The following is a 61,937-nucleotide window of genomic DNA, read 5'->3' on the forward strand; positions in this document are numbered from 1 at the left end:
AATAGCAGCAGGAAGGCAGGAAGGAAGGAAGGAAAGAAAAGAAAAGAAAAGAAAAGAAAAGAAAAGAAAAGAAAAGAAAGATAGAAAGAAGAGATACTTGGGAATAAATTTAACAAATCTAACAAGAAATGTGCAAAGCCACAGACAAAAAAACTTTCCTAAATGAGTCAGCTATTCAAACATACTTTTAAATTAAACCATACAAATACTAAAAGAAAACATGGGTGAATTCCTTTAAAACCTGGAAGTGAAGTCAACCTTTTTAACTGTGATTCAAAATCTAGAATCAATAAATACAGTTTGGTGAGGAATTTGAATACATAATTTTTTTTAAAAGGGCTTTTACATTTAAAAAAATCATAAAGGTGAAAAAGACAAATGACAGAGTAGGAATAAATATTTGGAACTTATTTCACAGCCAAATGATTCATCTCCTTAACATAAAGAGTTTCCAGAAATCAAAAAAGAAAAAGACCAACAACCCTGAACATGCCAAAATACACGAACCGATGGTTTATAGAAAAAGAAATACAAATGTTCCTTAAGCATATGGAAAATGCCTCAACTCCAGTTGTAAAGGGAAAGATGTGCATTAAAACTACACTGTGAAGGGCGCCTGGGTGGCTCAGTCCAGTGTGCCCAACTCTTGATTTCAGCTCAGGTCCTGAGATCTAGCCCCCCGTGGGGCTCTGTGCTCAGCAAGGAGTCAACTTGAGATTCTCTTTCTCCCTCTCCCTCTGATCCTCACCCCTTGTGTGCTCCATGCACACCTCCCCCAACTGTCTCTCAAAATAAAAAGAAAATAAACTACACTGTGATACCATGTCTCTCCTTCCCCCACTGGACTGGGTGAAGTCCAAATTGTAACAATACACTTTTACCAGAGAGGCTGAGCGGAAGTGAGGACTGCCACAGAATGTTGCTGGGAATACGAAATGCTCTCTTTCCTTTGGAGGAGAATTCCTCAGTATCTCTCAAGGTCACAGCTGTGTTTAGCCTTTGATCCAGGAATTCCCCTTCTGGAAGTCTATTCTAAGGATATAACTTCACAAATACGAAATGCCATATGCACAACGTTATTCACTGAGGTATTATGTGTACTTGCAGAGAAGCATGAAATGGCTCGAATGTCCACAAGAGTCGAGTTGAATAAACTACGACACCTAGTCCCTTACTGAATAAATTCTGGCACCTTCATGTGATGCACAACTAGGCCACCATGGAAAGAATGAAGGTAATCTCCATGTATTAATATGGAGTGGTCTCCAGACTTACGAAATGAAGAGGTGTGGTCCAAAAAGTGTGTATAACATGCGACCCTCGTGGGAAAGGGTAAAGGCAAATACGAATATGAGCACAATTTTGCCTGTTTCTAATAAGAAACCTTATAAGAATTAATCAGAATTCAGGTTTTTTTAATTAGTTAACAGATGGCAGAAGAGGGAGTGGAGGGGGAGGGGGCTGGGATGGAAGAGAAACTTCTTGGGGTATAGCTTTTAACTTCTAGGATGTAAATGTTTTACATATCTAAAAATATGTGTATTGTTGGGGTCCATGATCCAAGGGATGAGACTGAGGCAAAGTGAAAGTTATGCAAAGCCTTATTCAATGCCAAGCGTTAAAAGTCAGACTGACCGGCCAGGGCCACCTCCGAAGAGAGCGACCCCCTCCCGATCTCACAGGCTGGTTTTATAGGGCATAACCACAGACCCAACGTATGTGGCTTCTATTGTTAAGGCGTTTACTTCTGGAATCGATACCCAGAACCATACCAGGAACTATGGGGACGTTTATTCCTGGAATGAAGTCCATGGATGTAAACAACAATATGGCAATAGGAAGTTGCTCTGGCTAAGCAGGCCCTAATAGTTTAACAGGTTTTAACATTAAATTGGCCCTAACATATATTATGTAAAAATAAAAACAAAAGGCCGTCCCTAAAATAGAAGGGAAAAAAAAGAAAAAAATTAATCTAATTGCATTAAAAATTAATAGCAGAACCATGCAGAGAAAATAGTTAACTGAGTTTAAAACTTAGTACTTTGTATCTCCTTGGTAGGATATATTCTAGGATAAATAAATATATTCTGGTCATTCAGTTTTCTTATTATTTTAAAAAAACAACATAATAAATAAGTATATTAATATTGTTAGAAACCAAGTTTTCAGCATAGAGAAAATAGAAGTATAAATTCAAATAATTAAATAAAGCCCTGTAATATTAAATTTGAATTTGAACTATCAATATAATTGATTTTAAATCAATACATGATTTATGTATATACATAACACATGAATATATATATTCTTAAATGAATGAATTCTGTAGTCAATATATATAATATAGTCTTTTAAATCATATATTTACTGAAATATATATATTCTTTTTTTTTTTAAGATTTTATTTATTTATTTGACAGACAGAGATCACCAGTAGGCAGAGAAGCAGGCAGAGAGAGAGGAGGAAGCAGGCTCCCTGCTGAGCAGAGAGCCCAATGCAGGGCTTGATCCCAGGACCCTGGGATCATGACCTGAGCTGAAGGCAGAGGCTTTAACCCACTGAGCCACCCAGGCGCCCCACTATATTCTTTTAAATCATCTCCTGCAAGCCAAGGAGAGAAGTCTCAGAAAAAGCCAAACCTTCCCCCCACCTTGATCTTGGGACTTCTAGCCTCCAAAGCCATGAGAAAATAAATTTCGGTTATTTAAGCTACCCAGTCGTGGTATCTGTGGGTGTTTTATGAGCCCTAAAAAAGTAATACAGGTGATAATGACATTTGGTGACATAGGAAGATTTTTTAGAGTTTTTTGCTGAAGTTTTTAAGTGTGAAATGTAATGTCCGTGATTCTTAAAACTTTAAAAAATAATTTTTAAAAAGGTACACAGTGTTGACTCTTAAATATAGGTGGTAAGAGTATGGGTATTAAGTATTATTTTTCTACTTCTGTATAAATTCAAAATTCATAGTAAACTGTCAAAATTGAAGGACAGGAAACATTCAGGTACGGCTGGGACAGGAGAGCGGGGACATCAGACAGGAGGCACAGACAGGATGGGGAAGCCCAAGGACAAGGACCATCAGCCGGTGCTGGGGAAGGAGGGAGGCCAGACCCCTTATAAGGAGGCCCCCACCTATTTAGGATTGACCTCTGGGGTCCCCATCTTTTAACCTACCTAAACATGATAGAGGGTGACTAGAATTCAGCTGCGCCCTACATCAGAGGGATTGCCCATAGGAAGGCTGGGAGAAGAGAACAATTAAAAATGAATTTGGTTTGGCTGCAAAACATTCCTAATCTCAGTCGCTTATATTAACTACCACACATTTAACTATAAACACCATTTAGCATAATAATAATTATGCATAAAACTGAAAAATACAGTTGGAAATATATAATTAATTTAAAATGTCATAATAACTAAAGGAGCTTTTCAGTATTTAGCCAAATTCCTCATATGGGATAGGCAGTTCCTAGTCTGAGCTAAGGCTGCCTGATTCTCTGTCATAACAAATCTAGCAGCCCTAACACATTTCTTCATGTCAATCAATCAACAAATATTGAGCACTTCCTTTGCAAAACTGCTCTGCTAGGCATTATGGTGGATACAAAAAAGAAAAAGTTTATTCAAGGTGTTCACAATCTAAGTAGAAAGCCTTAGACCCAAACAAACATAACATAAAATACAAAGGAGACTCTACGTGCGAATGGTGGGCAGAAACCAGCAAAAGTAGATTTAGAGGACAGCCGTTTCTACGAGGTTAAAAAGGAAAAAGGTAGTTGTGTGGTTGAAGCAAGGCTATCTAATCTCAGAGCAAGGAGATACATCTAAATGATACAAAGACACGCGGAAGCAGTAACAAGTGTTGGCGTGCGGCCAATGCCTGGACAGCATCGCGATGACAGTGTTAATTCACATACCCAGATTCGTGTGCTCCTAGGCAACACTTCAGAAACATGATGGGACACTCGGGCATGCTTAGACTGAATGTTTGCAAACATATACTATGAGGTGCAAAACATTGTGGACGTGGGTGATTGTCATGGCGGGAGGGAAGATAAGATCGAAGTCGCAATACAAATGGGAACTACTGAATCATTAAGGCCCCACCTGGTCTCACAGGGGTTGATGTCCAGAGCCTGCTCCCTTGGAAAAGCAGGTCAAGTGGTAAACACAGATGCATGATGCTCCTTTAAAAGCAGCGGGGTACACCGTGCCTCCTCTGGGGCTGGAAAGTGAGCAGAAGAGTCAGACTGTGGCTCAGAACAGGCACGCATTCCCTTGGCCTTATAGAATCGAAACAACCTTTCCAGAATGTCCCAGAAGACATTCAAAAGAAAAGAGACACATGATCTGGGGGATGAATAACCAAGAGCTTGTAGAATTCTGCCAGATGGAGGAGAATGGTCACAACTGAGGTGTGGCCTGCAGAGCTCAATTTGGCTTTCAAGCCAAAAACCACCTCCTACCTCACCAGAACGATCTGCTATCAAGATTATTGCCGATAAGGAGATTACACACCCGGCTAACGGCTAACGTGGCTTAGATGGCTGCTTATCTGAACCAGCATCAGAAGTCCAAGGCCCCTAGGTCAGTGCTTATTTTCTTTCTTTAAGGCTTTCATCTGAACCAACTTCCCACCCTTCCTGCCCACCCCACTCCAAATGCTTCTGTTCTGCCCTCTGAGTCTCAAGGATTGATATCAGCAAGATTCCTTTTATCTTCAGAAGATAAAATTCTTCTTTAAATCACTTGGTTTCCAAGTGCGAGCCTAGTCCCGTAGCTTCATTGGCTGAAAAGTTGGAAGAAATGCACATTCTCAGGCCCCCGCCCAGCCCCACAGAAGCCCAGTCTCTGGGGGTGGGGCCAGCAGTCCTCCTTCCGGGTTATGCACTCCTCCTGCACCGCGCCCCTCCCAGATCCAAGAGCAGTCTCTGTCAGCGCCTTGATCACCGCAGCGGCCCACCTTCCTTCTTGCATGCTAATTAACATAGCCCACCCCAAACAGCAGTGCGGTCACCTTTTCCACTTTTTATCTTCAGCTCTACCTTCTAATGCCACCACCACCACCCCAAGTTACACACAGTACTCCTACAGCATCCCGTCTGAATTTCTTAGAACCGGTTTTGTTTTCTTTTACTCCTCACAATGGTCTTCACAGTTTTTGCTTTTAATCAGTTAAAAAAAAAAAAAAAAACAACAACTAATAACCTCCCAAATGTATAGGAAGTGTGTAGACATAGGGCGCCAGCAATATATTTTATACATTATAAAACAAAAGCTGAGAACAGAAAAAAAATAGGTATTACATAAAAACATTTCAATAATAACTCTGAGATCTTCTTTATGTTCCCCAGTGACTCATCTTGTACCAATTATGTTGCAGACATCAGCTTTGCAGAAATTGAGGTACTTCAAGGGCCGGGCTTCCACAGGTTTCTAGACCCAGAGACACGTGGGCTCTCTGACTAGGAATACGAGTTAGATTTCTGTGGTTGTGTGGTACTGTATAGTGAACAACAGTGCTCCTAGAAGAAAGTCCCAAGTTAGTAGCCTTTGTCAATGGTAAGGGTGTAAATTCTCCTACGAGGGTGATTTCAAGCTGCCAACACGATGTCACTGAAAGTGAAGTTTGAAAAATGCACAAGTGTCTCCAACAAGCCAGTACAAGCCAGCTCCCCGTGCTGGATTGTGTGCCCAAAACTTCTTGATTAAGGCCTATTTTTCAATTAATTCCCTTTTTTCTAGGGAACTGGTTTCCTAATTAAGCATTTTCTAATTAACATGCTCCCTTTTAATTTCTCGAAGCCCTGGCTATGGCTGGGGTAGCTCTCCAGTCCTTCTGGCTCTGGTGGGGGCTTCCACACCTGTTACAGGAGCAGGTGGCCACCTGGGATTTGTCCTGTTGGGAGTGAGAGCACTGGGTGAGAGAAACGGTGAGAGCCAGGCCATGGAAATCCTTGCCATGTGGCCCTATGTCAAAGACAGGGGCTTATGCGAATTCACCCGCCCATAGAGAGGGAAGCTGGGGTTAGACTTCTCCAAATCCCATGCTCTTTAACGGCAATCGCTTCTGCCTCTCTGTTCCCCTCGCTGTGTGCAAACCCCAAACCTGACAGCAATGAGTAGGTAGGAGCTCTTGATCTTTTGGAACAAAATGGAAGTAAAAATTGTGTAATTTTTAGAGAGCATTCACACATGAGCCCTTGTGCACACATGTGCACACGGAGAAGGGGCAGAGGGAGAGAGAGAGAGAGAGCATCTTCCAGGCTCCACGACCAGCTCAGAGCCCTACCTGGGCTCTATTCTCCCACACTGAGATCATAACCTGAGCCAAAATTAAGAGTCAGGAGCTTAACCAACTGAGCCACCCAGGTGCCCCTTGAAAAAATAATTATTTTTTAAATCATTTTTATTGATTTATTGACACACACAGAGAGAGATCACAAGTAGGCAGGCACAGAGAGGGGGGAAGCAAGCTCCCCACTAAGCAGAGAGCCTGATGCAGGGCTTGATCCCAGGACCTCGAGATCATGACCTGAGTCAAAGGCAGAGAGGCTTAACCCACTAAACCACACAGGTGCCCCCCAAAATAATTATAATGTGAGAACTTATTAATGTGAATGAAGCTACAAAGCCAGTAAGAAATAAAATGTGGATTTGAACCCAACCAGGCTGACCCCAGAGCCCATGCTTTCAGTGACTCATATTCTACTGTCTAACCCTGCTATCTGGTGCCTTTGGGATAGATGGTACTGAGGAGGGCTCTGCATGGGGTAGAAAACCCAGAGCAGTGTGCCCCTGTCCTCAAGAAGCTTTCCGAAAGCTCACAGGATCCTTAAGAAAGCAAGACTAATGTAAGTGAAGTAATTAGAAAATCTTAGCAGACAGCCTCTAATTAGCTGTAATGTAATATCCCCCATGGCTAAGAAAAGTGCTTCCTGGTGGAGACCATGAGACTTAACCCCTGCCTCCAGAGCTATAATCACTCTTTTAAAAAATCAGAATCTAGGTCAGACAGGGCCCTCGGCCTGCAATCTGGTACTGTAATTCTCTCTCCCAGGGAATCCCACCTGACCAGATGACATAGCCATAGAATAACTATATGAAGTTGCATTTTATGCATGTTTTTTTGTTTGTTTTTCTCTGACTAATGAAAAAAATATTTTCAGACCTCCATTTAGAAGTTTCTGGTTCTTACATGCTGCCGAAACTGTAAGTCTGAGCTCTGACCTTTCACCCCACCCTCTCTCTCAGGTAGCAGCAGTTCTTGAAGGCTGCCCGCTGTGATCATTCCTAAACTAACAATGTGGTGAGAAGGAAGCTATCCCCAGAGGAAGAAGAACTTCAGAAGTCCAAACTTGCTCCTATTCCCCCTGTTGTGGGATACACTACCTGAAAACCCAGTGACTTAAAATAGCAGCCTTTCCTGTAAGGTGAGAAATTTGTAGCTGGGTGAGTATATGAGTTTGCCAGTAACAAAGTCCCACAGAGTAGGTGGTTTAAACAACAGAAACTAATTTTCTCACCATTCTGAAGGCTGGAAGTCTAAGACTAAGGTACTGTCAGGTAAGGTGCATTTCTCCCGAGGCCTATTAAAGTAACTAGATTAGGTCCAAGATGGTGGCACTCATGCTAAGCCCCACATCAGCAAACCAAAACTTCACTGAGTTTCTATGCTGGGCTCTCCCAGAAAAAGAAGGCCTAGACCAACCAGTCAGCACAAGTTACCTGACCTGGCTCTAAGACTTACCTTTGCTCCGCGTAAGGAAAGCGAGTCTGCTTCGACCAGTCAGCAAGTGCCTCATAGAAGATCCTTGTTCCAGCTTACACTGGTCTTTAAAAACCCTCTCGCTCTGCACCACTTTTTGGAGCTCCTTTCCAGCTTCTATACTGGATGCTGTCTGATTCACAAGCCATTGAATAAAAGCCTACTAGACCAATAAATTGGCTGTTGAAAATCATCTTATAACAGGCTTCTTTCTCTTCCTGCCTTGTCAGTGGCCATCTTCTCCACAGGCCTTCATACAGCCTTCCCTCTGTATGCACCTGCATCATAATCTCCCTTCTCAGAAGGACACCAATCATATTGGATTGTGGCCCACTCACACAGACTCATTTTACCTTAATTCCTCTTTAAAGACTCTCTCCAAATAGAGTCACATTCTGAAGTATCGATGGTTAGGATTTCAACATCTGAATTTGGCATGCAGATACAATTTGGGTCATAAGAGTACTTTTTTTGCTTCTGAGGCATTCACTGATGTCATTCTTTGGAACCTGGTTGGCAGATGGGATGGTCTGGAGAGTCCAAAGTGGCTTCAGTTGCAGGGCTGGTGGCTTGGTGAGGATGGGTGGAAGGCTGAGCTCAGCTGTGCCCGTTGACCAGAGAGCCGTCACACAGCATATTTATCCTGGCTGTCTTGGAGTGGTCAGATATTTTACATGGATGGCAGTATCTCAAGAGAACAGGGCATGACTTTTTATGATCTACCTTCAAAAGTTACAGAGCACTACCTCTTTGGTCAAAGTAGTCACAAACCTGCCCAGATTTGAGAGGAAGGGACATAGACCCCTCCAATCCTCAATGGAAAGAGTCTCAAAGAACGTTGGGCCATTTTTTAAATTGCTGTAAGCTTTTTTTTTAAATTTTTTTTTTTTAAGATTTCATTTATTCATCTGACAGACAGAGATCACAAGTAGGCAGAGAGGCAGGCAGAGAGAGAGAGGGAAGCAGGCTCCCCACCGAGCAGAAAGCCTAACTCAGGACTCCATCCCAGGACCCTGAGATCAGGGCCCGAGCCGAAGGCAGCAGCTTAATCCACTGAGCCACCCACGCGCCCCATGCTGTAAGCTTTTTATAGTTCAGCCGTATCATCTATAAAGTTTCCTAACACTCAGTCATCTTGACCTAAATGAAAAGAGTTCAATAAACACCATGGTGATTCTCAGTCTTGTGGGTTCTTCTCTGCTTCTTGAGGGCTATTGAAGGTGGCTTGGGTTTATAAGAGCCAAATGGTTCCTTTCTGGCACCACCTGCCATCTGACCTCATTAATTCTTCAGAATCTTTCCTCATGGTCCAAACACTCCAAATCTGGTATAGTGGACCCTTGTTAACTAACTTGACTGCTGTGCTGGGTCATGAGAAGTACTGACTTCCTATAGTCTCCAACCCCAGCCCCTCTCTTCACCATGCCTGGAAGATATTTGGTGATGACCACTGTTTCCTTTTTTTAAGCTATTTTACTGGACTCCGATGTGTCACTCCTATATCTCAGAGCCACCAATTTTCTGTCTTGCATGCCACTTGCCCTGCTCCCATCTCAACCCCTTCTTTTCATTGTAAAAATTGGGATTTGTGTATGTCTGACCCAGGTGGGACAGGTCTTCCAAGAAAGACTGGAAAATCTGCTGAAAAGACTGGAATGCCCAGGAGACTCTGTATGAGAAGACAGCATAAGGCACTGGCAGTCTGATTTAGGAACAAAGACTCAGTTCTCAGAATCTCTACTCCTATCAGTTCTTGAATGACATGTGTCACTTGGATCCATCCTAGTCCCCAACTGTTAGACATAAGCTGGATCCTGAATCCTGGATCCTGGATCCTGGTGAGAGCAAAGACTTTAAATAAAAACAAAGATCTATTCCCCTTTCTACTTTAAGACTCCCTTCTGAGATGAAGAACTGATGATATGGGGGGAATTCTCTACCTGGGTGACACACAGGCACCTAAAACTCCCCATGTTCAAAGCTGAATGCAACGTTTCCATCCCCAACACACTCATAACTATGCTCTCTATCTTAGTTGTTGGTGGCATCCATCTAAACAGTCATCTAAGTTAGAAACCTAGAAATCAATCTTGACACCTGGTTTTTCTATACCACTACCCAACATCCAGTTAACAAGTCCTTAAATTTTTGGAATCTTCCCTCACTTCCACATTTCCAATGTCGCTGCCAAAATGGAAGCTTTTATCCTCTCTCACTTGGAATACTTCAGTTGCTCCCTGGTAGCCCTTGTTGTGACCCACCTAAAACTCGAGTATGAACCTGTTGTTATTGCCTTAAATCATGTCTGCAGTGCCTCTCAATCTACAAAAGAGTCTGAAGATTTGCAGCAAGGGTGCTCGATCTAGCACTCAAACTCCCCCACATGTGTAGGCCCTGCTTACATTGGCAGTCTACCTCTTTTCATTCACTCTTGTGCTTTACACATCTACTATCTCAAACTGATTGTTCTTTTTCCAGCATATTGGCTATTTATTACCTGGAGTAAGCCAGGTGGTATCAAAAAGATTTTCTGTACTCCTAGGCCATGTTGTTCTGTTTTGTTTTGGCTAAAAAAATAATTTTCTTGGGTTTTGTGTTTGTTTATTGTTTTGGTCTGATTTGCTTTGATTTCGTCTGCTTTGGTTTGGTCTAGTTTGGTGTGGTTTGATTTGGTCTGGTTGCCTGTTGCCGGTTTCAGGTTGAAGACTTCAGCACCTGCAGTTTGGGAGATACTGGAGGCAAAATCAAACAAACCCAGGGAGAGCACCATTGTGTCATTTCTCAAGTCTTGAGTTTCAAAATAATACATTTTTTCCTTTTACCTCCCAAAGTCTCTTTTTGTTTGTTGTGCTATGTGAGAAAATTTTTACTGTAAGATGGAGAACTGGTGAGAAATGGAGCTATCCTATCTTGGCCATAATCAGAGTCCATCAATTAAGCTTTCATGAATAAATCAAAGAGGCTTCTTGAGAAATATTTAGGGACCACACCAGTTGGCTATTTTGAAGGATTATACTCTTCTATTATGGGAAATGTTGAAGAGAGGTTTCCCCAGGGAAGCGCTACTCTGAGTTCTGAGATGTACTCTGAATGTTGGAGCGAGCTACTCTCTATCAACTTCTAGGAAAGGATTTCAAACTGTGAGCACAATAAAAACCTGTAAAACTGAGCACTGTCCGGGTAACTGGGTGGCTCAGTCAATAAGTATCTGCCTTGGGCTCAGGTCATGATCCCAGGGTCCTGGAATCAAGCCCCACATGGGGCTCCCTGCTCAGCGGGGAACCTGCTTCTCTCTCTCCCTCTGCCTGCTGTTCTTGCTGCTTGTGCTTGCTCTATCTCTGACAAATTAAATAAATAATTTTTTTTTTTTTTTTTTTTTTTAAATCCGAGCACTGTCTTATGAAGAATCTAGAGAGACTGTGGGCTGGAACAAGTTAGGCTGTCTTGTATCAGGCTAATTTCAGGAAGCAGCACCGCAGTCATCAGTCCTAGCTCCAGGGAAGGTCAAAACAGATTAGGACATTCCCAGGTGAGTTCCATTTACTCCCCTTGTGAAAGGGTGGTCAATAAATCTTCAGGACAGTTGAAGGTCTCAACGAGTAACGGCCATACTTGTCCAGTTACGGATAGAAGAGACTTTAAGTTGGCAGCTTTGGGAAGTCATATGGAGCAGCCTTTAATGGATAAGAAAATAAGAAGCCTAGGATGGCTCAGACTGGGAAAGCGTGGTTTGGGAGATCCCGCATTTAGGCATTAGCAATGACCATCCCACATTTAGGCATTAGCAATGACCATATTCGGTATTTGGATCCCTCCCTTCTTATCTTAACCCCTCTTCTGGGGCTGGGAGTGAAGGCATAGGAAAGATAGAAATGGGAAGAGTTAGTTAATGAGTTCCTAGGGGTGGAATGATCAACCGTCCAGACTCTTAGAGATGACCAAGACTGGACAGACTTTTTGGCAAAGGACTTTGAGGGTTTTGAGGTGGGGAATCCCGAGATATAGTGAATTAAAATAGAATACAGTGGTCCATGTGATATTTGCTCTTTAAATCCCAAACTGGAGTTATAAATGTAATGATGGTTTTATGAATTCATAAATTCTGCTTCTGATGGCATTTTCTCTTTAATATCTCCTTCCTGTTATGAGGTTTATGCATTTCCTGCCCCACCCCCCCTTGGATCTATTACGTCCCATATCCCAAAGTCTCACTGAAGACCAAGATAGCCCAAAACTGGTAAGGGGGAAATTCATAGATCCAGATAATGTGAGCTAATCCCTCAGTTTCCAAACAAAGAAACCGAAGAGTGAAGTGAATTTCCTGAGGTTATGCAGCAAATCAATCCAATCTCCAACCTAGACCTCCCCATTTTGCATTGTCAAACCCTCCTAGCGCAAGAAACAGTAGAGCTTTCCCTCTGGCTTCCCAGTCCTGAATCTTGTTGTGGGATATAACAGAGTGAGACCATGACATCTCATGACAACCTGTGACGGATTTACCGTTGGCCTGGTGATGGGGAAACATGCCAATGAAGAAATAAATAAATTTCATTTATTTATATATATATATGTATATGAATAATTGAGGAGTTGGGCCACCTGTCAGCAAATGGTAGACAAGTAGAACAGACAAGAAGCACATGGGAAACCTCCAGTCAGAAAGAATATTTTCTGAGGAAAACAGAAACTCATTCCTTCCCTACAGCAACCACTATGGGGAGGGACTGCAGAATCCGCTGGGCATGTGAGAGGCAGGTGTTCTGCTCTCGCTGCAGCAGCTCAGGGGCCCAGAGACAGCTCCCACAGCAGGGAGGGAGGAGGAGCAGAGCGGGTCCTAACTGTGGCAGGAGTAAAAACTGGCTTCTGCCTGGGAAGTGGGCTGCTCCCTGGTGAGGCTGAAACCAAGCTGTCCCATGCAAAGGGAAGCTGGCCTCCCGAACAAATAACCAATGGCTATGCATCACTGAGTTTTATATTTCGATAGTCTTCTTTGTTGTCTCTTAGACTGAATCTTGCCTGAAGCAGTAAACATGGTAGAAGACTTCTATGTAGGCCAGTCATTCTCCTCTTTGGGCCCTGGGAACGTCATCAGCAATACTGTAACAGCTTTCTACAGTGACAGATGGTCATTAGACGTTTGTGGGGGGACACTTCATAATGTAGAAAAGTATCCGATCACTGTGATGTACACCTGAGACTAATAGGATATTGTATGACAATTATCCTTCAATTAAAATGGGGGTATAAGGCACCTTTTTTTGAATTACGAAAGGAATCAAATTTGACAAGACATGTATTCGTTCAAGGACCTCAAGCAAGGCCCGGTGTTTCCTACTCTGGGAGATAGAGAGATGAATTCCACAAGAGTCTGGCTCTTGTGAGGGGGGGAAGGAGGGTAGTGGGGTGGGGTGGGGTAGGGTGGAGGGGGATGTGTGGGGAGAGTCAGGCTGGGCACAACATCAGCCCCGTCACCAGGCGGAAGGCGAAAGTGATACAGGATAAAAGGTAAAGGACTAGGGACCACAAACAGATACAAAGGAGAGTTTATTCCTAATGTGGAGAATCCATGTGTTTAGAGGACATTTTAGATGGGCTTCGCACATTTAGAGAAGGAATAAAAACTTGCCAGGCAAGGGCAAGGCACAGGCAAAGAGGTGAAGGAAGAAATCACACGTGATGAGTACTTTCTAACAGGAGGAAGAGGAAAATTGAGTTAACAAGTTTCCAGAATCTGGCTGGCCACCAGAAGTGCCTGGGGAGATTTAGTTGTTTCTTTGTTTCCTTTTGCTTTAAATAGAGTCTTAAGCTCCCCTGGCTTCCCTCCTCCAGGAGCCTGGGCTGGGGGGAGGGGAGCAATCAAAAGACGCCCAGCGCTTAAAGGTGTTTGAACTCACCTCTGAAAACATGTAGAGACCTTTCTTCCCCCCCTGGACTTTTCTTCTGGAGGCAGACTATGTGCCAGCAGTGAAATATATCACTCATGTCAGTCTCTTTAAAAGTCACTGTTTTGATTTTCATTTTCCTGCCTGTGGGTCAGGAGACCTTGCTGCTGAGAGCACCCCCCTCCCCACCGCCCAATCAGCTCTTGAGTTGTTCCTCCCCCATCTCCTTATTGGAGCATGGTGGGAGGGGTGGGACAGTGCTGCATTCAAGAATCTGTGGGTATGGGGCGCCTGGGTGACTCAGTGGGCTAAGCCTCTGCCTTCCACTCAGGTCATGATCACAGGGTCCTGGAATTGAGCCCTGCATCACATCTGGCTCTCAGCTCAGCGGGGAGCCTGCTTCCTCCTCTCTCTCTGCCTGCCTCTCTGCCTGCTTGTGATATCTGTCTGTCAAATAAATAAATAAAATCTTAAAAAAAAAAAAAAAAAGAATCTGTAGGTGTGCCAGAGGGCAGGTGTGGGTACCCCCCCCCCTCTCCCTGGGCAATGGAGTTTGGGGTTAGCAGAAGCTTAGCGAAGATCTGAGCAGGGCTTGGAGCCTTCTGGTTCTCCTCCATCTGCCTGGCTTATTCCTGGCCCATCTGCTCCCCTCCTCTCTACCAGCACAGAGTAAAAAGGGGAGAAGAAGTTTGGCTCCCCAGCAAGGCCCTGGATGTTTTCACACCATGAGTTCCTCTTCTTCTCCTCCTCTGAGTTTTATGCAGAGCCATGGTAGACAGATCTGAGGAAGTGAGGGATGGTCCCTCTGATGTGAACATTTGAATAAGATAAATTTGGAGAAGACACTAGGCTAAGCAGCGCAGATGAACCTGTGAAGGACCTGGTACTAAGGAAAGAAGTGGAAGGGCATCCTGCCACATTCAGGGAATGAGCTGGAAAATAACCCACTCCAGGTCTTCTTAGGGAAGGAACGACCATCCTTTGCTGCTATAGCTGGACCCAGGAATCAGATTCCAAATTGAAATGATGGGAATATTTCTATTTCTGCTAACTGGCAACAGAACAGATCTGGAACATAAGACACGTATTTTCTAGAATAGGTGAAACACAGCGTTCACCAGTGGAAAGTTCATTATACAGAAACACCTTCTAGAAGAAGTAGACACCACGGAGTAGAGGTCACAAAACTGCTGTGGTTCCAAGAAGCTAAATGTTCTGTGTGGTCCTGTGGAACTTTATCTGCATGGCAGACAAATGTGGACCTCAGCAGGCCCAGTCCGCAGAAATGGGTCCTTTCTGAGCACGGATTTAGACTCTTCAAAGAGTTGCAAGGCAGATGATCTCCACTCACTCCAGCTTCTGGAAGGACACCCTCACGGAGCTTGTGGAAATGCAGCCTGGATGACACTGTGGATGTCTTATATTGGGTGTTCTGTTTTGTTTTGTTTTTTAAGATTTTATTTATTTATTTGACAGACAAGTGATCACAAGTAGGCAGAGAGGCAGGCAGAGAGAGAGAAGCAGGCTCACCGCTGAGCAGAAAAGCCTGATGTGCGGCTTGGTCCCAGGATCCCAAGATCATGACCTGAACTGAAGGCAGAGGCTTAACCCACTGAGCCACCCAGGTGCCCCTATCAGATGTTATTCAAAACAAAATAACCTAGGCTTCAAGAAAGTTGAAACAGTAACTCCATGTTTCAGTATTTGAGGAACAACCACACTACTTTCCAAAATGGCTACACCATTTCACATTCCCACCAGCAGCGTGTGAGACTTCCAATTTCTCCACGTCCTTGCCAATACTTGTTATTGTCTTTTCAAATGAGTCATCCCACTAAGTGTGAAATAGTATCTCACTGTGGTTTTCATTTTCATTTTCCTAATGGTTAATGACATTGAGCATCTCTTCATGTGATATCAGCTCTTGGTATATCCTTTGTGAAGAAATAGCTTTTTAAATTCTTGCCCATTTTAATTAGGCTTTTTGTCTTTCGATGATTAAGTTATAAGAGTTATACAATTGTTCATACACAATTTGTAAATATTTATCCCTGTTCTGTGGGTCATCTCTTCACTTTATCAATGGTGTCTTTTAAGCATAATTAATTTGAATGAAACTCGGTTTATCTACGTTTTCTTCTGTTGTTCATGCTTTCAGCATCATGTCTGAGAAGCCATTACCTAAACCAAGATTACAGAAATTTATACCTATGTTTTCTTCTAAGAGTTTTATAGTTTGGGCTCTTACATTTTGATCTGTGGTCCATTTTGAGTAAATTTTTGTGTAAAATGTGTTGTAGGTATCCAAGTTCTTTCTTTTGCCCATGGATCCAGTTGCCCCAGGACCATTTGTTGAAAACATTATTCTTTCCTATCATAATCGTTCTTTTTTAATGGAAGCACCTCTTTTTTTCTGAAAGTTTTTTATAAGGACAAGTCAGATGAGTCTAGGACTTACCATAATGACCTCAATCTTTACTTAATCATTTGCCAAGATCCTATTTCCAAATAAATCACATTCACATGTATTGGGGGTTAGAACTTCAACTTTTGCAGGAGATGCCATCAACCCCTAACAGTAAGTGTGTATATTTTATATAAATATTGTTCCATTTTGTCCTCAAGGGATGTCCTAAAGGAGACAGACAGTGAATGGGGGCAGTGAGTCTCCACTAAAGGACAGATACTATACCAATCAGTCCTCCTTCCAAGACAGAAACAGAAAATGGGGAAGACAGGAACTGAGAAGGAAACTCCTTCCTTGCCCTGCACCGGGACTTGGGCCTAGACTGTGGGGAGTTAAGGCATGTTTGAGATGTTTCTGGTGTTAGAGAAAACCTGGATTCTTCCTTAAGGGGGAAGAATCTACTCTGAACAGAAATGCAGTCCTATAGAGGCCCCAGGAGGACAGATTAGGAACTGAGTACGTTATTCTTGAACGTTATTCTTTGTGAGGAAGCTCCTTGCCATCCCCAACCTTCAGCAAAGGCTTATTAAACTCACAGACTGGTCTAATATCAGAGGAAAAGTCTATATTCATGCATCGACTACAGTGCTGAAAGGAGGCAGAGGAATAGTGGTGGACACTCTCTCCACGGGGTCTCCAAGAACCAAAACGTGCAGGTGACAGTCTGCACTCACAATGGTTGTCACTTAGCGTGGCCCCAGTTGGCACTGGAGCCATGGGAGAAGCCGGGAAGAAGAGCTAGTAGCAGACTCCGAGTACAGCATAGCTTCCGGTGTGACCTAATTCGAACCAACTCCCAGCAAAGATACTCAGGCTACTTAAAAGCGTTGCTGCTGATGGCTCAAATGACTGCAAGTAGTAATCATTTCAGAAACTGCTCTATATCATTGAAACCAGGTCTGAAAGATAGATTCACTAAAGAAAAAAAAAAATAGACATTTTCAAGAAGCAAAGCTAACTCATTTTGTAATTGAGCTATCATGGTGTTGATGTCAGTCTTTAGAGGTCAGCCTTTTTTGAACTCTTCAAAGTGGATACAACTGAGACCAAGGACCACACTTGGAGAATCACTGCAGGAGAGGAGTCTGTCCCAAATGTGTGCATCCTGAGACTAATGGGGTCACCTGTCCTGCACAAGACAGTCCAGCACTTCTTCAGACCAGCTCAAGCATAGCTGCCTTCATCATGGCCATCCATTAGTGCCTCCCATTCTGGGGAGAGTTCAGCTGACCCCTCTACCTTATATCTTCACTGCACTGACATCCAAGAGATCCTATGGATGAGAACACTCTCTTGGCTTTTCCCAGGCAATGTGTTTGTCTACTCCTTCATTTCTCTGACCCTAATATTTACATATGTTATGAAAGCAATCAAGCAGATGATAGGAACAAAAATCCATACTAAATACAATATCAGTTATGAAATATTGGATTTTTTTCACATCAGGAAAATGAAAAGAGTATCTTCGAGGTTCTGGCCAGCACAGGAGACAGAAAAATAAAACAAAGCTTAAATATTGGCTGAAAATCACCCTGTCAAGCCATTTCAATGGGGGTCCTGTAATGGTAGTGTCTTTAGCTCTCTTGTCTTGAGGTGATCATACTCTCAGAGACCATTCAAAACAGCTATAAGAAGAACTACAACAATGGACAGAAGTCCCAATACTCAGAGTGTCAATGACCATCGGTCCTCTCTTTCTATGTCTGGCCAGAACCTTCAAATCAGCCTTTCCTTCTCTAGTTTCAGGTTCTTCTCTTCATGGCCATAACCAGTTTCAGCCTGGGCAGGGGAGGACAGTGGACCAAGGTCCTGCTCAAACTGCTCTCACCTTCCTCCCCACGATGGCCTCCACTCCTCACCAGTTCCAGAGGGACTTCACATTCTGCAATGTCAACTGTGATGCTTCCGAGTCCCTGCTACAGCCTCAGCTAGAACACTCTGGGACAGGTGAGTAATGTTCCACTCAGTGCAGAAGCCGCTTCACCGCCCTCTTTCCTGGACTCCCTCCAGGTGTTTGTTGTTGTAAACATTCTCATAAAGGTCTCCCTGGGCACACGTGGAAAAGCTTCTCTTTGGGAAGACTGGTAGGAAGCAAGGTTAAATTTTTCAAAGGAGTTTGATTAATAAAGACAGAACCAAACGCAACATAAAAGAGATCTAGAATTTGCAAATTCCTGGAGTGCATGCTCACATGCATATTTGAGTGTGTGTTTGGAGGGTTTCCCTGACCCAGCTAGGGTGCACTTCCTACCACATGTATGACCTTCCTTCCAGAGTAACTGAGGGTTCAATTCCCAGAAGTAAAAAAAGTGAAACTGAAGCCCCCTGTGACTTGTGGTCCTGATGCTGTTGTGGGGTACAGTGCTCTCTAGTGTCTCTAGTCATAGGCACACTCTGTGCTGGTGTGCACCTTTTGTCTTGTTAGATTGTGGTGGCATTCCACATTCCAGGCATCAGTGTTTGGACCTGTCCATGACCTTCACTTGGAAAGACTGAGGGCAGCTGGACCAGGCCCAGAGGACCCTATTCTGGGAAATACTGCTGGAGACCTTCAGAACTCTGGTCTCCCTGGAGCATGCAATTCCCAAACCCGAGTCGACCTCACAGCTTGAAGCACCGGTAAGAGACGGAGAGAGATCGTTGCTGAAGGACCTGTTCAGGTGACAAGTTAAGCCCGAGACCAGCCTGCTTTGTGTTAGGAGGCCTTGCTCCAGGGAAGACTCAGGAAGCCAGCAGGTCCTCCAGGTTGGGGCAAACCAGAGATCAGGAAAGGTTGCTGAAAATTCAGGGAGACCAGTTACAGTTTCTCACAAGGAGATCCTCCTGGAGAAGATAAGCCTTGAACACACAGGTTGCGGACAGATGAGAGTCTACAGTCAAGGGTTTTCCAGAAGCAAGATGCTGCCGGAGATGCTACTCATGACTGGGCCACACAAGTGCCAGTAAAGACAGTAGTTCCTGCTGGACAGACCCTTTACAAACACAAAGAATGTGAGAAAGCATTCAACAAGAATTACCCCCCTCCTTGTTCGACGTCAGCAGATTCACACTGGAGGGAAGCCTTAGGAATGCCACACGTGAAAAAGTAGATTTTGCTCGACACATGAGGATTCACGCTGGGGAGAAGCCCTGTAAGTGCATAGACCATGGGAAGGTCTTTAACTGGAGGTCACACCTCATGCACCACCAGCATATCCACACCGGCAAGAAGCCCTGTAAGTGCAGTGAATGCAGAAAGACTGTCAACCATCACTCTGTTTTCATCCAGCCTAACATGACCCACAATGGCAAAAAACCCTTCGGATGCGAAGAGTGTGGGAAAGCCTTTCACTGCAACTTTTCCTTAACACAGCACAAGGGGATTCACACTAGAGACAACCCCCACATGTGCAGGGATTAGGCAAAGACCTTCCCCGTCTGATTTTATTTGACCCCGTGAGACCCTCATAGCACAAAAGCCCCATGTGTGTAAAGAACGTGGGGAAGGTTTTCCCTACAGCTTCTCCCTCACTTCACACAGCAGGAGTCACACTGGAGAGAAGCCCTATGAGGGCAGTGAGTGTGGAAAGGCCTTTGCCTAACCCTCTGCTTTGTCCAGCAAGGGACGATTCACATGAAAGGAAACGGTGAGTGCAAATAGTGTGGGAAAGCCTTTGAAACAGCTTTTCTTTCCCTTGGCCTTTGAGGAGTGGTGTTGGGGAGACACGCTCTGAACGCAGTGAGTAGAGGAAAGCCTTAAGATGTGGCTCATCTCTCACTCGACATTAAAGAATTCATGCAGGAGAGAAACTCCTTGAGTGTAAGAGACGTGGGAAGACCTTTTGCACCTGCCCACCTCAGTCAACATCCAAGAACTTCTGTAGGGAAAAGACCTCTTGACTACTACTACTACAGAAAATCATGAGGTCACAGGAAACATGGTACTCGGCATCTGAGAATTCCTGTAGGGGAGAGACCTCTCGGTTATCACGCACTGAAGAAAAGTCAGCCATGCCTCCGCCCACAGGCTGTGTCATTATCTGTTTCAGGATTATTTCAAAGAACAGGGCGGAGGGAACCGAAGAAGAGAAAAGAAAAAAAAATGAGCGCACAGCCTCCCTCAGACTTCTCTGAAAGCCAGGCATATGAAAATATGCATCTGTTTCTTTCTTTGGGGATGTCTGAAAGCTAGCAGGGCCCTGCCCTTTCCTTTGTCCTTTATCTCTGTATTCACTTACGTCCAGTGACAGGAGAGCTGGGCAGTGGAGAACAGCTCTATAAAGATTTGTTGAAAGCCCTCTTTGTGGCAAAATGTTGTCTCTAGTCTTGACGAGCAGAAGTCTTTGTGAGAAATATGAAGGCTAACGTCATGAAATACTGGAAGTTTGTAACAAGTTAAAATGTTAAAAATACTACCACATAAGATTATTTTCTATTTAAGGACACAAGGATCTATGCATGAATAGGCACATCTCGCTGTGTCATGTAAGACTATTGAAGACTTTGGGCGCCTGAGTGGCTCAGTCAGGTAAATGCCTGCTTTCATCTCAGGTCATGATCCCAGGAACCGGAGATCAAGTCCTACATCAGGCTCCCTGCACAAAAATAAATAATCTTTTTGAAAAGACTATTGAAGGTTTTAATTTTTAAAAAATCTTCCTTCATGTGGTTTTGAACACTAAGCACTCTCCATTTTTCTTGACTTCCATTTACCTGTTTTGATTATTTTTCTCAGGGACACAGGGATGGTCCTGGAGCTGTGTGGCTTTCGAAGGTGAGCGTGACAATTTCTCAGCTTCTTTAGTTCCCCGTAGAGGGGCTTCTCCAAAACCATGTCCGCAATTTTCTAGAGATTAAACTGGAGCTAAACCAATCAAACAAAAAATAGAGCTAACTTAAACTAATGAAAAACTTGGGGAAAAGTCTAAATTTTTTAAAGATGAATACAATGTATTAAAATGCAAAATATGGAGATCCTTTGACATATTAAAGCAGTTTCTAGAAATCTAATCAAAAGAAATATTCTGACAAATGTGCAGAGCAGAGATATGTGTGCAAAAATAATTGCCAAAAACGTGTTTTTATATATGACACAGTGAAAACAACCTAAATGTCTATTGGTAAAGAAATAACTTATGGCACACCTGTTCTATGAAATATCATGGAAGGATAAAATATCTCTGTGTGTACTGAGGTTAAAATAACTCCCAGATACAGTGTTAGGTAAAAAATCAAGATGCAGGAAATAAAACTAGATCTGGAGGAAGATACATAACACCGTTAATAGTGGCTCTCAATGAGAAGTGAGATGGATCAGGGGCGTAGGGAACTTTCGGTTTTTACTTTATATGCTTGAATATTATTTGCAAATTTTAAGTAAAGAGCATGCGTTATTTTTGTAATAAGTGTTTCAAATATTTTAATATAAATGGAACCTTGGGAAAAAAGTGACTCCTAATATTTCTTATACGGCATGAATTTCCCAGGATTTCTCAGAATCCTGGTGTTATTATGCCTTAAAAAAACAAACAAACAAACAAACAAAAAAAAAACCCCTGAGATCAAGGATCTAAAACTTTGAGCCAAAATATATGTAGAATAACACATGTAAAAAAATCAGAACTCTGCATAAAGTACTCTTCAATGGACATTCATTTTCCTTTAAAATCCTAGTAACTTATAAATGCCCTTTTGCAAGTAGTTAGATTTTATGTGTCAGGTTTTTACGTCCTTGGAATTAAAACCTGCTTCTCTGGGTGTGGTACATAAACAATGAATTTAGGATCACTGAAAAAAAAAAATTATATTATATTTTAAAAAAACAACAACTTGCTTCTTCCCAACATAATATTCATGCTAAGCAATCAGACCTATTTTCCAAAAAGGAAAACAAGTTTGATATCTACTGATCATACTTTAATTATGTACCATCAGACATACTTTCCATATATAGAAATAAGCAAGGAGTGAGATTTTCACGTAAGCACACCTGTAACCCACAGTTACAAGTCTGTTCAGGCATTTCAGTTATGGTAGTTTGCCTGATAGAGTGGTCCCACAAGAAATTGATTGTGTGAGTTTTGTTCTCCTTTAGGAGGAGACATTGGCAGCTGTGTCATCATACAACTAGATGCTGCCCATTTTGGAGTCAGTTGCCAAAAGTGGACTGTGACAGAGTAGTGAAAGACCTTTTAGATTAGAAGAACGCCTTAGTCCAGGTTGCTGGACTATAAACTGGGAGGCTTATAAACAACAGAAATTTATTTCTCACAGTTCTGGTGGCTGGAAAGTCCAAGATCAAAGCCCTGACAGATTGGGTGTCTGGTAAGAACCACTTCCTAGTTCACAGAAAATTGTCTTCTCAATGTGCCCTCATGGTGGAAGGAACAAGGGAGCCCTCTTGGCTATCTTTTACAAGGGCACCAATTACCTCCCAAAGTCCTCACTTCCAAATACCATCACAGTGGGGGTTAAAGTTCAACATGGATTTTGAGGGGACACAAATGTTCAGTCTATACCAGAGGAGAAATATCAACCGGAGAAGATACCAGGAGGGTCATCGAGTAGTTTCCTTCTGCTCACACAAGTGTAGACTAAGCAGATATCATGGTCCTGGGAGAGATGAATACAAGATCTTTGGTATTTCCTATAGTTTTAAAACTCTGCCTCCACTCTAAGAAGGACGGTGACCGTTCTCAGAAATAAGAACAGTATTTTGCATCTGAGAATTGCTGGTGGTGGTAAGAGTCAATGTGACCCACTGTTCTCCAGGAGGTTATGACTGTCACTCAAGCTATAAGTAAAAGTGGTTATGCAATGACCTGAACTCATTAAAATGTCCTTGTAATGAACAAATGTCCACAGAACTCTTTAAGGCCAAATTCAAGTGCAATAGGGTAGTGAAAAAGTAACTGATATCAACGGACCAAATTTCATTTCCGTCTACATCTGGCATTAGAAGGAAGACTAATCTACTTTGGAGTGTTCTTAGACAATTCAATTTAAGTGACATGGGAACCCTCAAAGCAAGACATTGAGCTTCACAATAACGAAGCATGTGGAACATATGAAAGGTAAGTGGCTATGTGAAAACATATGTGGTAAAGTTGTGTACTTCAAGTTTGTGGGCCAGTTCATTCCAGTTATAGGTAAAAAGGTGTTTCTAAGGCTAATGCAATGTAAGCTTTTTGAAGAGCTAATTCATTAGATATTACATTTGGCTAGTTACCTATTTTTCAATGAAGGACTTTTTAAAATATTATTTTTTCAATGTTCCAAGATTCCCCCAATGAAGGATTTTTAATGTGTATCTGTCCTTTAATTTTCATAGCTGCTGCTGAGAAGACAGCTATCAACTTATTAGCATTCCTTCATAACTTATTTTTCTTTTCTCTGTAGCTTTTTCAAGATCTGTTGACATTCTATAACTTTAATACACTGTATCTAGGTGTGGATTTCCAATTTATCATTGTTTGGTATTCATAAGGATTTCTGAACCTAAAGATTCCTCCATTTCATTAATTCCAGAAATTTTTCCTCTATTATAACTTTGGATATGCATCTCCTTCATTATCTCTGTTATTACTTTCCATAATTCTACTTAAATGTATGTTGTACCTTCTCATTCCATGTTTCCCTTCTTTTACCTTACCTCCTATATTTTCCACCTCCTTCTTCTATGCTTTCAGAGTAATTGTTTCATATCTTACTTCCAGTTCATGAACTCTCTCCTTACCTGTGTAAGTGAAACTTTTAAATGCCAGTGGTTATATTTTTCATTTATACAGGTCCTAATTGATTATTTTAAAAAATATATACTTGGTAATTTCTTACACTTAAAAAAAAATTTTTTTAAGATTTTATTTATTTATTTGACAGGGATACACCGAGAGAGAACCCAGCACAGGAAGAGGAAGAGGGAGAAGCAGGCTTCCCACTGAGCAGGGAGCCCGATGCAGGGCTTGATCCCAGGACTCCAGGACCATGACCTGAGCTGAAGGCAGCCGCTTAACTGACTGAGCCACCCAGGTGCCCCATTTCTTATACTTTTAATACTTCTTTTTATATTTTGTATCCAACATTTCTAATTCCTGAAATTTTTAAACTTCTGATTTTCATTCTTGAGGTTTCTCTTGATTTCAAGCCATGGTATCTTATTTCCTCATACATTTTGTGATGTTTGATTTTGAGCGAATGTTCATTGGAACTACATCTGTAGGAATTCTTTAAGGCCTGAAATCAAGTTGCACTCCTTCAGAGAAAATTTACTTGTTCCTATCAGGCATCTAGAGACACTACCCAACCCAGATTTTTTGGATTCTCAGCTTGGGATTTTCCAGCTCATATTAGTAATGGGAATTCTAGCCTTAAATCCAATGAGAATGACACATGGTAATGAATTTCTCAGGAGAAACTTATCCTTCCTAGCATCCCAAGGGTAAGACAGGCAGTTGTATTTACTGGGCTCCCTCTGAGGAAAACTTTTTTTCCTACTTCCTCTTTTCACCAAGAATACCACCTTTTGGGAGCAGTAGCTTTAGGCAAAGTCTTTGATCCTACCTCCCACATTGCTCACACCTTGATATTTGTCTTGTCTTTCCCAAATGTAGTTTTCTCTAATTTGTGATTTCTTGTAATTTTTGGCCCCTTTTTCCAATCTTATTTTCCAACTTTTCTTTTTAGGCATTTTGCACTAGAAAGATCTCTCTTTTTTTTTTTTTTAACACTAATATTCAATATTGCCAGAAACAGAACTTCTAACTCTCATTTCATTAGTTGCAGGAGGTTCCCCCAAACTTTTGAATTTACCAAATAGTAAATTATAACAAAAAAAGAATTGACAGACATAAGTTTGCCAACTTTTTATTTTGTAAAATAATAATCTAAAAACAGACAAATGCCTAACTACCTCTTACTTTCACCATCATCTCCTAACCAAAAGTTGAGAAGACATTATGAAAGAAACGCCTTTAATTTACATTTATTTTGCATTTTGGTGAGATTGGTGACAACTTTGTCATAGACCATCATTGGTCCATAGACTTAGCAACTGGGAATCACTAAGCTATATCAGATGCCATGAGGACTACTTTACTTGAAATTGTACGCACTGTAAAATCTCCTAACTGGAAATCCCAGCCACTGACATCAAGCCAATGCCATCATCTTTATTTGTTTGCATTTGAGCAAATAACTCCCAGTTTATGAAACACAGAAATAAACCATGGGATGTAAAGTCTGAATCTTGAGTCCCTCCTCCACTTGGGAAAATCACGTAAGTTCTCAGCCTCATTGCCTTCCCCTGTGACGATACATACTCAGGTGGATATTTTGAAGACTGATAAGAGGAGTGTTCTTTGGAGTGATTAACGTCTCTATTATTGCCCTTCCCTATAAAATACAAACAGAATTCCCCCAAAAGGAGTAGACACCACACTCCACACAATAAAACTCTTTCCAATATGGATCTAGAACAGGAAGTGTGTCCTACTGGATCCTTTCATTCCTATCATGGAGGAAGAAGTTGGGGCGAAATAAAACTTCTAGGAGAATAAAATTTGCTGACAAGAAAGATAACCCCATCAAAATTTAAGCTCTACAAAAGTTCAGACTTTGTTCGTGGCGATATCCTCAATCCCTGTAACAGTGCTTGGCACACTGTGAATGTTCAATGAATGAGGAATAAGAAAACAGATCAGAGGTTTACAACAAATGAGCTACAGTGAAATTATTACCAAGAGTACCCAGCACAAGCAGAAATCCCGTGTTCCACTTCATAGTCTCCCCCTCATCAATCCTTTCCCCTCACTCCTCCCTATCCTCCTTACCAGGCAGTGCTTGTCCATCAAGCTCTACAGTCTCAGAGACAGAACCTGCCTTAGAAGAAAAAGGCAGAATCAAAGAATATCCTAAGCCACCTTTTTAGAGTCCTTGCCATCTGTGCACAAGCTTGTCTTGCAATAACTGCTTTGTACTGTGCTTTCTGGTGGCTCTGAAGGCCTTTAGGACCATCAGCCAATGTAGAGGATGGTCAGAAGCCATTGAAAAGGGTTTTAGGTAGGAAGATGGACATGATGTGATGATGCTTTATTATTTTATATGTATGAATAACAATACTAGTTAACATCGAGCATTTTCACTATGCCAGGCTCTATGCTAATGCCTTTATATGGATAATCTCTTTTAATTCTCAGAGCAACCCACCAAGTTTGGTACTATTAATCCTCATTTTATAGACACTGAATCTGAAGCTTGGAGAGGTGAAATAGCTCATCTGGAGTCACAGAGCTAATACCCTGTCTGCAAAATCCGTGCTCTTAACCATGGTGCTATATATAATACAGACTCTATACCACTTCAAAGTCTTTGGCGTGGTTATATGTAAGCATATCCATATTGTGATGTGACTTTTCTTAAACATAACTATTCCTTTTGATTTTCTTATGCTAGTATATAAGTTGAAAAGATAAATACAAAAAAAGAAAACCAAGTCTAAAAATGAAAATAGCGTTTGAAGTGACTAGAGAGAAAAGAACAAAACTGTTCCTTTCTCACATTGTTTTCTTCCTCCTCTAAATATCTAAATACCTCTTCTTAACTACCACCAACCTCTGACGGATTATCATTTCTTCCCTTCACTACTACTGCAAGGCTTTCTACCTGATCTCCCTGTGCCCACTTTGGCCTCTCCCCATCTTATCGATGCCACAAGAAAGCAAGCATGGGACTGATAAAAAAGCATCATCACATCATGTCCATCTTCCCACCTAAAACCCTTTTCAATGGCTTCTCCATACCCTTTGGAAAAAGCAAGAGTCCCTAATGGAGCAAATAAAGCCCTGCCTGTCCCGGTCCTGGCCCTCTCCCCAGCCACGCTGTCTTTCGTTACTTCTACTTCAGCGGCAAGCCTTGTGCACATCCTGTTCTCTCTTGCACGATATGCTCTCCATCACTTCTCCACCTAAGGGAGTCTGACTCATCCTTCAGACTGCTTGTCATTATATCACCACGCAGACTGTGCATATGCCTGGGGCATTACGGGGGCTTAACAGATACGGTTAAGTGAGTGAATAAATGGAATGGAGCCATGGTGTTCCACACGTCAGGTCTCTTGGCATCTGGCTTTCACTCTGAATCTTCCCGAATGATGATGCTGGAGTTCTTTCACCTCCGGCCTCTGCCACAGTTGACTTGGGATCTGGGTCAGAATGAGCCCGCAGGTGGATTTCATGATCCAGTCTCACTGGGGAAGACAAAGCCTATCTCAGAGGAAAGCTGCTCGTTGAGGTAATCAGATGGAGTGATCTGCATCTCTCAGGAAATCTTGAGGCTAACATCAACCACTGAGTGACCAGAAAGTTGGGAAGACACTGCGTGTGATACATACACCCTCCTAATTAACTCAGGAATAGGTCAATATCGTGACTTCTAGCATAATTAGAACAACGAGGTGAGCCATTCCTGAGTTCCTGCTCTTGAAATCTCAACTGCTTTTTCTGGCCTCTGAGGCTCAGCAACCCCTCTGAATTCTGTACCTCCATTATTCTTCTTTCGTCTCCCACTGCCCTCCAGACTATTCTCTGTTGGCTGTGGCTGGCCTCTCCATCACATTCTCATCAACTCCACGGCTGTCCTCCAGGTCCCACGAACTTTCAAATGGAACCCAAATCCCTGACCTGGCAGGGCCAGAAGGATCCAATACTCCATCCCTAAGACCCTCATCTTGTTAAATAAAATGGTGGGAATTGGGTATGTTCTTTGGCTTTAATCTCCCAATTGTACCTGATTAGACCTGGGAGGGATACATACCTGTAGCAGATACCGTAATTAGCTTGCTCCAAATTTATTCCACCTCCTCCTCCTGTGCCTTCCTGTCCTGAAGACTCCAGAAAGCCAAAACCTACACTTCCCCAGCTCCCTTGCAATGAAGATTTCAGAAAGACTTCAGTTTTACCACATAACTTGAAAGGAGGAAGACAGAAAGCACCCACCATTTGCCGGCATGGACTGAGGCAGAGGCAACATAATTTTATAGTCGGCTACCCCCTAATTTTGTGGCCTCCTGCCGCAGAAACACAACTGCTTGGATTGTGGCTGAGATTTGTAGGACTTTGGAACCTGGAAGCGTTCTTAGAAGCTCATCCTAGAACCAGCTCTCCTATCTAGTATCTGGTAACATCAGTATCTGGTAATATTTTTGCTTACATTCACTAGAGTGGTTTCTGTTGTAAGAAGCTGAATTCGCGGATACAAAGCTCAGAGTGACTGCAAGCCGCTAGAGCACCAGCAGACTTGTTCAGTCTACTTGACCTTGTTCCAGGCCCAGGAAGCTTCCCATCTGTGAGTATTAGTCCCTGGGCGGCCTCCTTAAGGCCCCATGCCACACAGCAAACCCACCTCCAACCTTACACCAGATTAAAGTATCATTCTTGGGAAAGTCCTTCATATGCTGCCTCTAATTGCCCTTTTTGCTCTCCCTATTTATGGATTCTGCACTTTTTGTTTGTCCCATGAGTCAGCTTATGGACCCTCTCAAAGAACTCCTTGTTAACCCTACTTCTTAGACCACGAAACAAAGTCTTAAACTCCTTTAACCAATCACTTCAAATGTAAGCTAACATCCCTCTTAGGTGTCCATAGCACTCTGTATCCACTCCAAGGTGGAGTTTGTCATATTGCGTTATAAATACCTGCTCACTTCTCTGGAACTCCCACTAGACTGTGTTTACATGAGAGGAAGGTCAGGGCCTGTGTCATGGCGTATCGCTCCAAGTGCTAAACACTATGCTTGGCATGTAATAAGCTCTCTACAAATAGTTCTAGATGTTATTAATGAATATGGGATGTTAATGTGGTGTTTATTTCTAAATTCCAGGGTCTTTCCCCAGTTCTCTGACTAAATCCTCAGCCAATCAACAAAGCACTACTACAGGGGGAGAGAGAGAATTGCCAAAAGTCCATTACTTGGACAAATAGACTATTCTGGAATTGGTCAATCATATAAAAATTGCATAATTACATGCTTCCTCTGGGAAATGTCAAAATTCCATGAAGGTAAGTTATTGTATAACCTCCACAGAAACTTTTCTCTGTTATGATTTTCTTGGGCTGGGAATTGAATATATCTCACCACTGTCTATTAAGGCATAATTGTAATGAGATTTCTGAAATGCAAAATAAAATTCTTTGGCCATATCAAAGCCCTCCTTGGCAGCTCCTTGTCTTGAAGATTGGCATTCACAGATCTCCTGTTATACCCATGTTCCTGCTCATAACAAGCAACACACAAATGAATAGCAAATGGTGTCAGAAAAACAATCCTGAACACCTGTGTGTGTTTGTTTGCTTTTGGCATTTCATTCAACTGCTAGCTATAAATTAATTATCCCAGTCAAAATTAATTTCTCCCTCTTCTGTTGCCCAATAGCACTTTCTTTATTCTGCAATTATAGCACCTAGCACATTTTCCCATGTATTGCCGAATTAGGTTCACCAGAATACTTGTTTAGGAAATGTTACACCATTTACTCAAAGACTGGAAGAAAACCAAAAACTATCATTGCGATAAGGGTCGTAGGTGGTTAATTAGCTTTGCTCACTAACTAAGGGGCTAGTTGTCACACACCAGGCCCAAGGCACTTGGATTCAAATTTATTCTGCAGCAATATTAAAAAATGGCGTTCATTACACTCATAGAAGCTGTAGGCTTATACACTCTTACCCAAAGAGTGGATCTCCAGGCGCTTGAATCAGAATCTACCTGTGGTTGTAATTAGAACATGCAGACTCCCAGGTCCTACAGTAGAGCCACAGAATCAGAGGTCCCATGTGGAAGAGGAAACACAATAACACAAAATACATTCTGGGACCACTTTATTGTAGTCTACTGTTTTACCAGTCCTGGGCCTGTACATTATAGATGTTCAATAAATTGTTGTTGTTGTTGCTGCTGCTTTTAAGTTCTTCTGCCCATTGAGGTTTGAGGACTACTGATTAAGTATATAGCATACTATGATAAAAGAAGTAAGTATAGATAATCAAAGCAGATAATAATTAAATAAAATATTACTAAAATAAAAAAGAAAATAAGACAGATAACTACGAACAAACTCTTAGGAAACACTAAGGTGGAGGCAATCGTATATAGAAGGCTCTAGAAAGACATTTAGAGCATATTATAGTAGAATTGCATCATTCAGAATGTCCTGGAACTAGCCAATCAGAGAAGAAACATAAAAACTCCATCGATGAGAGACCATGAGATGGCTTGGAGAGAGATAAATGTCTTAGCTGTCAGAGATGAGCAGGTCTCTCAAGATAGCTTAGGAGGCAGGGGGCAGAGTCGGGGGAAGGGAGATTGGTAGCAGGGAAGGCTGGCCCTAACGACTGGGGCCAGACTGTGAGGCATCTTGGCCATCTGTATTTTTCCCTGTATTCTCAGAGCTGTTAGGGATCGCAGGAGGCAAGCTGGCGTAGCAGCTGTCTCACCTACCAACAGGGTGCTCCCAGACACAGAGCTTCCCGGTGCTCAGGGGTTTTCAGTGTGTGGTTGGCCTTATATCGCCTCCAGGGGACCATCTGCAGTTACTTGGAGGCCTATCATATTAACCAGTCAAGTCAGAGAGCCTCTGTATGCAGTGGCCGCTGTGACTTTCAAACATACTAGATGTTTCTGGCTGATGATCTATCTGAAAAGGAGTCTCAACTGTGGCCATAAGTTATTTTCAGTGTCCATGATTTTAGGGCCCAACAGTAAATTCTGAGAAACCAATTTCCTCCATGGGCAGAGCCCCGCTCCCGGGGACTGATCATTTGTTCAAGCTTCTCAGTGAAGAAAGTTGAAGAAAGATGGGGTCAGGGGTGAGGCCTGACCAGATTTGCTAAGAGCATTGTAGATCTTGGTAGAAAGGGTGGGCTCCCTCTCTCCCTGCCTCCCAGCAGAAGAGGGTGAGACTGGTCTCCTAAAACATTCAGACTTCAGTCCCAGGAAGTCAGGCAGAAGTGAGGGCTAGAGGAAGAAGGAAAAACCTTGCTGCAACACAAGAAAGATGGGGAGGACTCAAGTTGAAGGGTTATTCTGGACCTTTTCCCTGTGGCTCCACCAAGACAGGAAAATCACCAGAAGCAGGGTCCGGACACTGTTCTTATGTCCTCACTGGCATGTCTCTTCCTCCGGGGGAGGGGGGCTCGGGGGGTGTCCTGCCACTCCAATCTTAGATGGAGTCAGCTAAGCATAGTCCTTTGTTCAGCATCAACCTATCTACCTGTGTCCCTGAGCTGGATCTTTCCCATAAGAAAGTCCACACTCAATAATTCCTAAATCCTGACCAGACCCTCAGGACGAAGGGTCTCACTGAATCCCCCCAACAATCTAATGATGTCCAAACTGTTACTAGCTGGATGTTACAAATGAGGAGACTATGACGCAGAGAGGTGAGGTCATCTATCCTCAGCCACCAGCCCCTGCACAGCAGCAGAATGAGGCTGTGAACTCAGGTGTTGTGACCCCACAGCCCTCGGCTTAGCTTCCACATGTGGTTGAGCTACCACATATGGCCTGCTGCTTCCCCAGCAGAAACTAAGCTTGCTCATGAAAGCAACACAGGTCCATTATGGGCAATTTGGAAAGATATTGAAAAGGTCCAAAAAGGAAATAAAAATCATCCACAATCCCACCACTTCTACCTTTTGGGGAATGGTATAAACTAAAACCTGAAAATTCCTCTTATCTCTAGCTTTAGCTCACAAAGAAATCCACTGTCCTTCCAGACTTTTCTCTTTAATGTTTACACAAATATGCGTAGGTATATACCTACACATACAGCAATTTTAAAATAATAAAGTCGATGTTTGCAAATTACACAAGATTATCCTGCACATTGCTTTTTTCCCACGTAACATCTACTCAAGCCTTTTTTAATGATTGCATAGAAATCCACTGTCTGATGACCCATAATTTTTTCAACTATCCTATAATAAATATCTTTATCCATATATCTTTATATATCTGTGATAGTAGTTGTGTAAGATACATTCCAACAAGCGGCTCACAGAGCATGCACATTTTTCATCTTGCTAATTGTTGGATTACCGAGTGAGTCTTTAATTCTTTACTTTATAATGGCAAAGAGGGGGTTGTTGAGAATGAAGCTTGGTTATGCAATGAGAATCACACATTGCTTAACGAAGCACCGTATAGACACTGAATGAATGATATGAAAGGGGTTCCTCATGGACATGGCAAGTTCTTTCTCACTAAGAAACCATTGGAGCAATGCCTTCTCTAGCTGTGGGTAAGGGATGTGTGTCTTTCTGGCCTCTCTGGAATTCTCTCAGCGGGCCCCTGCTCCTGCCCCATGTGAGCCCACATGGGGTTGTCTGTCTGGTGTATGGGACTTTATTTACTCTTTCCTGAAAATGTACATTCCCAACATGTACTTCAAACACCAAATATTTGCCAACAGATCTCCTCAAATATCTGATTCCCTCAGCCAGAGCTCACCACCAATTCTCCAGCCTGTCAGCCTGGTCCGTGGGTCTGCTCCAGAGCCATGGAATCTGAGGACTTGAGGCCTCTGATCAGTGAGAGAAGGGCAATGCCGCTATTCGGTCCAAAAGGGTAACTTCCAAATGGAGCAGGACCTGCTCAGACTCTTCAAGTTCCCTCTGAGTGGCTGCCACCCTGACCTGCTGCCACTCCATCTCCTCAGGGACCCTCCGCTGTCAGCCAAAGCCAGGATGCCCACTCTTCAGACATATACAAACCCCTTCACTCGACACACACCTCCTGGTGTTAGATATCCCCCCTGCCTGAAAGGCAGCATAGTCAAATGCAGAGCATGTGGGACCCTGGAATCGTAATGTTGGGGGTTTGAATCCTGATTCTTAAACCTGTTAGCTGTGTGATCTTAAGCAAGGCACTTAACTTCTCTGTACCTTAATTTCCTCAATTATGACGTAGGAGTAATAAAAAAAAAAAAAAAAAAAGAACACACAGAGCTGTTGAAAGCACCTGGTGTAGAGTGCCTGGCACACACAGACACAATAATCTGTAGCTATTCTTAATATCATTCCACAGCCAGACTTCTCAAGTGAGGTGTTACTGGTAATGTCATCTAAAATTTTAGGATTGTTTCAAATTTGAGAGTCTTATCAAGTTTCTTTCACACATGAGCCTTGGAAGAGGCTCCGAGTCTTAAGCTCCATTAGCCTTCGATTCAGCCCTGCTCTGCTTGGTGGTGTGTAATAAGTCGGGACACTTCCGCACGGCTGGACGAGCATGACTAATACAACCCCTTCTGAGATGGTCACATCTCCAAGAAGGGGACAGTCAGGAATTGCAATCTTTAAATCCTTGTTCAACTATGAGAATTTACTCTGCCAGCCTTCCCCCATTTCAGAACCAGGATCAGGGAGGGACACCTGGGCGGTTCCGTTGGTTAAGCGTCTGCCTCCGGTTCAGGTCATGATCCCAGGGTCCTGGGATCGAGCCCTGCATCGAGCTCCTTGCTCAGTGAGGAGCCTACTTCTCCCCCTCCCTCTGCTTGTATTCCCTCTCTTGCTCTCTCTCTGACAAATATATAAATAAAATCTCAAAAAAAGAAAAAGACTGGGATCAGAGTGATAGAGCTGAGGTCAGGTGGTGGACCAGGTAGCTGGTGTACAGGCATATTTGCTGAAAGGATATTCCAGGTTTGTTCCTCAACCTGGGGAGGTTAAGAAACCTTTTGGTTGTCGCTGCACCTGTGAGGTAAGATGCTCTACTGACATTACAGAGGCAGGTGTCTCAGGTACCATATATCCTGCATTGCTTAGGACAGTCCCACCCCGTAAAAAATTGTCCCCGCACCCCCATGCCAATAACACTTGAGGGCTTAGACCTTAACAAGATGTTATTATTGTTTCCCATCCTGGTGAACTAGGGCAATCATGGGGTAAGCCGTCCCAGCTCCCGCTTCCCCTCTAGCCTGGAAGCTGGTTAGACACCCCACTCCACACCTCCTTCCCTGGGCACTACAAAAGTGCTCCCTGGGCTAGCAGCACAGAGGGGGCAGAAGGCAAATGCATATTGTCTGATGTATAAAGTTTGTACTTCAAACCCCTATGTTGTACCCTTGCCGGTGGACTGCCATTTGGCATCCTGCCCCAGGCTTAAAAAAACTCAACTCAGGGAAAAACTCCAGCCACCGAACCTTGAGTATCCCAAAGGAAATATAACCCACTAGTTCTACGGCCCCATAATGCCCCTGATTCTCTCTCGGCTCTCTCTACCCCCATCCCCAGGGCTTGGACTATGCCAAATATGAACGGCCTCTAAGTCTTATCAGAAGAACCCAAGAAAATAATAATTAATGAGCCAGCACTTTCTGAGTGCTTGCTATGTGCCAAGCTTGGCACTTTACATACATTACCGCACTTAATCCCACGTGGCATAAAATACAGCTCACATTAGAGAAAGGCAATGTGGTTTGTGCTAATCCCGCCCCTTGGCCTTTGTGGGTGAGTCACTCTTGGACTGAAGCTGTGCTCTGGGGCCCTGCGCTCCCAGAATCCCTCAGGTGTCTCAGCAGCTCAGGGAGTCGGGGGCCCACGCAGGGAGGATTTATCTTCCGCGTGTCTTCTGCCATTAGCGGAGATAAATCCAGGTATTGTCATTACGGTAATGGCCTCTGTGACTAAGAGGAGTTAAATAGAAAGTCAGTGAATGTCAAATATCTTGAAAAATCTATTCACCATGAAGTCACCTTCTAATGTGTTCTGAGGAAACAATAACATCCATTTTCGCTCCAGACACTACTCTCCATGGTAAATAATATCACTAGGTGACTCTATCCTGTAAGTCCCCAGAAATTGTTTCTAATTATTGTCAGAGGCACATCAATTACCAATAGAGCCTCCAGGCAGCCCTCGTCGTGGCTCTGATTAGAAACATGTTTTACTTCCATTTCTTCTGTCAAGCCTCTCAGCCCTCTACATATTTAATTGCTCCGTCTTGGCTGCAGGCCTGCTCTGAGGCCGCTCCTCTCTGAACTGCGCCTCTCCTGCTCAGTCGGCATCTTCACCTGGTCTTGTCCCACACCTCACCTTCACTGATTAACTCCTCAGCCCCTGCCAGGGCCTCATTCTGTCCCTTCAAAAACAAAAAACAAAAACAGGAGCTCTGGTGACCCAGATCAAAGCTGATAAAATTGCTTCCATTGAAAACAAAGAAACAAACCCGCGCTGGGCCAGGATCTGTGATAAGCACATTTCGTACATTCTCGTCGAATCCTCAGAACAACCCTGTGAGGGAGGTAGAATTACTATCTTCATTTCACATTTGAACAAAACTAAGGCACTGTGAGGTGAAATAACTCTCCCCCGAGTCACACATAACTAGCAAATGGAGGACAGGTTATCCCCCAAATGGAGTCGTCCTCACTTCCGTTTCTCTCAAGCTTCTCTCAAGCCCAGCGGCAAGCTGGACTTCCTCCCCACTGTCCCTCTCCCTCCTTCTTCCTCACCTCGGCATCCTTCCTTCCCACTTACTCTTTGAAGATTCTACTTGAGTTGGACTCTTTCCAAAGCCACTAATATCACAATTCTTGGTGCTTTCCATATCTAACTAGCCTTCAGAGAGTAGGCTTCAGGGAGCACCACCATGAAAACTACAACAGAAAGTTGAGTGTTCTGTTCTATCCTCCCACAGCTGAACGAGCAGCTGTTCATGCTGCTGCCTAGACATCACCACCAACTACAACTGCGACTCTACTCTGTTTCAGATCTCCCTCTCGCACCATGGCGTCTTCTCTTTCCACCTCATCTTTTCTAGTATCCTGGCTCCCACAATTCTTGGACCACACCAGGACCTGCGAACCATGGTTCCTGGTAACCCTTTATTGTCTCCTACCCCTTCATGAACTTCTGTACTTTTAACTCAACTTCCATGGGCCATCTTGGTGTTACTCCCTGTCTATACCCATCTCAACCCACTGTCCCTTTATTGTGCTCAGCTGGTAAATCCCTAAGCCAAGTTCAAGCCAACCCTCCCCTTATTTGCCTGTATGCAGGCAGCCAAATGCAATTGAAGAAAACGGCCCTGCTGACTGGTCTCTCTTTATTTGCTGCCATAAAACTCAAGTGGCCCCCCCCCCGGCCGCCTAGCAGCATACGGTATTACCCAGGTCCACTCACCTTCCCGGGACTCTTTTACCTCTTCTCCCTCCAAGCCTCCAACTCCTTCTCTCTCCCCCCGGGGGGCGCACAGCTAATAACTTCACCTCCTAAGTTATTGAGAAACTGGAGCAATCAGAAAAATTTGACCATGTCTCTACCATCCCACCTGCCCGTCTTTCTGCATCTCTGCCTGTGTGCGTTCTCTGCCCTCTCGTTGCTCTGGGTGGACTGTCCATCTGCTATCTGAAGCTGACTCCCCTACTTTGCACTCGATCCCACCCCCCACCTACCCAAGGATACCGCCTTAGTACCGGTTTCCCTCTCTCAGAATCCGTGGGCAAACGTGAAGTTATTTCTTCAATCAAAAACACAAACAACCTCCTCTGATTCCACATCTAAATCAAACTGCCACTCCACAGTTTGCACCAAACCCTTTACAACCAAACTCCTTCAAATGGTTGTCTTTGTGCCCTCTCTCCCATTCTTCTCTTCTGTCTTTTCTCGAACACATCCCAAGTAAGCTTTTGATCCCTCCCTTTACCCGAAACAGCTCTCGTCAAAGGCACCCGTGACCTCCCATTGCTGAGTGCAGTGATAAATTCTCCTTCTAACTTGAGCTGCCAGTATATTTGCCTCAGGTGTTCACATCTTCCTTCTTAAGATGCTTTCTTCCCTCTCATTCTGGGACCCCGCTCTCACCTGTTCACCACCAGGGTACCCTGTACTTATTCCTTGGGGTCTCCCTGAACAGTTAGGTGTTGCCATTTCCTAGCATTTCAAAACGTCCCCCTCCTCTAGCTATAATCATTCCTCAGGTGGCAGGTCCAGCCTAGACCTCTCGTTGGCCATCAGACTCATGTGGTCCACCGGCCTCCTCACTGTTTCCAGGACACACCAAGCATAATCCTGTCCCTATGGCTTTATGTCTGCTGCTCTCCCTTCTTTGATTTGTCCCTCCAGAGAGCCTGTCCCTTTCAGTGTCTGCTAAAGAATCACTACAGAAGTGAGCTTTGTATTTGCAACAACAGGGATAGACAGCCCTAGAGGCTATTATGCTAAGTGAAATAAGTCAGAGGGAGAAAGACAAATACTGTATGATCTCACCTCCATGTGGAATCTAAAAAACAAAACAAATGAACTAACCAAACCGAAACAGACTCACAGATACAGGGAATGAACGGTTGGCTCCCAGAGAAGGTGGGGAGTTGGGGGCCTGGTGAAATAACTGAGGAGATTAAGAAGTATAAACGTCCGGTTACAGAATAACTAATTCACATGGATGTAATGCACAGCATGGGGAATATAGTCAGTAATATTGTAATAACTTTGTATGGTGACAGATGGTAACTAGACTTATCGTGGGGATCATTTCATAATGTATAAAATATTGGATCACTGTGATGTACACCTGAAACTAATAGGATATTGTATGTCAATTATACTTCAATTAAAAAAAAAGGAAGCGAGCCCTCCACCGCCTAATTGATCTAACATCGAACCACCATTATCTTCACCACCTGTTCTCCCTAGCCCCCAAGCCAATGTATTTTTCTCTGTAGCATTTGTCCCTATCTGGAATCTTTTATATTCAGTTGCTTATTTATTTATATTTGTCTCCCTTCACTGGAACCCAAATTACAAAGAGAGCTGGGACCGCTTTTTCCTTAGCATCTAGAATAGCATCGGGTTCCTAGTGGGCACCCCTCTCAAGTGTATTTTGAATGAATGAACTTGGGATTGGAACCCATAGCAGTCTAACTCCAGTGGCACCGAGAACAGAACAGTAGAAGAGGGACACCCTCGCCACCAGGACCTCCAAGAACTATTCGAGAATATGAAGGATTGGAGGTTCCACCTGGTAAGAACAGACCCAAAAGAAAAAAGAAGCTGTTTATTATAACCTTATTTTTGCCGTGTCTGGCAGGCTGAGAAACCCAAGTTACATAGCTGTGGTCTTGTGAGAGATTCAAAACACTCTTGTATCCTGAGAACATCATTTGACCTGACATGTAACAGCGTCCATAGATCGCTGTGGGTTTCTTATGAGCCTTTTCTTTTTTAAACTCAGACAGTTTCCATTCCAACTGCCATATGTTCACCCCACCTCCAAACCTTCCCCATCGGAGCATCTGAGCATCTGAGCACACCTGTGAGTAAATTTGCGCCCATGCAGACGGTGACATCTTGCCCTGCTTAGAGGGGAAATGCATCTGTAACACTACCATCCCAACTGCCATTTGAGCAGAGCTAGATGGAATCAGAACACTCATTGGTCTATTGGAATAAGGATGGGTTTTTCAGCCCTGCTCCCTCTGCAAGAAAAAAAAAAAAAAAAAAAAAAAGCTAACTTTTTATTTTTTTTTGCATTCACCTAGATATTCATGCCAGGACTTGTAGGAGAAAAACACTTCTCTCTGACCCCTGTAGTGATCAGCTGATGCCTGGAAGCAGGAAATTTGATTGCCCTCATCTCAGGCTGAGTCTCTGTTTACCAATCACAAAATGACTCGACCCCTTTTTAAAAGCCAGCTGTGACCATTGACACTGTGACCTCCTGTGGTGCTGAACTTAGTTTAAAAAGTAATAATGATAAGATAACAAAGGTTATCATCAAAGCTATTATGCTTCCATTCCCAACGCTTTGGGGGCAGGAGGAAATAAAGCCAGTCGGCCAGACCTGAGGAGTTGATGACACACATTATACCCTGCTCCAGAAACTTCCTGTAACTTGCCCCCCACCATCAGTGACTTCCCAGGACGGCTTTCCTCCCTGCTGTTCCCCATCAGCAAGAGCATGCTGACACACAGGCTGATGAGCTCGGAAACTTATCGCGTGTGTCCTTCCTGCTTCACCCCTCACCGCCTGTCAGCCCCTGTTGTCACACGGCTCTCACTCATCCCCTCGCTGCTCACCCTGGTCTAGAAGATGATCAGAGAAAACCTCCGCTGACTCCCCTCTGCCTAGACCAGCACGGGGGATCGGTCAAGCACGTGTGTTAAACAGGGCCAGATTCGAATCTATTCTTTTCACCCAGCTCACGGGCTCACTGGCTCTCTCTCTGTCTCTGTCTCTTCCTCTCTTTCATTTTTCAAAAAATAAATAAATGAATTCTGGGTTGGCTGAAGATTTCAGCAATGTGACTGCTGTGCAGATGGATCCCGCGGAAGCTGGTGCTGGCTCTCTGGGGAGTAGCATGAAATGCTGGTTTTCAAAACCTGAGCAGCGTGTAAATGGCAGCTAAAAAGGAAATGCAGATTGGTGCTGAGTGTTAATTGTCTCTTCCTCTCTTCTTCACACACTTCAGAGACTGTGTGGTGGCAGAAGACAGAGAAGCGGGCCTGCCCCCTCGTGGGGTGGGCTCTTCTTTCAAGCTGGACTGAGAGAATAACACCTAGAGTCCAAGTCAAAACATGGAACGGGATTTTTTTTTCTTTATTCGTTTTTTTTTTTTTTTTTCCAAGTTCTCATCTGATGAAAGTCAGGGAGGTGGCACCAAGCTTGTAATGAAAGTAAGATTCTGCTGAGAATGAGTCGATGAGATGTGACACAGAAAGGGGAAGCAGGATGTCTTTGTTTTGAAATGACAGGCGATAAGCTATGGGGGTGCCTGGTGAGATTTTAGTCCATAACTAGGTAGCAACCTGTCAAATGCAGGCCCTTAAATGCATCACAAGAATTCTCACTTGAGATGATTTCAATTCCAGCTCCGGGTGTGTGAGTGTGTGAGTGTGTGCACGCACGCATAGCAAACATAATTGAATGCCAAAAAAACACCGCCATGTCCTGTTACGGGTACAACTGTAATCACATTGGGGTGAGAGCTCCAGGTCCCTCCTTGGCCTTCCACGCTTAGGCAGTGACAAGGTCAGCCTTAGGACCACAGCCCAGGCTCAGAGCCGTTTAGTTTCATCCCTGAAGACTCGTGTTAGCTTTCTCCCGAGACGTTAATCAAGCAGATTCTTGATTGACTGTCTTTTCCTTTTACGTGTTTGTCTAGATGAAGTGGGATTATCCGAATTTGTGCAGTTTGGAGTAAGAGGGGGGCCAGTAGAGAAGCGACTGGGAAAACTGACTCTCGGTTGGCAAGGGGAAAAGAGGAATCTAGAATCATTTTTTTAAAGCCATGAAATCCCTGTGCCCCACCGGAGCCATTGTGCTCTGTACCTGCTGATGCCTTGTTTCTCCACGCATGTGTGGAAAGGCTATGACTCCCTGCTGCTGTTGCCTGGGAGCCAACTCCATTCTAGCTTGCCAGTTGGAGACGAAGATAGGCAATGACAAATGAAAACAAGTTACCGTCTGGATCCATTCTCTCTTTCATAACCAGGAATGTGTAGGTGAACGGGTCCCCACCCCCACACTTGACTGGCATGAGCGAGAAGAGCTTATAGTGAACCCCTCCAAAAGAGAAAAAGGCTCTCTCCTGCTGCTGCCCCCATCTTGGCTGGACAGTGTGCTGTGGAGCCTCTCCTAGCACCTCTCCCAAGGAGAGCAGAGAATGAGCTCACACTAGGATGGGAAAACCATGAGCTAGATCTTGTTCTGAGTACAAAATGGCCTCCCTCTAGTTGTGTGGGTGAAGGAAGCAAAGAATATCCTCTCAAGGAGCTGGCAAGAAAGAGAGTTTTGGGGTGGAGAGAGAACATCCTGACTGACCCTACACCCAGAACGAGTTTCCCTGGCTAGAAATGGCCCTGAGGTAAGGAACATGAGATGTCCTGGGAAACCAGACATCTCTCCTTGGAAGCCCTTCCTAAGTCCGGTCAAGACAATTACCTGCCACCTTCTGGCTATTGTCCAATTTCTCAAAATTATTTCCCTTCCCAAAAGGGAGTGCCCCCCCCATGCATGTCACTCTGGACTGGATCATCACTAATAAATGGGAGTAACGGTGGTTGCCATTGAAGATGATGATCATGGCTAATGGATATTAGGGAATAGCTAATGTTCACATCCCTGTATGTAGGGGAGAGTCTGTGCCTCGAGGAGAAACCCCAGAATAGATATCTGTGAGCTTATAGCCCACTCTCCCCAGAGGTGGAATGGGATGGGGGTAATATTTTATTTTTGTCTCAACATTAACTGGATTCCAGTGGTATGTTATATGCGAGCCAACGAAAGCCTCAGGCAAGGTCTCAAAGCTGTTTATTTTTTTTGTTTTTAAAGATTTTATTTATTTATTTGACAGACAGAGATCACAAGTAGGCAGAGAGGCAGGCAGAGAGAGAGAGGGAAGCAGGCTTCCTGCGGAGCAGGGAGCCCGATGCGGGGCTCGATCCCAGGACCCTGAGATCATGACCTGAGCTGAAGGCAGCAACCCAAACCACTGAGCCACCCAGGCGCCCCTCAAAGCTGTTTAAATGTCACTCACTGCCTAGTGAATGCAGAAGGGAGTTGTTGTCACAGAGACAATGCCTCTGTTCAGTGATAAACTTGGCAGACCTATCCAAGTGACTCACATGTAGCCTGATACCAGGTTGACCATGGCAACCAAAAGAAATGACACAGTCACTGCTGCTGTCTCCAACTTTTCCCACAGGTGACCAAAATGGAACCATCATAAACCATTTCTCCAAATCTATGGGACAGAAATCAGAACTGAGGTTATTTGGCAGGAGGATGTGATTGAGAGACTGGTGGAAATGGAGGGGGAGATTGATTGAGAAGCATATGAAGTGATGCAAATGTTTCTGGAGTGATGGAAATGTTCTACATCTTCATTGTACGTGGGTTACAGGAGTATCTCCATTTGTCAAAACTGATCAAATTGTACAGTATAGTGTCTGTGCATTTCGCTGTATGTAAATTATACTTTCATTATTAAAAAAGCTATTCTGTTTCTCTTATAGAAAGCCAATATAGGAGCAATTTTGATACTCTGTATCTCCAACCTAGCCCTCTGGTACCAGCTAGAAAAGGGTAGCCCAGAAGTTCCATTCTTGGCTCACTAGGCCCCACTATGTGTAATGATAGATGGCATCCAGGACTTGGAGTCTAATGCCTGCATCAGAAGCCCCTCCCATCCACCTCTGCCATCACTCACCAAGTCTATGATTTTTGGAAAGTCCCTTGATCTCTCTGAGGCTCTGCTTCTTCATCTGTAAAATAGAGGGTAATGATCCCTGCCTATGCTATAAGAATACTGGAGGAAACAAAAAGTAATGTTTCATAAGCTGGGAAGAACTGCAGAAATATAGAATGTACACTGTCTCAAAAAGAGCATCACTGTTTAAACACATGCCTGAAATGGACAAGCTCCTTGGAGTACTGTCAAAACTCCAACTGGACGATATATTACAAGAACTTCCATAAACAAAGATACAACTAAATAATCATAAATGGTGGTTTTGAAGTACTCCACAGCACTCAGTTGTTAAATAATGTCATAACTCCTTATTTCTTTAATCATACAATCTGTTCCAAGCTTTCACTGACCTGAGAGGCAGAAGTTTATTTTCAATCAGTTTGGAGGTACCCTGATCAACTCCCAGAATAGACATTGCCTTCTGATATCCTCAGATTAATTATGTTCTATGTTCTTTACTCTCTCTGTTGAGATGGTAGAGTAAGACTGTAGAATAAGACTTTACCACAGTGCTGGCTTCTTTTTATGGGGTGGGGGAATTAGATGTTAACACTGGTTGGTAATGGTATACATATGTGCGTGCATAAATGTAACATATGTAAACCTATACAAATATGTGTGAACTTAACATTAGCAACATCTTCTACAGCATCTAAAGCCCCTCACTCTCAAGTCACAGAACAAATTGATAGAAAGGTAGACTTAATAGATGCAATTCTTTTCAAGAAGCATAAAGTGAGAAGAAAAACACTCCCTTAACTGTAGGTAATTATATGTTCTCAGATTGGATGAGAGGAGGAGCTCAAAAACATGACAGAAACAAATTCATAAAGTAGCTTGAGAACTTTTTTCAATTATTAGAACAGTTGCCAATGTGGGAAAAGAAAGAGAACAACCCTAGGATTGTTCTAGGGAGAGAACAAACACCAATGGGTATAAGTCACAGAAAACACAGAGAACCTGAAAGTAAAAAAAAGGTATTTCCAACAAAAGTTGTCCAACAATGGAATAGGCTTTTTCTTTTGGTCATAGAAACTCCTCAGCAATGGAGAGTGTCAAGGAGACTGTGGTAAGATAATAGGGATGATGGACTAGAGGCTGTCTACCTTCAACGTAGCTTATCATTCTGACACTAGACAAAAGATTTAAGTTTGCCAGAGTCTCTTCTTGTAATTACCAAGTATGTTTAAGAGTAAATGACTTTGATAGAGAAACAACAACACTGAGGATACTTACAGCAGGAAGAAGTATTTAGACTCCACTGGCTGGACCAGAGGTCCTATTAGGAAGATGTCTGGCCATCCCAGGCACAGCATCTTAAGAGACTGTGGCTACTTTGGGCCAAGATGAGTTGCCAAACTCATCTGTCAGTAGTCAAACACTCTAGTCTGATTATCTGAAAAACAACAACAGGAAGCTCTACACAGCATAAAAGGTCCACCCTGATCTGAGATTCAAGACAGAAGCAAGCATGCCAATAAGAAACGCAAGTAGTGGTTCTTCGCTGTTTCAGGGTCCCATGCTCCTTTGAGAATCTACGAAATTTATGGCCCCTCTCTGCAGAAAAATGTTTGTTTTGCACAAACATTTTAACAAACATATACTATCATGCTTATAACTTCAAGGGCCTCTTTGAACCCACTATAGTTCATTCAAGAACAGTAGATTCATAATACTAATCACCATCAACAGTTGTTGATGATGATGATGATGATGATTATGATGGTTTGACTTTCCTTCCAAAGCCTGAACAACTCCAGTAAATAAACATTGTGTTTGCTATCCAACAAGTTCTGAAGTAGGAAGAAATTATAACTCATTTATCCCTCTCCTTAGTACCCTTCCACCCAATGGTAGAACAAAGAGAACCCAGAGAAGTAGGGAAAGATATTTCAAAAGATAGCTCTTCTGTGCTTCTGGGAGACTAGAGTGTAGGCTGATCCTGAACCATCTAGAGATCAATATGTAAATATATTTTCTGTGTACTATTCACAACCACAGAGAGCTCAACTACTCCCACTTCCCAATTTAGCTTTTCTTTAGGCTGGCCCTGGATGTTGCGCCCAAATAGGTCCACAGTGGTTATTTACCTCATTATTTTCTTTAATGTGTCTTTGCCTGGCATTTAAACTCATTTCAAGTCCTTACCAAAAGAACACTAAGCATGGTATGTTGTTTAGGTTGCTGTATAAGTAATTACTCCAAAATTTAGCACCTTAAAAGAGCAAATATTTATTATATCATAGTTTTTGTGGATCAAGAATGTGGGTACAGGGGTACTTGGGTGGCTTAGTCACTTAAGTGTCTGCCCTTGGCTCAGGTCATGATCCCAGAGTCCTGGGATCAAGCCTTCCATTAGGCTCCCTGCTCCACAGGGAGCCTGCTTCTCCTTCTCCCTCTGCCTGCCACTCCCCCTTCTTGTGCACTCTCTCTCCCTCCCTCTCTCTCTCTGTCAAATAAATAAATAAAATATTTAAAAAAAAAAAAAAAAAAGAATGTGGGCACAGATTAGCCAGATGCTTGTATCTCAAGGTCTCTCACAAGGCTACAGTCAAGGTGCTGGCTAAGACTACAATCTCATCTGAATGCTTGACTTAAGGAAGATCCACTTCTAACCACTTCACACGGTTGTTGGCATAATTCAATTCCTTACAGTATTCTGGACTGTAGGCCTCATCTCCTCTCTGCCTGTTGGGGACAGTTACAGTTCCTTGTCATATAAGTCTCTGTGTCACATAGCTCACAACATGACTATTAGCTTCCCTCAGAGCAAACAAGCAAGGGAATGAAAAAGAAGATGGAAGTCACACTTTTCTGCGACCTAATCTCAGAAGTGACATCCCATCTCTTCTGCTGTATTCTATCCAGTCTAAATGTGCCATTAAAATCAACCCACAATCAAAGGGGAAGGGATTACACAAGGGCATGAATACCAGGAGAAGGACATCATGGGGAGTCATCCTAGAGACTGCCTACCACACATGGGTTCAAATTCTGGCTCTGCCACTTATTGTAGGATCTCAGGCAAAAACCCAACCTCTCTTACCCTTGGTTTTCTCCCTTTGGAAGCTGGAGTAATAATGCCTAGTTTTCAGGACTGTGATGAAGATTAAATATATTTAATGTAACTCTTAAAAGCTCAACAACAAAAAATTGATAACTCCATTAAAAAAGGGTCAAAAGCATTTGACTAAGTATTTCTCCAAAGAAGATATACAAATGGCCAATAACCACACAGAAACATGCTCAACAGCATTAGTGATTAGGGAACTGCAAATCCAAACTAAAATGAGATACCATTTCATACCTGCTAAGCTTTAAAAATGGAAGTTAGTGTAAAAATGTCGAGAAATTGGAACCTTTGTACAAAGTAGGAAAATTCATAGAGACAGAAAGTATATTCAAGGTTACCAGGGACTGGGGGGAAGGGAGGAATGAGGAATTATTGCTCAAGGGATACAGAGTTTCTGTATGGGATGATGAAAGGGTTTTAGAAACAGAGAGTAGTGATGGTTGCATGGCATTGTGAGTGTAATTAAAAGCATTGAATTGTACACTTAAAAATGATTAAAATGGCAAATTTTATATTATATCTACCACAACCATATATTATACCATATACCATACCAACCATATACCAATACCATATATTACCACAACTTAAGAAAAAATAAATATAGTATAGTACAGTAGCTGCTCAACAAATTATGAAATTAAATACTTAATCATCAGCAGAGGCCATACAGGCAATAGTACAGATGTCTTGGACTATGGCCCTGCTGGATCTATGATGTGAAAGAGGTTGTAAGGGAGAAGGCAGATTTGCTTCCTCCAACAGCTAGTCCCTTGGTTGCCATTTTTGGAGCACTGTATTTTCCATAAATGCTCAGTTCTAATAATCTGGGAAGGAATTAAAAGAGAGACCACCATATTGCCTACAATACCTTAGGGGATAGGTAAAATTTATACAAAAGCACATTTGCCTTCATTAGATCATTCTGTTTTCATCTCCGTTTCCCTCAAGATTTAAAGTGATTCCAAAATTTGAAGTGTTCTAAAGTTGTTGAGCTATAGTAGCTACTTCCTTATGGCAATCTCAATCAGTGGTTAAGGGCTCAAACTTGAAGCCAGGTGTCCTGGGGTTCAAATCCTGGCTCTTCTGCTTCTTGAGAGAGTGATCATGAGCCGGTTACCCAATCTCTCTAATACTTCAGTCTCTTTCTCTCTAAAATGAGGATAACAATGCCTAGCTTATAAGGTATTATAAAGCATAAATGAAATTATGCATATAAATTATTTAGGAAGGGGCCTGGCACATATCAAAGTGTACATTAAATGAAAGCTAATATTATTTTAGAGCACAATTACTTTCCTACCAAAGCATATAAACATCTGTCTGTGCAACTTTAAATGAGGGAAGAGTTATTTAACTTTAGTTTTCAAGTACCTGATGAATAAAATAGACCATTCATTTCTCCATGCAAATATTTAATGGACACTTAGTATGTGAATGGTATTCCATTGTACTATTATGCAATCTTGCTTTGTTCAACTAATGAAGTGGGGGCAGGGAAGGGAAGGAAGTATAAACTGAATAATAGCCATGACTGGAATAACTGTAAGAATTAGATGAAATCCCCAAAGCAATTAAAATCCTCTAGGTACTTTCTAGTGTCCAAATCACCTTATGCTTACAAATGTTTTTAAAAAGTCAGTATGACTGTGCCAACATCTTTAGATAAAGCACACTGCTTCCTGAGTATGACTAATTATGAACACCAAGTCTGTTCTAACCTTTCTTGATAGGAAATAAGACTCATTTTGGTACTGTTTATGATGATTATTTGATGTCTAGACCAGAAGGCAAGGAACACCTGTTTGAGTGTTCAATTTGTGTAACACTCCAACAGACAGCTTTTCCTTTAAGAACATAAAGAACTAGCAAAAGAAAGATGAAGAGTTGAACATATGAACGCTTCTAGGTTCTGAGAGCATGCCATGAGCCATCCCATCACAGTTCAAATTTCTCCTACAGGGATAATTTCAAATTATTTTAAAACAGGTATTATGCTGATTGTTTCAAATAACTGATTATAATCAAATAATTGCTTTTAAAAAAAATGTTCTAATACTTTATTCATGACCCCTTCCACCTTCCAGAATATTCTAAAGACATTAGACAATGTTACCCTAATTCTTTAATCCTTGCTCTTCAAAATATAAAATGCCAACCCATATTTCAGTGGGGGAGGACACTTTCTGTTAATTCATGCATATAATGAATTCAATAAATATTTGTTTAGACAACCTTTAGTTATTGAGGGCCTACTAGGTGCCAGGGAGAACACAGTACATATTCTCCCACCACCCCTCATAATAAAAGTAGAGGTAATTTTAAGAAAAGATGGATGATCATCAAGCTTCCATTTGAATCATTCCAGTGATTAAAAAAAAAATTCACTATTTATGTGAGATCAAGGTCAGTACTGGCAACTCTAGTTGTTAGAAAGTTAATTCATACACTGAGTTGAGTGTAGGTGAGGTTTAAATTCTAACATAATATCTGGTATAGGTTCTCCTGTCGTGCAAAAAATCAGAAATCCTCCTAAGGTTATCCCATACCAGATACAAACCCTTTGTCACAGAGGCAAAATTCCCTGTAGAGTTTGCTCCTAGCTCCAGCTACCTCTCCACTCCCTTAAGTCTTCAACGTCTCTACACTAAGAACACAGATTTACAAAATAATTAAACTTTCACTTTATACTTTTTTTCTTCATTTTGCACTTAGGATTGAGAAACTGACCACATCAACCTCTTAAATAAGCCATTCCAACTCTTGCTCTACAGTAAGTTGATAAATGTCAAGCATAAATTGACTTCCTAAAGATGAGTAAGCACAGGAAAATTACCGTCTTTATAAAGATTCTGTGATTCAAAAGAAACGGATTTGGTTCCAATTCTGGTCATGACAAAGTAAGTTCCAACCAGACTGATTCTCCTACAGATGACAGCTATAAACTTTGCACAAAATACAAAAAGCAAACTATCCGAAGACACCAGAGAATGAACAAAAGCAGGCGGATTCTGAAGGAGTGTTAAAGGAGTGTAAAAAGGAATGTGCACATGTCAAATTTCCCCTTTTGATGGTATTTAACTTAAAGGCAAACTGCAGTGAATAACTACTCAGAGCAGCTAAAACTCCAATAGAAATTCATGAACTGTCTGATCTGAAGAACCAGATAGCAGCGTTGGAGAACCACAGCCCCTGGAAATTGAGGGATGAATCCCAGAAAAAAAGAAGCCAGAGTGGAAGTACCCCTAATTTTATGTATAAATTCAGTCTAAAGCTCTGGTTCATTCCTGAACCACAAATGTGTGATGCAAACTCCAACTAAATATAAAAGAAATGTATTAAGATTTCAGTTGCCACCTAAAAGACAGAATTTGCATTTTTTAGTACAATCAGGTCACTTGCCTAATTAAACAATTCCAGCAAAATAAATTTGTAGATGAATATGACAGAATCCATACCTACCATTCATAATGTCAAGTATGAAGTTATTCAACACACATAGAACTGGGAAAATGTGACTTATTCTCAAGAGAAAAATAAGTGAAAAACAATACAAAATGACCCAAATCTTGGATTAGCACCTATGACTACTACACTTGATAAGTGAAATAAAGTCATGCTTGCAATGAAAAAAATGATAGGAAATCTCACCAAACATATAAAAACCATATTTAAGAAACCACATGTAAATTTAAAAACTGAAAAATTAAGACATATTTTAAAAAATCACTGCATTGGGTTACCTGGATGGCTCAGTGGGCTAAAGTCTTTGCCTTAAGCTCATTTCATGGTCTCAAAGTCCTGAGACTGAGCCCCGCATCGGGCTCTCTGCTCAGCAGGGAGCCTGCTTCTGCCTCTCTGCCTACTTGTGATCTGTGTCTGTCAAATAAATAAATAAAATCTTAAAAAAAAAATCACTGCATAGATCTAACAACAGAATGGAGATGACAAAAGAAAGAAGAATAAAGATAAGTTAATAAAAATTATTCTATCTGAAGAAGTAAGAACAAGTATTTGGAAGAAAAAATAAACAGAGCTTTCAGAGATTGATAGGACAATATAAAAAGGTCTGACATATATATAATTAGTGTCTCTGAAGGACAAAGTATGAAAATGGATAATAAAGAATATTTGAAAAAAAAAAGGCCTAAAGTTTCCCAATGTTAATGGAAATTGTAAATTTACAAACTCAACTTTAGTCACATTTATTTTAAGCAGAATAAATACAAGGAAAACCACAGGTAGAAGTATTATAGTCAAACTGCTGAATATCAAAGATAAAGAGAGACTTGGTCCCTTCAAAGTAATGAAAGGGGCAGGGGAGAGTCAATCCAGGATTCTATATCCAGCAAAAATATACTTCAAAAAAGAAGACAAAATAAAGAACGTTGAAAGAATTAATCTGCAGTAGAGGTGGGCTATCAGAAAGTATAAAGAAGTTCTTCAAGCTAAAGGAAAATGAAACCAAATAGAAATAAAAATCTTCAATAAGGAATGAAGAGCATTAGAAGTTGTTAATACCTGGTAAATATATAGAACTACTTATTCCTCTCATTTCCTTAAAATATTTCAAATTGTTTAAAGCAAAAACAATAGCATTACCTTGTTGGAGTTTATAATGTATGTAGATGAAATACATATAATAAACATAACCTAAGGAATATGGGTGGGAATAAATGGACCTTTATGGTTGAAATATTATTACATTTCACGTAAAATGAAGTGAATATTATTCATGTTAATATTAACTGTAGACAGACAATGAAAAATTACAGATGTGTATTACAAACCCTATAACAAGGAATAAAATTCAATACAAATACATATTGCTAAAAGCCAATAAAAAATTAAAATGTAATTCTAAAATATATATAAATAATCACAAAGAAAAAGATCATTCAAATGGAAGGGGAAAAAAATGTCTTCTTTGAAGGAGAAATTTCCCCTAAATGTTCTTGTTTCTTTTAGAATTCTCAAGAAAGAACATTTTATTTATGAAACTAAAATCATTAATAATAAAGAGAAAGCAATATAAAAGAAGGAAAGATTTCATGGAGACTTAAAACAAGCAAGCCATTATTGTGAGAATTAAAAACAGATATAAAAACAAATGAGTAACAGATTGACTATTGCAGAAAGCTGAAGGACAAAATTGAAAACATTTCAATTACAAGAAACAGCAATGGTGGTGGCATCTGGGGGAGAGGCATAAAAGGGAAGATGTAGGAAATCCTCTCTAGGAACAAGGGTCCTGGAAAGCAAGATTGAGCAGGGACACACTGAACTGTACCATATCTCCATGTCTGCATCCCAGGGAAAACCACCCATAGTACTAATAAAAAAATATTGCTACTCACTGTTTTTTAAAGTAATAGTAATGCCAAATGTAATTCTTTAGTCAGAAAGATAATAAATAATCTGAAAGATAACAAAAATAATCTGAATATAAGATGTCCAATTTCTTTTTTTAAAAATTTGTTTATTTATTTGAAACAGAGAGAGAGAGACCATGAGAGAAGGAATAGAAGCAAGGGGAGTGTGAGAGGGAGAAGCAGGCTTCCTGCTGACCAGAGCTCAATCCCAGGACCCTGTGACCATGACCTGAGTTGAAGGCAGATGCTTAACAATTGAGCCACCGAGGCATCCCCAAGATGTTCAATTTCATTAATAAAATCCAGGACGTGGGAGAGGAGACAGGAAAGAAACAAAAGAATGATAAATTTCTCACCCAACACAAAGGTTGTTAATATATATACCTCTTCTTCCTAAATAAAAGCTATGATATAAAATTTTATTTCAATGTGACAGAAAAAATGACCTAAAAGGAAACCTTAGGCATCACTGAACTTCAGAAAACAATTTCTTTAAAACAAGAACTATTCCATCCAAAAATTGTTTTCTTTGATGTTAAAAAAAATTTAAAAAAAAAAAAACATTAAGAGGGTTAAGTGGTTGTGTGAGAGTTTTTCAGTATGTGTTTCTTAATGGGTATGAGTTTAAGTTTCCAAGAAGTAACACTTCATCAAATGCCTCTTAAGCAACTGAAGATACCGCTAATATTAAACAGCAAGAACAAAAATATTTTTTTATTTAAAAAGAGAACTAAGCTTGAAACTTTGGAGGAAATTAATAGGGACAGGTTCTCTGAAAGAAAAATAGCTTATAAAAAAGACAAATTAGTTGCAAGAGGGAAAACTAAACACATTATAGGAATAGTATTAAATCTAGTAATTATGACAAGCCCAAAGAAACTACACATGAATACAAAACGTCAGTTGGTCCTCTTCATCTTCCTGAAATATCTGAGATTTTGTTTCATTGCTTCGGAAAATGCTGCTTTTCCATTTCCATCAATTGCTCAAACCATACAGTGTAATTTACTTCATTGTTACAACATGACTTTCTCATGTGCACTTAGTTTTCTCTGAATCTCTAATTGTATTTCTCTGTCATTGCTGCTCTTGTCGCTTGTCATTCATCACCTTCTTCTCATTAGTAATGTACTTTAACTTCCAGGTTCCTAACAATCAATTCATAATGTATATGCTTCTCCTTAAAGACATTTTTCATGGCTCTTCTGGTTTATGTTATAATTTGGACTGTTTAATTTTTGGCCTGTTAATCAGTTGTTGAACAGAAATTTTTAAATGTCACTCAGGGGTTAGCTCCAATAGTTATTAACTCCTTATAATGAAGGATGGGAAAAAATCAATCAAAAATGACCCAGAAATGATCCAGATATTACATCTGGCAGATAAGGACATTAAAATCATGATTACAACTGCATTCAGAAAGTAAAGTGCAGGCATCCAAAGGAAAAAATAAATTTGAATTTCTAGACATGAAAACTACAATTTGGAAGATAAAAAATGTACTGAATGGGATTAATGGCAGGCTAGACATCACAGAAGAAAAGATTAGAAAACTTGACATTTAAAACAGAAACTATCAAAAATGCAGCAGAGTACAAATTTTATTTATTTATTTATTTAGAAAGAGAGAGAAATAAAAGTCAGCCAGATTGGAAAAAAATAAAACTGTCATTTTTTTTCAAATGACAAAACCATCTATTTATTAAATACAAATGAAATACATTTAAAAAGCTCTAAACCTAGTAAGTTCAAGGTTGCAGAATATAAAATCAATATATAAAAAACAATTGTATTTCTATATACTACCAACAAACAACTGGAAATTGAGATTATAGACTATCATTGCCAATAGCATTAAAAATATAAAATACTTAGAGATAAATCTGACAAAAATGAAAGATCTATACACTTAAAACTATAAAATATTGCTGTGATAAACTAGACCTAAATAAATGAAGAGATATATCTTTATTCATGAGTTGAAAACTTCAGTAAAAAATTCCAATATTGAAATTTGGGGAAGACCTCAAATTAAATTATGGAGTACATGTAATTCCAATCAAAATCCCTACAGACTTTTCTGATAAAAAATGAAAGCTGATTTTAAATTTCATATGGAAATAAGTACCTAGAAGAGCAAAACAACTTCAAGAACTAAGAGCAATCAGAGAGGTCTGACACTACCTGGTCTTAAGCCTTATACAGATGCAGTAATCAAGACAGTGTGGTCCTGGTATTAATATAAACAGTAGATTAATGGAATTACAGAGAATCCAGAAACACACCTATACATATAAGGACATTAATTTTTTATAAAGGGGCAAGAGAAACTCAATGGAGAAAAAAGTGGTTTTTTCAACAACTGGTAGTAGAAACAATATGAACTCCAATCTATGTCTTGTACCATAAACAAAAATCAACTCACAATGTATCATAGACCTAACTATACAACCTGATATTATAAAACTTCTAGAAAAAAGAAAAAGAAAATCCTTGTGACCTGGGTTAGGCAAAATTTCTTAAATAAGACACCAAAATACAAGCCATTGAAAAGAAAATCTTGGTAAATTGGACTTCATCAAAATTTTTAACTTTTGCTCTTCCAAAGACACTATTAAAAATAAAATGAAAAGCAGATACAGATAAAAAAAATTAGCAAAGCAACGATCAGTTAAAACTCTTGTATCCAGAATGCATAATGAACTTTCAAAACTCAAGAATCAGAAAATAAAATGTATAAAATGAAGAAAAGGTTTGAAGGGACACTTCACTGACATAAAGATATACTGATGGTAAAGAAGTATGTGAAAATATGCTTGACATCATTACTCATTAGGAAAACACAAGCTAAAACCGCCAAGAGCTATCACCTCACATCTACTAATGTGACTAAAATAAAAACACTGGCCATACAAGGATCAGCAAGGATGCGGCAGAGCTGGAGCTTTCCTAAGCTGTCAGCGGGAATGTAAATAGTACCACCACTTTAGAAAACAGCGTGGTACTCTTTTACGCCTATCGTACAATCCAGCCATTCTACTTTTCCTGGGTGTTTATCCCTAAGAAATATAGCACGTATCCACACCAAGACTTGTATGTGTATGATCATAGCTGCTCTGTTTGTAATAATCAAAAACTGGAAATGGATAAACAATGGGATACTACATGGTGTTAAAAAGGAATGAATTATTCATACACACACAATATGAATCAGACAAAATAACTGAGTGAATGGCAATATGCTGAGTAAAAGGCAAAAAAGAGTGCATGCTGTATGATTCTATTTGAAGAAAATTCTTAGCAATGCAAACTAATTCATAATGATAGAAAACATAGAAGCGGTTGCCTGGGAATGGAGATTGGATACACAAGGGGGTAGTTGGGAGGGATTACAAATGGGCACAGGGAAACTATTGTGGGTGACGCATTTGTTCACCATCTTTCCTAGTGATGTTTGCAGGTGTGTTACATTTACATTAAAACTCAACAAATTGCATACTCCAAATATGGGCAGTTTGTCAATTACCCTCCAATTAAAAAAAAAAAATTTAGGGGTGATCACAAAGCGTAGTTAGTATGAGAGACACCTTGTGAGTCAGTCCGCCATCATGAATCATCATGAATACCTCCACTGACAGGACCATCCTGCTTAAAATGTGCTCTGGCTGCACATTCCAAAGATGGCTTGGACAGTCTGCAGCACAGAGAACATTCTTTTCCCTAGTTTTGTAAACTTGTCCTTCTACAGCCTAAGGTCACATAGTTTTGAAGTTTTGTGGACATTTCCTTTACTTTAATCAGACTGCTAAATCTTTTTAAACTTAAGATCCCATCAACCATTTTCCACAAAGTCTTGGTCCCATAAGTATCACCAAGGGAGATCTTCTAATAAGAAAAATTGATGTTTTATATGCAACTAAGATATTTAAATAGTATAAATAGAAATGTTTTCTATTTAACTCTTTGAATCCTAACTGCAACAACCTACATTGCAATATACTAGCTACCCCTCCCCACTTTGAATTAATTTCAAACTGGAAAGCAAACTTATCTAGATTTTCAATCACAAGGCCAATAACTTTTGAAAGTACTTTATGCCTTATTGTCTCTCTTTGCCAGTTTCTGTTACTGCGTGAGGAATAAAGACTGGTATGGAACTTAGTTACCTTGCCTAGCCAATTTGTGAATAATTGAAGTCTTTCCATAATGTTGTACATTTTATTGACTAGGTGATTATGAATTTAACACCGCCTCATTTTGATGTTCATGTTTTTACTGGGGTGCATCATTATCCTTGGACATACCAGCTTGGCATCCCTTAACTAGACTAGGGCTGTATGCACTTGGCCTTCATTTTAAAGAGATTTCTGAAAGTATCTCCCAGGTATTAAAAATAGGACAAAAATAAAACAAAAGTAACTTACATTCTCCTTCCTAGAATTCAGGAAGTCTTCCTCCAGAAAAGGCATTATTGGTATTTAGTAACAGATTCATAAACCCTTCCGTCATGCCCCCTTCTTCACCCAGCCTCTCTCCCTTCCTCCATGCTCCCCAAAAGCCCTAAAGCACTTGACAAGCCTCTGGCTTGGCCTCAAGTGGTTCCTTTAGAAGAAAAATCACTGATGAGTAGATGAGAGCTGATGGGAGATACCTGCCTGGGGGAATTTCCCAAGAATTGAGAGCAGACACACTTCCCCAAGTCTTAGGAGAGTTGTTCCTCCTTGAGGAAACAGATTTTGCTCTGAACATTAGTGGCAAATGACTTGAAAGCAAGAGGAGACTTTGTTTTACTTGAGTGATTTCAAAAGAAAAAAAGCAAGGGCAGGAGTGCCTAGGTGGCCAATTGATGAAGCATCGCACCCTTGATCTCAGCTCAAGTCTTTGTCTTGGAGTCATAAGTTCAAGCCCCACACCAGGCTCTACACACAGAGCATGGAACCCACTTACACACACACACACACACACACACACTCAAAAGAAAAAAAAATTTGCGATATGTTCCAAGACTACATTAGTCTTTTCTGTGGAAGGAGGCAAGGTAAGAAGAGAGTTTTGTGAAACAATACAACATGCTTTCCTTCAAAGGAACAGAGAAAAGCAGGTAGTCAGTCACTCCAAGGCCATCCCTTGGAAAGCTGATGACAAAATACACTAGGGTTTTGTAGGATCAGAAATGCTGGCCCTCCTGACGCACTTTCAGAGGTGTGGAGGACAGAAAGTACAATGGATTCAGGATTCAAGGGAACCTGCCAGGGCATGGCTTCTGAAACACAACTCAACAGGAAAACCACCATTTGAATGGAAATACTATGAGGAAACTGAGTCTAAAACACTGACTTGGAGAAGGACAAAAATTCACAGTATGTCACTTTGGGGATCATTTAGGGCATACTACCTCAGTCACTGAGGTGAACAGGGAAGGAAGCTGATTGACACCTTGACCATATGCTAGAAATCAAAAGTCAGAACACATGATCTGACAGATATGAATTTACTTATGGGACAGAATACTTTAAATTAGAACTGACTGAGAGTATGGTGGCAGAGGAATAGGGCAATAAGACAATCTGAGTTGTATCTACTTGGTGAACTCAACAAAAAAGCTAATTGAATCTTGTTCAAACATTCAAACTCTGTGCGTGCATGCGTGTGTGTGTGTGTGTGTGTGTGTGTGTGTATTTATCCACAGAAAAACTGGATAAGTGAAATTTAAGACACTTATTTTAAGATTTTTTTTCTCAACTTTGATATTGTATCCCTCTCTGTCTTGTGTAAAGGACTCCAAGGATTAGATACACACAAACCCCAAGCATAGGATGTGCAAGTGCTTGCGAAAAACCAGTCGGGATACAAGGAAGGAGTGTTCCTCTCCTCCCTGCTCCCGCACCCCACGTCTGCCCCCCAAGCCAGAAGAGGCTCTCACACAGAGGCAATAGGGATGCTCTGTGTTGGTAGAGCTTGAGAAACAGAAGCCCAGCGTAGGCTCGGTTGACTCAGGAATCCTTCTGAGCGGCAGGGAGAAGGAGCCTTCCTGGCTGGAGAAGTAGCCTCTCCTGGGTCAGCTCAGCCACTCTCTCCAACCCGACACGGAAGCTTTAACTGTTCTTTACCCTCTTCATTCCTCTTCTCATTCCAGTTGTTTTAGTACTGGCCTCTCCACTTCCCTAATGATTTTCCCCACTTCCAACTTAGGACCAAACACAGAAAGACAAATATGCACCCCTAACCAGTCACACAGGACACCCTGCTGTAGCACATGTAGAGCTTCCCCAGGCCATCCCTAGAGCCTTCCCTTCTTTCACTATAAAGCTGCCTGCCTTTGAGTCTCTGCCACATCTAGTGACAATGGCTGACTCCCTGGCTATTAAAGAGCTCCGAGGAAATAACCTTTGGTTTTCTCATTTGGTTGGTCTTTATTTCCACAATATGCTTACTTTTGTTTGGAGAGCTCAGTGCTGTGAGAGAGATTCTATAAGTGTTTCAGAGAAACCAGATCATTCTTAATAAGCGAGTCCAATTCACTGTCTTGGCAACTCCATTTCCCTCATGGTCGCATCCAATCTATTGTTCAGTCTGGTCAACTCTATACCCCAAAACATAACCCAAATGTAATCATGTCTCCCCCAATCTCCAGTACCACCACTGGAGTCCAAGGAACGCCAGTGTGCTTCTGGATTGCAACACCGGTCCCTTCCCTGGCCGCTGCTTCCTCTCTTCCTCCTCTTGTGACCCATTCTCATATACAGAGGGATCTGCATATATCATTTCTCTGTTCAGCCTTCAAATATCTTCCATCCCACTTAGAATAAAATCCAAACTCCTATACCATCTGGCATATTCCCTCTCTAGTCCCACCTTGTTCCACCCCTCCTGTCATCCACTACACTCCGGTGACACTGGCCTCCTCAAAAGTGCCAAACACGTTCCCATCTCAGGGCCTCTGCACCAGCTGTTCCCTCTGCCAGAAATGCTCTTCCCCCTGACCTTTGCACGGCTGGCTGCTTTCTGTCGTTCAGATCGTCGTAAGCCATCATCTCTTCAGAGAAGCAAAGAAAGCACCTACTCTGTTGTAGTCACCCAATCGCTGTCACATCACCCAGTTCTACCTCTCTCTGCATAATGCTAATCACTACCTGAAACTTTCCTTTGTTCGCTGGCGTTATTCTCTGTCTCCCTTATCAGAGCGGGGATTTGTCTGTCATGATAATCCACCGAAAACGGGCCTGGCATTGAACTGATGCTCAATGAATATTTGTTGACCAAACGAATGAATGCTTGTACGCATGACTAAGGAAGTGAGTAACTGAACTGCCTGAGACTTTAGACACTGGTATACGAAACTCTGGTATATGAAACTGCACCATACCGCAAACCTTACTCCTAGCCTCTCTAACACTCAGATCAATTTCCAGCTTCTCTGGAAAGTCTTATTCCGCTTAGAAGATGTGCCCTTTCCTCTTCACCTACAGTTCTGTCTGTAGGATTCCTCTGGATTTAATCATAGCCTTGACCCCCTCCCTTGTAGCCTACTGCCTAGTCCTGTTAAACTCATCCCCTGCTTATTAGCTCCACACGTGTGCATATTCTCCTCACCCAAACTTTACACCTTGTACCTTCTATGAAACAGTGCAGTAAACATAGTGGAATTTATGTTGGATAAATTTTTTTAATGTGCATCAGGTAAAATTAGGATAGCATAATCCTAAATTGCACAGGACAGAGCCAACAAAGTTAAAACAGTAACCTCAGAGCCCCCTCCTTGGGTCCATGCGGATTCCCAGTTGGTATAAATCGCCATGCTTCCCATTGCCCATTCATTGGTTTGCTCTGTACAAAGTCAATGTCATCTCTCTCTCTTTTTTTTCTCTCTCTCTCTCTCTTTCTCTAAGATGCATTCTGTGCCCCAAAGGCAGTGCTATGGGTGGACTGGGATAGCATGCACTGAAGATAGGCTTATATGCCCTGTGGGCACCCAGCCAGAAATTGCAGTTTGAATGACTTTTTTTTTGCCTGCCAAAGAAAAGAGTTGCCTCATCACCTCAGAGCTCAAACACCAATTCACCTGGTTGCTGAAGGCTTCTTATTATTTTTTTGAAATTATACTCCTGAAAACTCATAGAGTAGTCACTCCCCTAGAGCCTGGTTTGTGATACTGACTCTTTCTTAAGTATGTAAAAGAACTCAAATAATGTTTTTAGGATGAATTTTCAAAAAGGATCAGCAATTCCACAGGTTACTCCGGCTTTTTTCCCCATCTGCTGTGACAGCAGGTGTGATTTCACAAGCCCACTCCCATCAATCATCCTCTCCAACCTGTCTCTGGTGCCTGACAAGGTGTTTATGTGTATAACATGGAAACCATCACTAGATCTTGCGAACAAATAAAGCTTCCTTTCAACAATACTCCAAAGGAAAACTTCCATGGAAAGCTAGGTGCTGAGTTCAGGTGGGTGATTCATTGAATCACCAGTCTCACCTTCTTCCAGGGGTTGCAAACTCAAAGCCCGTCAGAGGCAAAACAAGGACTATGAGACTATGAAGCATCCTAATGCAAAACATCAATGAACACTGTAGTCTAAGGGGATAGTGCCTGTTCAATCGAAAAAGTACTCGCATTCACTTTACATAAAAATGAGCTGGCTAAACCCAAGTTTTCTGCAGGCATAATGTGGCCACTAGTGTTCAATCTTGATGCCTCTACTAAGTCAGTATTCTAGCCTGAGGCCCAAGCACTCGGGCTTTTCAGAGAATCTTAGAATTCATAAAATTATGGACAATAGGAGCTGAAAATGATCTTAGATGTTACTTACTCCAAATTCATGTTTTCCAAGAAAGGAAACTGAGGTCACAAAATTAATAAGCCAGTCAAAAGGTACACAGTCAACAAGTAGCAGGGTTAAGACAAAACTCTCATCTCAGACTCCAAGTCTGATGGTCTCTCAGCTACTGGCCCTTGCTCTTCCTAATATGCTGATAACAACCTCACGCTTCATGTTCCTTTAATACAAATATCCCCTTTAAAGGTTTCTGAAAGTTGTATTAACGACAGTAAAAGTTTCAAAAGATAGAGACTGGATTAAAATCAATTCAAAAAAAGAATTTGGTCATTAAAGGTGATAACAATAATGTAAAATGTGTACAAATATTATTCACAATAATTTGCCTGATAAACATGGACTATAAAATTAAGGTTTCAACGATATAAAAGTATATAACATGTGCACAAAGACTAGAATGAAATTTGCATAATGAAATTAGTTGGAGTGGCATGACTGTTGTACTTTTTAAAATCATTTTAATGCGACTATAATAGTCTTTATAGCATTTTAGGTGATTCTCTTTAACAACGGTGCTGGGGGTCCATTTTAATTTCCAAGGTAGCCATTCACCACAACCTATTCTTTTGTTCACTAGCAAACTTCATATTTTGTTCAGGTACCCAGTCTTTTCCCCTGTAACTCAGGAATGTCCTGATAAATCTGTTAATACCAGTGTTCTTATCTCTTTGCTAGTAATTGGTTCAAGAATGGGCATGTGATATAAATCTGACAAATGAAACATAAAGAGAATTTGCTGAGGGACTTCTGGGGCAGGGCTTCTTCAGTCTTTTTTAAATATTTATTTATTTACTTACTTACTTACTTACTTAGATATTTTAGAGAGAGAATGAGTGCAGTGCAGGGGAGGGGCAGAGGGAGAGAGAAAATCTTAAGCAGGCACTATGCCCAGCACAGAGCCAGATGTGGATTCCATCTCACAACACTGAGATCATGACCTGTGGCAAAATCAAGAGTCCGATGCTTAACTAACTGAGCCACCCAGGTGTCTCAAGGCTTCTTCAATCTTACAGGCAGGTCTCTTTCTCCACCTCTGGATGTAGTGTGAGAATATGAAGACCTAGAGCAACCATGCGGCAAGCCTGAGGACAACTATATGCTAAGATTGGCAGAACAGAAGGAAAGAAAGGATTCCTGATGAATTAGTGTGAAGTCACCTACCTCTGAGCTTCTTCTGTGAGATAACCAACTTCTTATCATTTAGTTCAGTTGAGAAGGGGGATTTTCTGTTATTTGCCAAAGCTCCAGCCAAAATAATAAACTTGATTCTTCCCTTTGTGTATTGGAAAGCACACTTGGATACCTCTATGAGTAGGGGAATATACTCACATATTTTCCTCTCCTTTTCTATTCCTAAGGCATAGGCGGCATGACTACATTGAAACTGTCTAGTGTCTCATTTCAGAGGTGTGGTCAGGATGGATATAAACACAATCTGCTTCCCTAAGCTACAAGTTATGGTTCTACTAAGTATCCTCATATAATCAGAGCCTGATGACCATCAGCCCTTTTATATGGCATATTTAAAACAAAAAGAGTTGAAACCTGTTTGAGAAAGAAAAATCTTTTCTTAAGAGAAAACAAGAGGAAAGAGCCATTTCCAGAAATAAGGATACCATCCTAATAAATCTGAGTTTTTAACTCCCTTAAGAGCTCTAATGGCACCAAATACCTTTGTTTTGATGGTTGTATTTGTCCTTTTTCAAACCAGACAAATTTTAATTGTCTTTTTTTTTTTTTCTGGAAGTGACCATATTTCAATCATAGCAGTACAGTAAGTATCTGGACATCAATGACATGTTTACTAAGGGGCTGTGGAGGGAACAAAAGCTACCACTGAACGCAAGATTATTGTCATTAACATACAAAGTTCTACAAGTCTTGTCTGCTGGTGAGAACTAAACTTTTGAGAATTAGAAAATGTAACCCATAGAGAATGGACTATAGATATACTTTATACATGCCGAGTATCTTGAAAAATCAGATATGAAGATAAATGGGCTCCTTTGTACTCTAGGGCAGGGATCAAACCATTATAAAGTCACTTACCTAAGAGAGACATGGTGTGCGAACACTCAAACCCCAACTTATGGCAACAATAATAATAGTGTATTTCCAATCTCAGAGAACATTTCCTCCTGGGAATTCCTAAAGGGCCTTAAAACTATTTTTACAAAATAAACATATATATTATTTTCAAGAAAAGCACAGTCTACTCTATAATATAATGTTGTCAATTATGAAAAAAAATAAAATACCTCTACTATCCCTCCATCTTATTCCTTACAATATCCCAAACCCCCAAGAGAGAAACT

At 41.5% G+C, this 61,937-nt stretch overlaps 1 protein-coding gene across 1 annotated transcript; it reads left to right on the plus strand.

Moving 5' to 3' along the window:
• Positions 1–17,962: 17,962 nt before the first annotated feature.
• On the plus strand, positions 17,963–19,702 carry ZNF80 (zinc finger protein 80). The gene is given in 5 exon segments (XM_059165063.1): positions 17,963–18,068; positions 18,984–19,135; positions 19,137–19,198; positions 19,200–19,535; positions 19,537–19,702. Coding segments are annotated over 5 exon segments (822 nt in total).
• The last annotated feature ends 42,235 nt before the right edge of the window (positions 19,703–61,937 follow it).

The sequence above is a fragment of the Mustela lutreola genome, chromosome 2, assembly GCF_030435805.1.
Source record: "Mustela lutreola isolate mMusLut2 chromosome 2, mMusLut2.pri, whole genome shotgun sequence".
NCBI lineage: Eukaryota > Metazoa > Chordata > Mammalia > Carnivora > Mustelidae > Mustela > Mustela lutreola.